This window comes from Peromyscus leucopus, chromosome 8b (genome assembly GCF_004664715.2).
Source record: "Peromyscus leucopus breed LL Stock chromosome 8b, UCI_PerLeu_2.1, whole genome shotgun sequence".
In the NCBI taxonomy this organism is placed as follows: domain Eukaryota; kingdom Metazoa; phylum Chordata; class Mammalia; order Rodentia; family Cricetidae; genus Peromyscus; species Peromyscus leucopus.
Genome location: NC_051086.1, coordinates 90,423,886 through 90,494,407, shown reverse-complemented (window position 1 = coordinate 90,494,407; position 70,522 = coordinate 90,423,886). Strand labels below are relative to the sequence as shown.

Sequence of the window (70,522 nt, the reverse complement as noted above, 5' to 3'; positions counted from 1 at the left end):
CAGCAGCCTAGATGAATCAGAGATCCAGGATCAGGGAGAGACCTTGTCTCTAAGGTGGAGAGCGATGGAAGACACGTTTAGTATCAACCTCGGGCTTCCATGTGCAAACATGTGCATATGCATACAGACATACACATGTACAAGCACTTGCATGAACACAGGCACACACATGCATATCCATGCATACACCCATACACATGCACATACACACGCACATACACAAATGGGCACACTATATCAAAAGGAAAGAGGCATTGATACTTAATTGCTGCACTGTGTACATCTGAAATATCATCCTTTTTCTATGGAATACATACACTCTATGCAATGGTCCCCATAAACTCACACATAAAACACTTAATTCCTAGTTGGTAGCATTACTTTGGAATGTTTCTGGAAACTTTTTCAAGTGGAGCCTCTTTGGAAGAAGCAGGTCCGGGGAGGGCTCGCGTTGGAAGGGTACAGCTGACCCACAATCACCTCCCCACTCTGCCTCTGCCTGTGTCCTGTCTGCTGTGAGGTAAAGGGCGGCCTCTTTCACACACTTCTACTGTCCTGACTCTTTGTGCACACAGGACCAGCTCCCCACAGCCCGAAGACCCTTGAAGGCATAAATTAAAAATCTTTCCTCCTCCAAGCTGTTCTCTCGGTTATTCTGGTAGCCACCATATAAATGTAACTAATATAAGCTGTGGTGACCAGATCCGTTGAGCTACTGAATCAACCAGCCTCAGCGTTCCTTCACTTCAGGACTTTCCATCTGACATTAATAAGCTTTTGTTATTCTCACGGGTATCTAAGTTGGGGGTAAGGGGCAGGAAACCACCCTCTGCCCAAGTCAAACTAAAGGCAAGGACCCTGGTGCTGCTGCTGTGTGAAGAGTTGAATTGCTTGTGTGATGTGGAGCCACTGGGGTTGCCAGGCAAAGAGAGTCTTAAAGTCCTCAGTCATCGCCACAGGGGACAGGAAACGACAGAACGTCCAGAGGGAGAGCTGATGAGGTCTGCTTTCTAGGCCAGCCCAAGCCCAAGCCACCTCCCACACGGGTCCTGGCTGTAGCTCCCTTACCGTTATTGTACGCCAAGGCCTGGTCAATGAAGTCTGCCGCCCTTTCAAAGTAGGCGCTGAGGTTGAACTCCTGCGTATCATTGGCCTTGATGCCCAAGTAGATGATGCCGGAATCCTTGTAAAAGTTGGCATTGGTGTTGACGTGCATGAAGGACCTGCCCTCGGCAGCATTCAGGACGTGGGTGATACCCAATTTCTGCAGCTGGGAGATGTCCTGAGCCACAGACCTGGAGGGGAGGCAGTGGCAGAAAATGGAGAGGCAGCCCCGTGTGAGGAAGGACCTGAGCCTCTTGGCAAAGCAAGGAGACTGTACCTGCTGGCTCCTGTGCCTCCGCCTGTCTCATCTCATGACCTCTCCCCTCACCCCAGCCATATCCAGTTACCGGCAGCTTCCCCAAATAGACTTGTGGTTCCAGGCCCACGCTGTTCCCTCCGCTACCTCTGGGTAGGTATCGCCCCTGTGGGGGTTCCCCAGCTCCTTCCAGTGTGTGTGGCATCACAATTCTATATTGTGATGATGGGATAGACAAGCTATGGCCACGCCCGGTAGCACAGACCTGTAATTCTAGCACTCAGGAGGCCATGGGAAAAGGATCAGGAGTTTGAGGCTAGCCCAGCCAGATTCAAATAACAAAACAAAAGAAATATAGACCCTGGAGTCTGAACCCAGCCCTGCCATTTACCAGCCAGGCAACCTTAAGCAAGCCACTTAACCTTTCTGTGCCTCAGTTTGCCTCTCTGTTAAATGGGGATAACAGTGCCAACTTGGGGGAGTCCTGGGTGTTAAAGGGGGCTGTTCTCTTGACAGAGCTTGACTCTGTGGTGTTTATATCCCATGATATCTGTTCAGGGCTTCAGTCTGTGAGTCCCTTGAGTGGTCTGTCCCCTCAGTACCTACTACCGTGCCTGACTCATGGTACTGAACAAATGTATGGTGAATGAGTGAAGAATGAAACTCTCATATGAAATATGACAGGTTCCCTGAGAGAGCAGTCCTGCCATACTTGATTGGCTATATTTCTGGGGCTTTCTGGAATGGCTCAGTACTTAAGGAGCAAGCAGTGCCTCCCCACCCCCACCCCCAAATGATGGGAGTTAGAAGGTCTCTTGACTGAATGGTCACCAAGGTCCTCCTTCACTTCCTCTCACAACATCCCAATTTAAGCAGGAGTTTGTACTTGACAAAGTAATGTCTCCTGCATGGTCCTGTCTGCCTGTTAGGGCAGCCTGAAGGAAAGGACAGGACTGTCCCCGGTGAACAGAGCTGAAACCCTGCAGGATAGGACAGGCAGGGGACACACACGTGCTCACATAGGCTGCTGAGTCAGAGCTGGGAGGCAAGCTTTCTCCAGACACTCAGCCATGCTCTGCCTCCTACCTGCCCCTGCTCCTCACACCCCCCACACCACCTTTAAAACCCAGAGATTGGAAAGGCAGCTTACACGGACTCCCTCACTGCCCTGAGAGGAAGTGGCTGAAGCCCTTTTGTCCAGGAGCTCCGGGTGGGTGAGGAAGCCCACTTCTTGGCACTAGGTACACAGAGGATGCTCCTGGCTCTGCACCCCCCACATCAAGGTCAGATTTGCATAGAGGGCAAAGAATGTGTTTTCCATGGCAGCGGTCACACCTGCCGCCATGGCCACCACCAGCCCAGAGAAGCTGCTACAGACAATTGCAACATACTGTCCCCCAGGAAGCAGGCTCCCGAGACTGTCAAGACTCCTGGCTACTTGGGTAGTTGGGGTAGGGAGGGGTTCCCTAGGACTTTGCAGTGACTGAGCCTCAAGACTGACCCTGTGAGTCTGTTCAGCCATTCCTAGTGCTGACAGAATACAGAACAGTGTGCCCATACATCTCCATTCCCTAACACCAATCCAACAGTCAATAAATACACCATTATCATTACCACTGCCATTACTAGTGAATGAATGTCATGTGGTGTGTGTAACACATAGTAGGTACTCCAGATGGAATGAGTGATGCAGTGCATGCAAGCTGTCCCCAAGTGTCTGGGACCTGCCATGTGAACCCCTCCGGTTCCACTGCAGGTCCTAGGTGGAGGACAGGAAACACACACATGTGAGACACTGAAAAGTCCTCACATTCCTCAACCACCCCAGGTCACCACTTCCTACTGTGTGACTATGAGAGGAACACTTGGTTATCAGTTTTGAAAAGTAGTCCTTGAACTGGACCCACAGAGCTTATGGCCTTGATAAATGGGTCTTAACACTCGTGAAAATCCAGTGTGGACCTTCCCCCAATGTGGGTCACGCCAGCCTTTCCTTCGGTGTTAACACTGATTCTCTCCCACTGCTGAGAAATTCTTATTAATAGTATGACTAAAAAAATTTTTTTTGAAGGACGCATAAGAGATCAATAATATGCACATTTCCTGGCGGTGCGATTAACAGGAATTTTCCGATGGCTCAGGTCTTCTATGGAGTTTAACATTTAAATGATCTATGCCATCTAAGTCAAACCCTATCTGGAGAAGCCAGGAAAGCCATGGTTCAGCTACTTCCTATTTTAGGGTATTTTAGAGTATTTGGATTTCCTGACACCGACAGGAAAAGCTCCACACCCAGATTGTAACGTCATCCCGTTGCCATGGCAACGAAGGCAGACATTCCACGGTGACCTCACTGCAGAGCTAGGCAGCTGTCACATGACGCGCGGCCAAGAGACAGCCCTGCCACCTGTTAAGAGAACGTGGTAGCCTCGACCCCGCCTAAGCCGAAGCCAGAGTGGGTGATGGCCCAGGACAGGGCCGGGCACCTTGGAGTCTCAGGGCATGCAGGGACCAGCTCTTCACGCGCGGGGAGTGGGTGTCGACTCCAGCTCGGTCCCCAGCCCTCCCCCTCCCGTTCTTGCTCTTAGGACCGCGCCCAGGTTCCCCCGCCCCCATCCACGCCCTTGGACCCCACTCCAGCCCCCGAGTGGGCGGGGCGCCCGGGGAGCTGCAGCCGAGTCGGCCCTCCGGGAGACTCACGCGTTGCCCACGTAGACCCTCGGGACGACCTCGTTGCAGGGCTGGCTCGGGAGGCTGTAGCAGCCGCTGCCGTCCGAGAGCAGGTCGTTGAGATCTTGCACCGAGAGATCGAACGAGCCGGACATGGCGGCGGCGGGGCCCTGCACGCCGGGGCAGGAGCGAGCCAGGGGGAGAAGCCGGGTCAGCGGGGCGGGGCTGCCCAACAAAACCTCCCCGTCCCGCCCCGGAGGCGGGCCCGCCGGGTGCCAGAAGCTGCGGGCGCGCGGCGTTGCGCTGCGCTGCGCAGAGGACACGCGCGGCCGGCCCACGCGCCGCAGGACCCTGGGGCACGTCCCCGACCGAGATATCGTCACTCCCGTGTCTCCAGTCCTCTCTCACCCTAGCAAAGGCAGGGGAGCGCAGGCACTTCCTTTACTGGACCCGATGCGGGACGCCTGGGGTATACCTGGTGTAGCTCTTTGGGGATAACGAGGACCCCTGGGGTTTGCCGTGAACCCTGCTGGCTGCAAACCAGCCGCGTCGGCACCCATTCCCTCACCCCAAATAGACACGGGTCGGAACATATCTTCCCATTACACACACCTGCTGAACGAATTCCCCACCCCAGGAGATGGATCCTTACCCAAGGTCACAGGGAAGAGCCCTACGCTGGGACACTTCTTTCAATGTTCGTTATGAATCAGCATTGAGCTTTTAAAGCTGGGCCTATAGGTCGCCAGCTCTGGCCTCTGACCCCGGGGGATTACTTAATCTTAGCCTGTTTGCTGGCGAGGCAAAGGGAGGAGAGGGTTATGGTGTCACAATAATAGTTTGAGCAGCTATAATTTTAGAGATCCGAAGTGTGTACAAATCTGTAACTTTAGAGTGTAAACACAATGCAAGTAGAAAATTCTCACACCTGACCTGTGACGGATGACAGACAAAACACAGGTGCAGTGAAAATTACTATAGAGAATTATATTCAGGATACATTTTTATATGCGAAGCATCAATGAATTTCATGTTTAGACTTGGATTCTAAATACCTCGTTATATACATTAAAATATTCTAAAATCCTAAACACTTCTGTCCCGAGCACTGCAGTAAAGAATATGCAATACCTAACTTCTAAGGATTGCTGGAAAAACCCCAGAGACATTCGAGGGGCTGAGAAGGTTCCTGAGCTGTTAAGGTACCTAGCATGCACAAAACCCTACTTCAGTTCCCAGCACTGAATAAAGAGGCATAGTGGTTCCAGAAGCACTTATCAGTGAATGCTTTGAGCGCTCCCTGGGGCTGCGCCCTGCGTTAACGGGCCTGGGCTAGCGGGGAGGTAATTCGTCCTCCACGCCCTCCTTTACAGAGCTTCCTGGAGCCGCTGCCATCCCACTATGAGCCACATGTGTCTGTCAGTAGCAGATCCTCTCCTGCCATTCTATCCAAGGGCAAAGAGTACAGCAGCTTACTTTTTTTTTTTTTTTGGGGGGGGGGGGGGGGGGATCGAGACAGGGTTTCCCTGTGTAGTTTTGGTGCCTGTCCTGGAATTCGCTCTGTAGACCAGGCTGGCCTCGAACTCACAGAGATCTGCCTGCCTCGGCCTCCCGAGTGCCACCACTGCTTGGCTCACAGTAGCTTACTTTAATAAAAGTGTCTCTCAGTTGCCATGGAAAATGACAAGAGTCCCTAACTCCAAAGCGGTAAATACAGTGTCTGGAATCCAGGAATCCACACCCTGAGTCCTACTCCACCACTCACTAAGGTTGGTCTTATATTTTTTGATTTTTATTTCACACTTCAGTTTTTTTGAGACGAGGGTCTCATGTAGCCCAGGCTGGCTTTGAATTTTCTATATAACCCAGGATAACTTTGAACTTGATCCTCCTGCCTCCACTTCTCGGAGTGCTAGGATTACAAGTGTTTGCTGACCACATCCTTTTTCACCCCCCATGAAAGCTGATAGTCTCACATCTTCAAGGGAAACATTACAAGAGACTCTGGCTTCTTAGCTCATAGCTCAAAGGCTGTGAGGAGGCTGGAATTCCTCCCTCCCTGGGTGCCTGCCTGTGCTAGCTAGCCAGGGCCCTCCACACCACACATTTCCAGCCTTGCAACATCAACTTTCCAGACGGATGGGGAGCTTCCCTTCATCTTGACGTGGGCCTGATTAGCCCAGAACCGAAAGTCTAGCACAGAACTGGAACTGCTGGAGGGGAGAGAGGATGCTACTTACCCTAATCCATTTGTAACACAGGGCATATAAGTACCGGATTATTCCACACCCCATCAACATACAGAAATTTTATCTCAACTTAAAAATTTGTAGGTGCCCAGAGACAGCTAGGCATGCTCTTCTCCTATTCCTCCACTGAGACTTGTCCCTGATGTCACAACTGGGTATCTATGACACCCCATCATAGGGACAGCTAAGTGCCTCACAGAGGAGTCAAGGTGTCTCATTTCTGAAGTGAGACTAGGAGGAGAAAATGAACAATTCCCTGGATTACCTGGCCTACCCTGTTATCGTCTCTAATCACAGGCAAAGCACAACCTTCAGGAAGAAACTGGACTTTGGCCACTACATATTACACAAGAATAGAGTACAAATAGGTATGTGGGCAGTTGGGGATGGCATCACTGTTTGACGTTCTAGAAGGATCCACCACAGAAGTGGTGCCAGGAGACTCCACTAGCCCTGGCTTTGGGGTGATATGGCCTTATCTGCCTGAGTTTGGCCGAGGGCATGATGATCCGTGACAACATTTACCTTCTACCTGAGTGTCTGTGTGCGAGAAAGAAGCAATGTTTAAACTTTTCAGAGCCACAGTTAGAGAATGTGAGTGCGGTGCCCAATAGACTATCTAGTAATGCTGGGAAGGGATGGGGGAAAGTTATTTCATTAGATTGAAAGGAAATTTATCTCTATGAATTCTGAGATGGGCTCACGTAGCCAAGGTGGGCCAGGAGCTGACTGAGGGTCAAGGATGACCTGGAACACCTGGTTGTCCTGCTTCCACCTCTGGAATGCTGGGATTACAGGTCTGCATGTCACCACTTTGGTTTAGACAATGGGGTGGGGGTGGGGTGGAATCCAACCCGGGGTCTCCGGTGTGCTGAGCGACTGGCACTCTTGACGGAACTTCCTCCCTACCCATCTTTGTGGGTTCGCCAGCCCTCACTACGAAGCCGTCTTGAATTCTCCAGAGATGTCAGAGGGGGAAATTAAACCTAACTGAAGTTGCTAGACTGGATCTCCGTCAAAACTCAGAAGCAGAATGTTCAGCGGTTGGGGTCGGGTGGCCTGGTGGTTTCCTAAAGCTGTTAGGCTCCTGAACTGTAATGATGCTTTGTCCTCCAGTGAAGCCTGCTGTTGATACCAGACCTCCAGTGGCGCACACACATCACATTTTAAAATTGAGCAAACTCCAGGTATTTTACTGAATTTTTTTTTAATCTTTGTTCTAAAGAGACCCAGTTCCTGGAGCCTTCTAAATACCCACCGAACTAAAGATTCATTAGCACTCCTCTCCTGATATTCACCCGCAGTGTCCCCAAGCTCTGCCCAAGGCTCCACCAGGGCTCTCAATGTGGCCCCTTTTTCCTCCAAGTCCCAGAGGAAGGTGACATCACCACTGTGTGGAGGTAGCACAGTGGTGACGTCCCCACGACGGGGTTTCTTGCCAGGGTGAACAAAAGAGAATTGACAAGATCGAATATGAAAACAAACAACTATGCCAGAAAATCGCCAATGCCCATCGCGGCCCCGCCAAGGTGGACTGCTGGAATGAGTATCTTTCGAAAAGGTAGTGTTGTCTCTCTCTCTGCATTTCACTCTCAGGAACTGCAACCTTCCCTTAGGGTTTGAGCCAGAGAGGGTTACTCAAAGGATGTTCTTGTGGAGAGAAGCAAGGGACCACGCTACAAGATTGACAGCTTCCCTGAAAGCAGGAACCTTTCCCCGGAGTTCAAGTCTACCTTTGCTGTCCTTTAAGAGAGTCCCCCTAGCTCTCTTCAGAGCTTGTCCCAAGCACACACTTGTGTTCCTCTGCAGAATGCTCACATGTAGTGTTGGTTCAGGTGCAAGGCAGTGAGCAACAGTTTCTTTCTTAGTTCTGGAGACTGGGGAATCCAGAGATACAGGGAGGCACCAGTGGTGTGGAGGCTGTTTGCTTTCTTCAGAGACAGCCATCTTTGCATTGGAGCCTCAAGGCAGAGGGGCAGGAGTTTGCTCCCACAATTTCTTTTCTTCCTTCCTTCCTTCCTTCCTTCCTTCCTTCCTTCCTTCCTTCCTTCCTTCCTTCCTTCTTCTTTCTTTCTTTCTTTCTTTCTTTCTTTCTTTCTTTCTTTCTTCTTTCTCTTTTCCTTGACTTTTTCTCTGTAGTTTGGTGCCTGTCCTGGGCCTTGCTTTGTAGATCAGGCTGGCCTTGAACTCACAGAGATCCGCCTGGCTCTGCCTCCCGAGTACTGGAATTAAAGGCATGCGCCACTGCCACCCATCCCCCAAAGACAGGGTTTCTCTGTGTAGCTTTGTGCCTTTCCTGGGACTCACTTGTAGCCCAGGCTGGCCTCGAACTCACAGAGATCCGCCTGGCTCTGCCTCCCGAGTGCTGGGATTAAAGGCGTGCGCCACCACCGCCCGGCTTCCCCCAACTTCTTTTATGAGGGTGTTAATCCCATCCTCAAAACCTCACCTCTTACTATCACCTTGAGAGTTAGCAGTCAAGCATATGGATTTGGGGGGGATCCGCAAACATTCGGATTTAGCATCATAACCAAGACTATGCTAGGACACTCCAACAATCAGTGCCACGAAAACCCTTGACCAAGTGCTACATGCTAGGTGCCTCCAGAAATAGAGAGATGAGACGAGGACCATTATTTCCCAACCCCAAACACCTGCAATCTAAGATGTAACGTTTGTAAAAACCCCTACTAAAGCAGTGTGGGGAGGGGAAGGAAAGCATACACCAGGGGATGGTGGCGTGTATGCGTGGAGGAAGGAGAGAGGGGGAAGGGGGGGGCAGAATTCCTGTATCTACCAAGAGATCGCAAACAAAACGGAAAGTCAAGGGAAGGGAGATGAACCAAACTTGACTCCAGGCATGTATGCATTATCCATAGGGAACCTTCCATGCTTACACAAACCAAGTTTCCAATCCTGGTTCCACATTCTATAATCCTCGGTAAATGTTAACAACATGCTGAGCTCATGAGCATTTTGTCAGGAACCCAGATGAGCATATTTGTGTCTTTCCACACGTCTGGATTTGTCAATAATAAATTCACAAGTCCTGAGCTATGGTTGGGAGCAGTTTGACAAACACTGCCACTTTGTTTTTGAATCACCCTGGCTGAGATAAACAGGACTTCTTTTTTTTTTTAAAGATTTATTTATTTATTATGTATACAGCATGTATGACTGCAGGCCAGAAGAGGGCATCAGATCTTGTTACAGATGGTTGTGAGCCACCATGTGGTTGCTGGGAATTGAACTCAGGACCTCTGGAAGAACAGTCAGTGCTCTTAACCTCTGAGCCATCTCTCCAGCCCGATAAACAGGACTTCTTATTCCTATCTTAGTTACTATATTAACTCTCAGACTACACACTACATGGCCATACAGTGAATGTCTCCTTACACACATATACGTGTGGGTTACAGAATGATGACAGAGACTTAAAGAAGAAAGTCACACACATATTTTAAAGGCCTGAGAGGCTGGGAGGTTGATAAGGTCTCGTGTCTCCGTCTTGATGAGATAACCCAGATGGGGGTCTTGGAGAGGCTGCTGGGGCTAAGGGCAGAAGAATCAGGTAGCAGGGTCAGCTTGAGCTGTAGAGTTGAGGCCAGTTTCTGAGGCAAAAGGGTCAGACCTGGTCTAGATGGGTGGACTGGTGGATTTCAGGTCCAGATGGGCAAACAGGAAAACCAGAAACAATTCAAGTATTAACAGAGGGAACTGAACTGTCCTGAAGCCCCCGGGACAGTCAGTTCTCAGCTCATCCCTTGACCCATATATCTGGTCAGATGACAGGTAATTGGGACCATCAACATCTAAAACAAGTTGTCACCTCCTTATGGGGTCTGGGTGAAAGAGCTACATCCTTTCCCTGGTCTGGTTCTTTTTTCTTTTTTTCTTTCTTTCTTTTTCTTTTCTTTTCTTTTCTTTTTTTTTTTTTTTTTAAGATTTATTTATTATGTATACAGCATGTATGACTGCAGGCCAGAAGAGGGCACCAGATCTCATTACAGATGGTTTTGAGCCACCATGTGGTTGCTGGGAATTGAACTCAGGACCTCTGGAAGAGCAGTCAGAGCCATCTCTCTAGCCCCTGAGTCTGGTTCTTGAGCCTAGTGTTTCTCTTGAGGATCTAATGCACCCATGTGCTTCTACCACTCCAGTTCACCTCTGTGAATGTACAGAATGGGAACCTCTCTACTCCAGAATAAGCAGATTAGCAGTCTGTGACATTGTGAGTGGCACTGGACAGACAGTGCTATTCAAAGATGAGGTGCAGCCTCATCTTCTAGCCTCAAAATAAAGTCAAAAGCTGCTAGTGGAGTGGAGTCTCTCAGGGCAAGGCCCAGGGTGAAAACAGCTGTCTTATGCACCATGAGGTCATTTAGAGTTGGAGTGTAGTCTAGCTCAGCACTAAGACCTAAGCTCTCTCTCTCTCTCCCATATCAACACATTAGACTCTCCAGCAGGGCAATGGGGCGGAGGGCTACTGACGGAGACCTGTAACTGCTTCCTGTATTTTCCGGAGGGCACTGTCCTAGGCTTTCCTCTCCTCTTTCGTCCCATCCAGGAGAAATGCTTTCTTCTTCACCCACGCTGGTGGTTTTTGTGTTTTTCAGCTTAAACAGAGAAGCAAGGAACCGAGAGCTAGTGAGAATCACCATGGAAAACCAGGGCATCCTAAAGAGGCTGGGTGACCGCAAACCTCACTATGACCGCAGGGTGTCGGAGGTGGACTGGCAGGTGCGTGGCCACTCTTGTCATAGTTCCAGGGATACCTGAAGTTAGTCTGTGCTCAGGGTAGAGGCTAATCCCTTTGCAGCTAGATCACGTAAATCATCAGTCACTCAGAGAAAAACCCACACAACGAACACAGCCCCCGGATGCAAACTGTGGGACGGTCAAAGGCATCTTAGTGATAACTACCCAGTCAATGTCAGAAAACACTGGGCAGCACCCCCCGCCCCAACTCATAAGAAAGGCTGAATGCATAAACATGGGGGAGGGCAGTGTGATCCTATGTGTGGTTGATTGGCCCCATTTAGAGACGATTCTTCAAACTAGAGAGTATTGGTACAGAGGCTGAGGCAGGAGGATGACTCATTTGAGCACAGCCTAGACTACTTAGTATTGAGACCCTGCCTCAACAAACAAGCCAGGCAGTAAAGCTCAGGGGAGCTGTGAGCAGTGTTTTAAAGGTCTCCCCCCCCCCTTTTCTAAGCCATCCTTAGGATTTAGAATTTCAGCTCTCATCCCCGTGTGCCCACATTGGCAATCCTTTCTGATTTTTTTTTTCCTTCAAGAATTCAAGGCGCTATATCAGAAACACAACAAGATACCTTATCTCCCAGCAAGAATAGGTATGTCATTTTTATGATAGCACATCGATAGCAGCGTTATACCAAAGCCCTGACAACTCCACGGACCACCAATGAAGGCTCAGCTCGGGGAGGAGATGGAGACCCACACAGGGGCCCAGAGCTCTTTAACGTCTCTGGAAATGATGTTTTTCTGCCGCCAGCTTTGAGGCTTTGTGGGAGTCTAAGGGGAAGTGATCTGTGCCACCAAGACATTAGCAGGGGAGGTGCGGTGCGTTCAGCAGGTGGAGCTGTGAGCCTGATAGACATGGACTGAGTTTGATCTCCGGGGCCCCGTGTAAAGGTGGAAGGGGAGAACCCACTCCACAAACGTCCTCTGACCTTCACATGAGCTCCCCCCCCCATAATAATAATTTTAAAAATGTTTTAAATTTAAAAAATTAACAAGAAACCTAGGCTTGAAAGCTAGGTCTAAGGCCCATGCCTAGTAAAAAGCATGGCCATTTGAGCGTTTTGTTAGATATGATTAGTAACATGGCTCTGTGCCTTCAAGGAAGGAAGAAGTGGATACCCAGACTCTCCAAAGAATAGTGCTACTGTGGGTATCCCCTCCTTTCTCCTCCTCCTCTGCCTCCTCCTCCTCTTATCTCTCCTCCCCCTCCCTTCCTCTGGACATAAGGTTACTCACCATGGAAAAGACACAGAGAAGACCCAGAATTTCTTGACTGCTTGGAATCTCAAGGCACTCCAGAGCGACTGCATGCCCCATCTTAGGATGTTACAATAAAGCTTGGCATGTAAAACAGGGCAAGCCAATAGAAAGACGTGGTGAGCCGTTTATCTGTATTCTCTGTATATGCCTGTGTATTCGTGTGTGCGCGTGCGTGTGCGTGCATGCATGCATGCAAGTGCTCTGTGGAATAATCCTCTTGTACACTGTAAAGATTTGTCACACGAATTGGTTTAATAAAATGCTGATTGGCCAGTAGCCAGGCAGGAATTATAGGGGAGACAACCAGACTAGCAGAATGATGGGAAGAAGAAGGGTGGAGTCAGAGGAGTCACTGGGAGATGCAGAGAGAGCAAGATGGGCATGCTGTACTAAGAAAAGGTACTAAGCCATGTGGCAAAGCATAGATAAAAAATAAAGGTTAATTTAAGTGTAAGAGTTAGTTAGTAACAAGCTAGTAACAAACCTGAGTTATCAGCCAGGCATTTGTAATTGAGTCTCCGTGTTGGTTATTTGGGAAGTGGCCATGGAACAGGAGAAGTCCGCCTGTGTGTGTGTGTGTGTGTGTGTGTGTGTGTGTGTGTGTGTGTGTGTGTGTGTTTGTATGTATACACACGTGCCCGGGTGTGGAGACCATCTGACAATGTCTTCTTTGACCACTTGTTTTTGAGACAGAGTCTCTCACTGAATCCAGAGCTCACTGATTGAGCTAGGAGGATGAGCCACTGAGCTCCAGGGATCTGCCAGTCTCTGTGCCACCCCTGCACCTGGCTTTTATGTGGGTGCTAAAGATCCAAACTTGGGTTTTCAGTTTGTGCTGTAATCACTTGACTGTGTCATCTTCTTAGGTCCAAATTTGTATTTATATATGGCCTTGAACTTGCTAACTAGCTAAGGGTAATCTTACATTCATGATCCTCCTGCCTCCACCTCCCCAGTGCTGGGATTATAGGCATGGGCCCCCATGCTGGATTTATACTCTACTGGGCATCAACCCCAGGGCTTCATGCATGCTAGGCAAGCATTCCACCCACTTAACGATATCCCCAGTTCTCTCTTCCCATTAAGTTTTATGCTTGTCCTCTCTGGCTGAAAAATCTGCCTCTCTTTGCTTAAATGCCTATTCCCAACACTTGAGAGAGCCCATCCCCCTGGAGAGACTTCTCTGACCTACCCCAACATTTGGTTGGATCAGGCACCACTTCAAATGTTTGAAGTTTTCCTTCTGTTGTGGTGTTAACTGATCCTTAGAGAACATATCCTGTGACTTCTATTCTTCTAAGCTTTTTAAGGTTACCTCATGATCCAGGACACAGCCTAGTGAGGCGAGTGTATTGAGTTTAGTATTAATCACTGAAAGCAGGGTATCAAAATTCCCCATGTTTGTGGATTTATCAACTTTTTCCATTCAGCTCTATCAATGTAAAGAGTTTATTCTTACTGGTGTGTGTATATGTACACATGTGCAGGTGCCCACAGAGACTAGAAGAGGCTGTCATGTCTCCCAGATCTGGATTTAGAAGTTGTTTTGAGCCACCCTGTGTGGGTACTGGAAAATGAACCCTGTCCCTCAGAAAGAGCAGCAAGCACTCTTAACGGCCCAGTTCCCAGTCCTGTCCATTTTTACTTCATTGTCTCAGGTTTTTAAAGCTCTCCCCTTGGGCGCATACTCCTTTAAGATCACTGTGTCTTCTTGGTATGTTGATTTATCTTCTTTTAATCTCCTCTGTTTGTCGCTAGTAATTGTCTTCCTCTGGTCTGCTTTATTGGACATCATCATAACCACTGCTGTTTAAAAATCCATGTTTTAATACTCTACTCTCATTCATTCATTTATATTTATTTGTTTGTTTATTATTTATTTTGAGACAGGGTCTCTCTACAGAGGCCTGGCTGTCCTGGAACTCACTCTGTAGACCAGGCTGGCCTCGAACTCACAGAGATCTGCCTGCCTCTGCCTCCCAAAGTGCTGGGGATTAAAGGCGTGGGCCACCACTCCCCGGCCCTCTTTATTTCTTAAATGATGTGTGTGTTGGGGTCAGAGGACAATCTAAGTGTCAGATCTCTTTTCCCACCTTATTGGAGACAGGGTCTTTTTGTCATTAGCTGTGTGTGCACCAGACTAACCTACCCTTGAGCATTTGGGAAGTCTCTTGTCTCTGCCTACCAGTAGGCTGGAATTACAGACACAAGCTACCATGCCAACTTTATTTGGGCTCTGGGGAGGATTTGAACCCAGGTTTTCAGCTTTGCATGGCAAGTGCATTAGCCGCTGAGTCATCTTCTCAGGCCCTCCTCATTCCTTTTAAAATACAAAAATGAGCCAGGCATGGCGGCACATGCCTTCAATTCCAGCACTGGGGAGGCAGAGGCAGGCAGATCTCTGTGAGTTCAAGGCCAGCCTGGTCTACAGAGTGAGCTCCAAGACAGTCAGGGCTACACAGAGAAGCCCATCTCAAAAATCCATTGTTGTAGTCGTGCCCCCCCTCCCCCGCAAAGTCATAAAATGCAAAAGTGGTTTCTGCACGAATATCTAGCACCACAGAAGATGGTTACTTTGTTTTGCCCAGCCAGTGTAGGGTAAAGAAGCTGAAAAGCTGTGGGTCTGTTCTAGCTCCTTGGCTCATCCCTTTTGGACGCTCTACTCCCTCCTCTGTTCACGTCTTTGTTTAGAGCTGCTTTTGGAGCACAGGTCTCCACAATTTTGTGTCCCTCCTCTGGGAACACTGTCCATCCCCCTCCTTCCTAAGATAGTCTCACGATCGCAGGCTCCAGCATTAATAGTTCTTTGTCCTCGGATCGTGACGTGCTTACCACTTCTTCCCTATGCAAAAATAGAACCTGAATGACTTTCCTTCCTGGCTATTTTTTGCTGTTTTTAAGGTTGGTATTCTTCCCCCTTAATCTTCGGTTTCTAGGAGATTAAATAGGACGTATAAGGGTTCCCAACTCATACTTGAAATTTGATTTGATCTACTTCTTGAACTGTAGGCCGTCTTTCTCCTGAATGGGAGGCAGGCGGGGCGTTGGTTCAGCCACTGTCTCTCTGAATATAACTGTCTTGACCTTTGTCGTCATCTGCTGGGACTCTGATACTATAAATATCACACTTTTGAGTTCACCCAAGTTTTAAGTTTCGCTTTGCATTTTTTGCTTCTATAACTTAAAAAAGTTATAATTAGTGCGTGAGTGTGTGTATCCATGCATCTGTGCACCATGCATTTAGGGCATGCACCATGGCATAAGTGTAAAGAGAAGACATCTCTGTGGCGACAGCTTCTCTCCTAACATCTTGGCACTGGGCTTCAAAGGGCCCCGGGCTCCAGAAGACACCGGGCTCCAGAGGCAAGCGCATTTACCCAGTGAGCCGGCCACACTTCCCTACTTCCATGACTTTTGATGGGTTCTCTTTCAGGTCTGTCTCATCACTCAGGTTTTCTATGCTTTCTTTTGTTTCGGGGGAACTAATTACTGATATCACTGTGTGCACGGTGTCCGCATAACTGCAAGCTGACGACTCTCTTTCCTTGCTTAGGATGTTGTAGTGACATTGGCTCCACCCAGGGCCCGAAGGAGGCGGGGCTTCTTGCCTTGTACTCTAATGGACTTCTCTTTCTTCTCCTGGGGAAGCAAGCATTCATTTTCTCATTTATTTTTTTGTCTTTGCCTGAGGTTGGTTCTGTGTAAGGCCTCTCCATAGCCCAGTCTCTAGGCTATGAGGGACACAGAAGTGCAGGGGACCCACCACACTGCCAGAGACTCCAAGTCTGTTCCTAGGCAGGTTTTACGGTTCTCAGACTTCCTTTATGCAAGGAGTTTAATTGTATTTAGAGGAGGAAGAAAAAATGAAAATGATTCCATACCACCTTGTCCTAAAACCACTGGCCTAACTAAAGGAATCGATGGTTAGAGAATATATTCAAAGGGCAGAGAAAAGGGAGGGATGATCAATCCACCAAACAAATGCAGCTGATTGGTTCTTTTGTTTGTTTGTTCGTTTATTTTTCGAGACAGGGTTTCTCTGTGTAGCTTTGCGCCTTTCCTGGAACTCACTCTGTACCCCAGGCTGGCCTCGAACTCACAGAGATCCACCTGGCTCTGCCTCTCTGGGATTAAAGGCGTGCGCCACCACTGCCCGCTAGCTGATTGGATCTTAACTTTCTGATCCCAAAACGGACTTTATATGCATGCTGAAGTTTGTAATTGTTAAATATATCAAGAGCTGTCATTGTTACACCTGTAATCCTAGTACTTGGGAGGCAGAGGAAGGAGGATCGTGAATTCAAGGCCCAGTGGGGTGAGGCCGGCCTACTAAAACTATCCTCAAAATAGCAAACCAGGAGCTGGAGAGATGACTCAGTAGTTATGAGCACTGGCTGCTCTTCCAGAAACCCAGATCGGATTCCCAGCACCCACATGGTACAGAGACATATGCGAAGGCAAAAGACCCACACCCACACCACACATACCACACAAAGCAAGCAAAAATAATTAAATCACTGCCTGGACGCCTGATCCTGTGGTTGGTGGCACAGAAGGCAGGCACAGCACTAGATAAATATGTGCACAGTTTAAATGCCCACATGCTGTAAAGCACTGGAGATATACATATAATAGCATAGCAAAGGCACTATTGGCTGAGGTTAAACACATCTGAGCTGTGATTGGCAGGGGGTTATAACCTCAAATCTCTCTTTTGCAAGGAATGGGCTGGGAGGCAGGGAAGGCTACTCATCACTGGATCAAGGATGGCATGCACTGATACTCAAAACTATGTTGAAAGAGCCAAAGGCAGACGAGTTCTGTAATCGATGAGTGATGTCTGCCACGGGAGCAGGATGGGCAGTAGCAACACGTATAGGATCCATTTAACATTCTTGACCTTGAAAAGTCCTCTAGAGCTCACATTTCTCTAGTTATAGACATAGACCAAGGACTTAACTGTGTTTAAAGGCCCAAGGAATGAAGCATTTATCCTTGAGAGGCATAGATAGAGCTGTACTGGTGTGCAGGTTAGGAGTGAGGAACTTTTGCCAGCCTTTTTGCTGGGGGCTCAGAACACACATATTGTGCGTTGGGTTGGACTTGGATTTGCATTTACACACACTCCACCAATACATATTTGCAAACTAGTACATTTATTTATTTATTTTGTAACAACATTCTCTGCTTTGTATAAACAGCAAAAACATGCCTTCCAGATGACACCTGTCCCTGGGACCCTATCCTCTCAGCTCCCACGGATCTCATAGCAGACAAACAGCTGTGAACATAATTTGTCCCGGGAGAAGGGAAGGTACTTTAATTGCAAATAAACCAAGCCCATTTTCATGCTTACCTCAAAATCCACACTGAGTTCTACCACCTCATCTGAGAACTGGCTAAAAATACGGAGTAAGCAGAAGATGACTTTTTAGTATGACATGCATTTTTTAAAGTCACCCAGGGCTCAATGCTGGAGGGCAAGTCACCTACATCGAACTGTAAGCAGGTAAGGTCTCCACCATGCTGCAGACGTGAGATGGCCAGGAATGAGCTCTTCCTAAAGAGTCATCTACCTGGGAGTGGACTCAAGACCCCAGTTCTCCACCCTTCAGGAGGCAGTTCCACCTCACCCCTGCCCACTGGCCTGGGTTTCTGTGAAATAGTTAAGTCTCTATTTCACTTGCTAAAAATCCAATAAGAAGGACCCGCTCTTTTGCTGGAAAGTCCTACAAAAGAGATCAGTGGGTTACCTGGTGGTAAGCCAAAGAGTTGCAAGAGTTCTTGTGCAAGAAAGTTAGCTGGAGGCTGGGCGTTGGTGGCACACGCCTTTAATCCCAGCACTCGAGAGGCAGAGGCAGGTGGATCTCTGTGAGTTCGAGGCCAGCCTGGGCTACCAAGTGAGCTCCAGGAAAGGTGCAAAGCTACACAGAGAAACCCTGTCTCGAACCCCCCCCCCCAAAAAAAAAAAAAAGTTAGCTGGAATTTTGTAGATGCCGGGTGGCAAACGGCCTGCCTGGTACTTGACTGTTTAGCCTGGCCTTGCACATGTAAAAACTGCATCCTTTTAGTCCTAGAAGTTATAAGCACACTGCACACTATTTCAGCTATGAATATACCCCTCACAAATCAGTCATTTCATTAGGGAGGCTCCATTATAGACCCATTAAAGCAGGAGGCAGTGTGGTATAGTGGTTAAGGATCGTATCTCGCGTGAGGAATTTTGAGGCTCAAATATATACAGCTGTACCATTATGCACGTGCAGGTATGTGTGTAAGTGCACAAAGTGTGTGTGTGTGTGTGTGTGTGCGTAGGTGAGTAAGTGCTGACTAGCCAGATGAAAAGTTTCCAGAGAGTCTCCTGTTTCCACTCCCTATCTCCTGACTGAAGTACTGCAGTTATGAATACACACTACAAATGAGGCTTTTATGTGGGTTCTGGGGATTTGAACTCAAATCCTTAGGCATGCATGGTAAGCACTTTTATGTATGGACACACTTCCTCAGCCTGGTACTGTTTTTCAGCTGTATAAACCTGGACACTTGATTTCAAATCTCTTAAGTCTCATTTTTTCCCCTCAATTGTAAAATGGGAATGAACGGTAACATTGCGATGTCATCGGCTTCGTGTATTTACGAAGACAATGCGCAAGACTCCCAGCCGGCATCACAGCCAGCACAGAACTGATGTAACTGATAGCTCATCAGAAGTCAAATTCTCTGAGCTGCTATGACCTGTCACAGTCCCTTGAGAAATCACTGCTGTTTAGAGACACCATGACAGACTCACACTCTGAGTCTATATACTTTTGACAGGACTCATTTATTGTGGCTTAGACACAGCTTTGACAGATGGGGGGCGTCATCTGATCCTCCACAATCCAGCACAACAGGAGCCCAAATCTGAAAATAGAGTCAGCCTAGTACCAAGGCATAATGACGGACAACTGATGCTATAGGACAAACACAGCAAGGACTCACTTTCAGGGGCACGGGGTATTCAGAAAGGGGACAGGCAGCCTGACATTCCTCAAGAGTCCCCGAAGGCACTGCTGCATTGTAGAATAGTCTAGTGAGCCATGTGGACTGTTAGTGTGCCTCTGTCTTGCAGGAAAAACATCATGTATGTGCACTACGTGAAAAGTCAGGGAATCAATTTCCCTACCACCCGGCAAGCACGATCAAAAAAAACAAAACAAACAAACAAACAAAAAAAAACAAACATTTTTTTAAAGTAATATTTCAGGGCTGCAAGACAGGTCTTCATTTGCACAGAAGATCCCCTCGGGGAGAACAATTTCCAACAAAGCTGGACCAGTGAAGTGTCCTATTTATAAAGCTGAAACATCACCGTAAATCACTATATAAATTCACCACCACCACCCCCAAAGACAGTGGCTTCATAGCTTTGGTACAAAGAATCAAGGCCAACTTGCCTGCGAGACTTTAATGAATGACATGTTGTTCTGTGAACTGCTCCCTTTCAACTCAGCCCACGAAGGGGTGCAGTGCAAAAAGACAGACAAAAATCCAACACCAACAAGGCTTCCCACTAACACTCAGTGACAAGAGTTTGTGGGAAATCCTGCCCCTCTCTGTACTCGAGATTCCTTGACAATAATGAGGGAGGCTGGACAATGTGGTCTTCGAGGTCCCTCCAGACTGGATGCTATAGGATGCAGTTACCTCACCCAGCCGATGGGTACCCAGTAAGTGTCCTTGCTCAGCTTCTCTATGACAGCTCTGAGCTGGCTGCAGATGCCCTGCAGGTCCTCCCTCACAAGCACAGTGTCTATCAGGTGCCCATAGTGCTGATCGATGAAGGTGGCAGAGGCGGCCATCTCTTGCTGCTGTTCATCCTGCAAGGGAAGAGACAGTATGGAGTCTGGGGGAACACTCCCCTGTCAGAACCTGCATTTATTTAATGTGCCAAATGGATGCCTGTGTCCTATAGATAACCTTAACTGTGAGCATGAGAGTAGTGTGTAGTAGAAGCACATCACACAGAAGGAAATCAGTGGGCAGCAGACACAATCATTCACTTATAAAATATCCCGAGGACCTCCGAACTGAGAACCACTGTGTGGTGGTATTGTGTTCCCCGAAATATTGTGCACCCTAATAAACTTATCTGGGGTCAGAGACAGAACAACCACAATATTAAACATAGAGGATAGGCAGTGGTAGCACACGCCTTTAATCCCAGTACTTGGGAGGCAGAGCTAGGCAGAAATCCATGTGTTCAAGGATACAGCCAAGCATAGTGACGCACGCCTTTAATCCCAGAAAGCGAGCCTTTAATCCCAGGGAGTGGTGGTAGAAAGCCGAAAGGTATATAAGGTGTGAGGACCAGAAACTAGAAGCATTTGGCTGGTTAAACTTTCAGGCTTTTGAGCAGCACAGTTCAGCTGAGAGCCATTCGGATATGAGGACACAGAGGCGTGCAGTCTGAGGAAACAGGATCAGCTGAGAAGTTGGCCAGGTGAAGTTAGCTGTGGCTTGTTCTGGTTCTCTGACCTTCCAGTTCACCCCAATACCTGGCTCAGGCTTGATTTTATTAATAAGACTCTTTAAGATTCGTGCTACATCATTGTTTCGGGGTGCCTTGTTATATCTGTGTATAAATGTCAGCATCATATTCCTGACCCAAAAATGTTTCCAGAGAGGTGTGAAGCTGGCTGTGGCGGTGCACACCAGTAATCCCAGCACTTAGGAGGCTAAGGCAAGAGGATCATGAGTTCCAATCCAGCCTGGGCTACAAAGCAAGACCCTGTATCCAAAAAACAGAGGTCTGTTGACTGGTGGCAGACCACTTGCCTAATGTATATCAATCCTAAACATCACACACACAAAAAAAGAGGGGCTGAAAAGATGGCTCATTAGGTAGAGTGTCTGCCACACAAGGATGAGGACCCAAGTTCAGATCCCATGCACCCGTGTAGAAGCTGGGTGGGTGCGCATCTACAACCCCAACACCAGGCAGAGCAGGGTCAGGCAGAGATAGGTAAACCCCAGGGGCTTGCTGGCCAGCCCAGACCAGCCAAAATGGCAAGCCCCAGTTTCAGAGAGACTCTGCCTCAAAAATAGGATGGAGAAGGGAGAGAGGAAGATAGCTGATCTCAGCCTCTGGCCTCAACACCCCGCCCCCCACATACACTTGTAAGCACCCTCTGTGTTGACTTTTTCATTCCTAAGGAGCCATTGATTCTTTGTTTGACACCAGGGCTGAATTATCAGGCTAGAGAAGGAAGAATGACTTAAGAGAGCCTTGGGACAGCTCTGCTCAAACTCCCCATTTCCTAGGGCACCTCATTTCATTTCCAACCCTAGCACTAAGATCTACACAAAACTCTGCCTTACCCAGCCTGGTGGTGCTTCATGCAGAGTCCCTAGGATTTGGGATTTCAATCGTGTAGCATGGACAACGAGCCTGCTTTGTGGAGAAAGGGACAGGTCTACTCGAGAAAACACAACATCGAATCTGTCGCTGGCTTCACCTGTGTCCCTTTCTGTCCCTCTGCAGCCCTCTGCTGCCTTCTCTGCTTCTAGGGACCTGTTTTCACACCGCCATATGGGACGGTAGAATCCTAGCCTCCTCCACGGAGACCTACTTCCAAAATTCTTTCTGCCACTTTTCTGTGGGCATCAGTAATTTCCGGGATGAGTGACGAAGGCCCAGAAAGAATGTACTGAGCTCATTTCTTCTTCTATCTGTCAAGAGGGAAAAACCCAGGTTCCTCAGGGAGGTGCTTTACAATCTCTCTTCCAGGGCTACTTGCACACTCAGAAGCCCTCTGAAGTGTCTCCACACAGCCCCTGGACCTTCAGTCCCATTTTTGTCCACTGTTAGAAGCAAGAGTGTGAGTGCATGCATGTGTGCATGCAGGTGCAAGTGCACGCGCAAGCACACGCGCGCGCAAGCACACACACTAGTAGAACAAAACAAATAAAAACCAAGGTGGCAACTCCTGAAGAAAGACACCTAAAGCTGGCCTCTGACCTCCATACTTACACTTGTGTACATGCACACACACACACACCCTGCACATATGACCTGCACATACACACTCCATACACACATGCAACACTTGGGTTTGACTCAGAAATTCAACAGCCGAATGTGGTCCGGTGCACTCACACAGGGCCCCTGACAGCTATCAGTTCCCTTTAGGGGAGGATGTTGACATGAGGTTATAGAGGGTGGCGAGTCCAGGCAAAGACACCCTGCCTGAGTTAGAAGGCATGGTCCCCACCCACCTTGAAACTTCTGGCCATGTGATCATCTTTTCTTAGTCTTACAAAAGGGCTAAAGATAGCCTTATGCAGAAGGCATGCCCTCTGTCGCTCTTCCTCGGAGTACCCGTAGTCAGCTAGGTGTACCCCCTCATAGGAGAAACGGTCAAGATCAACCTGAAACTTACAAGCGGAGCTGCTGTGTCCTCAGAGTCTGGGGACACAGGCGGTGTCTTCCTTTTCTCCTGAATTGCAGGCTTCACAAATATAACATAGGGTTTAAACTCGGGGGTCCTCAGATGTCTTAATGCCTAAAAAAAATCCCAGAAAATTATACGCTTTTTTTTGCAACACATACATTCCGAAAGCTCAGTCCTCCTGGGCTTCTGTCCTCAAGGGCAATGGTCCTGGTGGTCAGTCCTGAGACGATGGGCCTCTACCAGACAGACTGCCACATTCTCTCATCCTTCACTTTGACACTGAACTCCTCTGGGCCAGATAGGTTGCTTGAGGACAGTGGAGAAGTCCAGACCTCAGCTCAGTCTCTCTCAGCTGAGACACTCCAAGTCAATTAACCTCCTTGGGCTCTTTTGTATCTGCCCATAGCTGAGCCAAGGGCACCAGGCACAGTGTGCTACATTTCAGTCATCCACCATCAATCTGCCTACACTGTGTGTGACTGGGCCATTCCACAGACCCCCTTCTGGTGTTCAAAGAAGCAAAGCTTTGCAAGGTAAATGAAGGGATGACCTATGGAGTCACTTGAAACAGGCACAGATTTTTGCTTTCCCACATCACACTGCGAACAGAGTGTGCCTCCTGCGCGGGGTAAAGGCCTCCTCTATCTGTAAACACTGGTGTTGAATTTCTATGCCCTATCTGCATACACACTAAAATCTTGTTTTAAAAAGTATTTGAGAGCCTGGGTGTGGTGGTGTACACCTTTAATCCCAGCACTCAGGAGGCAAAGACAGGAGGATCTCTGAGTTCTGGACCAGCTTGGTCTATAAAGCCATGATAGCCAGGGCTGTACACAGTTTCTCTGTGTACAGAGAAACCCTGTCTCGGAAAAAAAAAATGAAAATCTTGGAGGAGCTGGAGAGATAACTCAGCACTCAAAAGCACTGGCTGGCCTGCTCTTCCAGAGGACCCAATTTTGATTTCCCAGCACCCACATGGTGGTGGCTCACATTTTTAACTCCAGTTCCAAGGGATCCAATGCCATCTTCTGGACTCCTCAGGCACTGTATACAAGTAGTGCCCAGACATACAGGCAGGCAAAACACTCATCCACATAAAAATAAAATAAGGATTTCAAACAAATCTTTGACATTTGTATTTTGATAGTTTTAAAAAGATTTATTTTATTTTTATGTGGATGAATGTTTTGCCTGTGTGTGCCTGGTGCCCTTGGAGGCCCAACGATGGGGTTGGACCCCCTAGAATTGGTTACAGTTTGTGAGCTACCATGTAGTGCTAAGAAGTGAACCCAGGTCCTTTGTAAAAGCACACCCACTCACACCTGCGTATGAGAGCAGGTGCCTGAGGAGGCCCAAGGAGGGTGATGGACCCCCTGGAGCTGCAATTACAGGCAGCTATGAGCCACCCCGCATAAAAACTGGGAACCGAGCTCTAGCCTTCTGCAAAAGCAGTATGTGCTCTTAGCTGCTGGGTCATCTCTCCAGTCTCCAGACGTTGATGTTCAACTACCAACACACAGTGAGCACAAATGAGCGAGGTGTTCCCTTCCAGGCAAAATGTGCTTTTAGAAATGTGTTTCAAGCCAACTCAGGTAAAATAAGCTCACAGTTTATATCATAACATAAACACTGTTCCTGTAGTAGGAAAAAAAATCCTTATGCTGAGTTCAAAGGGAGGGAGTTTTTCTGAAAGACAAGGTCAAGATGGCCAGATGCCTGTGGAGCCTGCAGATCTCCAGCTGTGGGGAACTGGGACAGGCTTCGAAGCTCTGCGCAAGCCAGGCTATCCCCCAACTCTTCCTGGGGCCTCTCCTTCACTACATATAATTGTTCCAGTAGAGGCAGGAGACTGGCGAGGAAGGAGAACAACAGTGTGGCCTGTGAACACACACTAATCATTTTCTGTCCTGTGCGCGCGCGCGTGTGTGTGTGTGTGTGTGTGTGTGTGTGTGTGTGTGTGTGTGTCTGTGTGTGTGCCTGTGTGTGGGTGTGTGCACATGCGAGTGCAACGCCAGCAGAGTCCAGAGAGGGCGTCAGATCCCCCTGGAACTGGAGTTGCAGGTGGTGAGCCACTTGACATGGGTACTAGGAACTGAACTCGGTTCCTCTGGAAGATCATCGGGCACTCTGAGCTGCTAAGCCATCTCCATAACCTATCCCTATGCTTTTTTGACAGGTACTTACTGTGTAGCCCAGGCTGACCTCAAACTCACCATCATCTTGCCTCAGCCTCCCCAGTTCTGGTACTACAGGCATGTGCCACCATGTAACATGTTGTATGATTTGCTCCATGTAGGATATCTGGATATCTGGGCTACTCAGGGGGTCCCTGGGCTCCCTCAATTAATCCTGTACTTGAGAACAGCAGGGCCTGTTTGGGCTATCAAGCTTTCATCCAGTTCTCACGGAGAGGATCAAGCATGCCTAACATCAGTGTTCTGAGCTAAAACTTCCTTAGACTGATCTCAAGTGTTCCATAGAACGGATAACCACCCTGGGTTACAAGTTCCATATACTCGCATGCCCAGATGGCCCAGGAACTCACTTCCGGTTCTACATCCACCAGGCAAACTTTGTTTTTGGCCATAACAGCCCGAATGGCCTCCAGGCTGGTCCCATAGAGATTCTCCTTATATTCACCATGTTCCAGGAACCTAAAACACCAACAAAGGGGAGAGACTTCAGTTTCTGTGCAGCTCCAACTTCACACACACACACACACACACACACACACACACACACACACACACACAAACGGGTGATCACGGAGACACACAGTTACCAGAGGACACACTGGCTCATGAAGCAACGCACTTGTTGTGATGTAAGTCAGCCTCGAACGCTTGCTTGGAGACGAAGTGATACTCCACCCCTTCTTTCTCATGGCTCTTCCGGGGCCTGGTGGTGTCTTTTAAAGAAAGAAGAATTGCTCAAGAGCAGCAAGCCTGTGCGCCTGCCCAGAGCTCATCCCCGACCTCTGCACGAATCAGCCACTTGTATTCATCAAGGGTCCTCAAATGGTCCAAGTCTTCAATACAGGCAAAAGAGGCCCCCCTCCGTTTAAAGACAGGGTCTCCTGTTTCCCAGGCTGGCCTCCAACTCATGATGTAGCTGAGGATGACCTGAACTTCTGATCCTCCTGCCTCCACCTCTCCAGTGCTGAGGTCACAAATGTGTACCATCACACATAGATGATGTGGTGTTGGGGACCGGACCCAGGGCTTCAGGGACGCTAGGCACGCTCTCTACAACTGAGCCTCATCCTCAGACTCCAGGGAATATTATTTGGTAGCTGGGGAACTCAAGGTCCAGAGACAGTTAGCACCATGCCCCCAAACCTAGCCAGTCAGAGCCAGGGACAATCTTTTGGTTCTGTGCCAAGCACAGGCTTCTGCTGCCCTGCTGGGCTCTGTTCTTGATGCCGGGGCTTTTAAATACCCTCTGAAAAGCATCTAGTTGGAGCTTCTGGTTTAGATTTTTTCATCTGAGAGCCAAAGGGCACAAATACATTTGACCCTGCTTTAAGCTCTGTGTGTGTGTGTGTGTGTGTGTGTGTGTGTGTGTGTGTGTGTGTGTGCATGTGCACGTGAGAATGCAGGGACATGTGCATGCTTATGTACTTGCATGTGTGGAGGACAGAGGTCAGCCTTAGAAGTCATTCTCCAGATGCCTTCCTAGGGGATGATTTTTGGAGACAATTTCTGGAACTCATCAATTCAGCTGGCCAGTGGGGGGGGGGTGAGGAGGTGGGGGTGGGAGAGTGGGGTGGGTGCACCTGTCTCCACCTTCCCAGCAGGGGAATTATCAGTAAAGGTCACCGCACTCGCTTTTTTATGTGAACTTGGACCCAAACTCAGGGGCTTGTGTTTTCCAGGCAGGCATTCTCCCGCTGAGCCACTGCCCAGGCCTGGGCTGTCCGTTCCTTATGCAGTTAATTCTCATTTTGAGAAAAAGGAGCCATGCAGACAGGCAGCCCCTGTACTGCCTGGATGGGTTTCAGCAGCATCAGCTCTTGGACATACTTCTAAAATGCAGCGTCCCTACTGATGTCCATGATGAAACGCTCACACACACACATACACACACACACACACACACACACACACACACATACACACACACACACACACACACACACACACACGTCTGGGTCAATCAGGTCTTCACAGAATGAGAGGATATATGAAGGGCAACACATAGCTTTTTCCAGAAGATATAAAAACTTGGAATTAGCCAGCCTTGGGGCCACCCCTAGGATGTCCTGTTTCCACGTGGCATCAGGCCAATCCCCCCAAGGAGTTGCTAAGGGGCCTTTCCCATGCCATTGTCTTCAGACTTTTATCTGATGATTTGATGTTAAACATTTCAGGAGCCCACGAGACGGTCATGACATGCCCAACCTCCAATGCAGCTTCATCTCCCGCCTCACTGTCCACACTAACATTCCCAGTCCTTAGCACAGCTACCCTGGGTCACACCATCAACCTTTTGCACATATTACTCCCTCTGTATAGCCAATGCTTCCTTTCTTTTCTGTCTGGGAGACTTCTATTTACACCTCAACATTCAACCTAAAGGTCACCACCTCTTGGAAGCCTTCCCTGACTTCTCCTTGCTGTGGGTGCCTGGAATCAGACAGGCCTGAATTCTGAGTACAGGCCTCTCAGGAACAGTAGTGAGTGAGTGAGTGAGTGAGTGAGTGTGTGTGTGTGTGTGTGTGTGTGTGTAAAACTCCTGACATCCTGCTTCACTCACCTGAGACCTAAAAGCTGGGACCTCCAAAAGCCCTCAGAACTGTGCTTCCAGTGTGGCCTCCACGACCCCACCACCTCCCCTAAGTCTCTTCCACATCCGACAATGCTCTAGAAGATGATCCTGACCGCCACGGGCTGGGCTGTTGGCCTGGCGACCAGGAAGAGCAATGCTGTCTAAGAAAGTTTCTGTAGCTGCCCTTCCCCAGAACATTCTGGAAAAGATCATTCCTGCTCCACAACATTCCCTCTCCGTGGCCACCAGACATCCCCACTGCATCCCTTCAGGGCCAGAGGGTTAGAGAATAAGGAAAGGCGTATAGGGAGAGACAGAACATGGGGAGCATGGTAAGTGGCCATGTTGCCATCCACTTAGGAATGACCTAGGATCATCAGCCTGGGCTCCAAGCCTAGCTCCACCCCCTTTCCCACGTGTGATGCTGGGCTAGTCACTTAACCTCTCTGAGCCTTGAGGACTTCCTCCTCAGTGTGGTATTATAGTACCTCTCCTCTGGAGTACGGGTAGGGGTCAGCCAAGTTTCCACATGTAAGGGCTTAGTACCTGGCTCTCATTCTCCTCTCCTCCTCTAGAACCAGGACCCATACATACTTACTGAGTCTTGGCAGCCACTGCCTTGGGGATTAGAACCACTGACAATCCCCAGGAGTGTGCCCAGCCACCTAGCCAAGCTAGCCTCCAGCCACGGCAATACCTCCCCACTCAGCGGAGTACTTGGCAGTATCTCCCACCTCACCAGCTCTGTGGTTTCATAACCAGTGTGCTCTGGGCTCACTTCCCTCCCTCTTAGCCAGACACAAGGCAGGAGGTACTCCAGCGGTCTCAGAGGGTCTCAGTGGACTCTCACACCCAAAGCACCAAAAAGGTCAAGATGAGCATGAAGAATCCAGTCCCTGGAAAACACTTGGTGGTCGAGCATGCACGCGCGTGTACACACACACACACACACATACACACACACACTCCAGCCCTCTTACGTGGAACAGCGACACCAAAGTGCTGGGGATCCTCGGCCACCACCCTTTGCTTCAGCTCATGGAGTTGGGCTCCCAGAGATCCTGGAACAAAGGGGAGGTTGGTTGACTCAGTCCCCAAGGAACTCCTTCCCCACCACTCCCGAGGAAGCCAGCCTAACTAGACACTCAGGATGTCACCTACCAATCAGGACCACCAGGCGGGGCCGCTCCCCAGGCTGCTGTTGGTACCTGGCCACCTCCTCGTAGGTCAGCAGCTCCTGAGACTCTGCTCCTGTGGGCACCTTTGCCTCCTGTGAGCCACCCAGCCTCTCCCTGCAGCCTAACCGGAAGCTTCTCCGAAGACCAGCTGGGGGAGGGGCAAGAGGACAAGGTGACGTTGGTTCTAGGATTCCCCCAGTAAAGGCCTTCTCCAGGAGCCAGGCATGGAGGTAGGGCTGGGTGCCTGGCTGCTCAGCCTCCTGTCCTGGAGGGTCAGCACAGGAAGCATGCTGATATGAAGAAAGGGTGGGCCCCACACCCAGAGACTGGGGCTGGAGGTCACTGTTTTCCTTGACATGTGACTGGCCTTAGTTAATAAGTCTCTTCATCTCTCTGAGCCTCAATTTCCTTATCTGTAAAATGGGAACTCGGATGTACAAAGGCAGTGGATGGTTCTAGATTGGATCCCAGACTGGGGGAAGTGAAGGACATTATTGGGACAGTGGGTGACATTTTAATAACTGCACATAAGACAATAGAATTGTGTGCAGAGGAAGTGTCCAAGGTTTGATCGCTATCCTTAAGTCTTGTTACAGGATGTCCTTGTCCTTGGGAAACACAGACTGAGGTGCTTAGGGGTAAAGGGACAGGATGTGTACATTAACTCTCACGTGACAGGCAGCAGAAAAGGAAATGAGAAAGACACTGGAGAGTTAAAAAAAAATCCCCAGGTCTGGTGTGGAGCGCCCAGGAGGTCTCTGTCTAATTCTGTGAGTTTGAAATCACATCTCAATAAACCCTGGGAGACATTTGCCTGTCTTCTGTGACCTTTGAAGGGGAACCACTGGGAAAACAAAAATCCCATGGCTGTGTGTGGAGGCGCGGTTCACACTGATACACTCCAATTACCACGAGGAAGACAGTATCAGGGTCAACCCGGGGCTCGGTGTCTCTCTCCAGCCCCGCAGGGGGCAGGACCTGGGCCTGAGTGGGCACTGCCTTCTGAGGGGTGACTTTTGGCAATGAGATGCAGGCCCCCAGCCTCAGCAGCCCTTAGGTTCCCGGGGCTTGGGTCTCAGGCTCTGGAGCCTAGGCCTGTGCATGGGCTTGGAGGGATGCCAGGGGAGAACCTGTTACTCACCCACATAGTGCCCTTTGAGGTACCCTTCACAGTCACAGGTCTCTGGAAACCAAAGAGACAGAGGGGCGAGTCACGCTGGACGCATCCTCAAGCCCACAGGGACCCAGCCCCTAGGTAGCCAGGCAGAGCCCTCTGGGATGGTGACCGGGAAGCTCTAGAGAAGTCTATCTCTCGGTGGCCCTGGGACCAGCTCTTCTGTGTTGCTCTGTTTTCCATGCATAATAGGCTCCAAGAACCTTTCCAGCCGGAAGCCCCCTCCCAGTCTTTGTGAGTTCCAGATGGGACACAGGAATAATAAGATGGGAGGCCTCACCCGCCATGGCCCTGCCTTCCTGTCTCCTGACTCTTACCTAGCACTGGGGCCACGGCATCATCCTTTAAGGCCCGACACATGGGGAGGGGAAGGGTCCTAAGGCTGTGAAAGCCCATTCCCACCCCACACATCCGGGCACAGGCACCCAGGTGCAGGGAGGAAAACCAGCCCCTTCGGCCCCAGAGGCTCCACAGCCAAGGGCCTCACGCGTGTGCGCGGGGACAGACCCCAGGCCTACCTTTGTCACAAGGCTGATCATCTGCAGTTTGCATAAAAGACAGATGGGACAGCGTTAGTGCAGGGAAGCCAGGAAGCCCCTGCGGCTGAGAGGCAGCTACAGCCTCGGCAGCCTGAGGAGATCTCCATCTGTCCCGCGTCCCTGCTCCAACAGGCCGTGATCCGAGCGGTGGTGCGTTATTAAGCCCCCGCCCCAGCCCTGCCCATGAGTCCTCTTGTGTGTGGCTCATTAGCAGCCAGAGAGAGCTGGGGGGTGGCCAGTAGCAGTGGCCTTCTGGCTGATCTCCTCAGCAACCTCCTCACCTGCCCGGACACGTGACCGTTGGCAATGGCTGATGGAGTGACGCCTTCTGAGGTCCCACAATGGGGAAAGGACCTGTCCCCTCCCCCCTTTCTGGAGTTTAAGACCTGCTAGGAAAATGCAGGTACCCGAACAGGCCTCTCACTCAGTTAGACGCTACCAGCAACAGAGGGTAGATTTGGGGAGGGCCCTTCTCTGTGAGGGACTCTAATCTGAGACCTGCCCGAAAGACCTCTAAAACCCAACAGGAAACCTTATGAGCCTCCGTGTTTCCATGTGGGGAGTGAGGTTGCTCTTCCACCCAGTTCACAGGGCTTCTGTGACCAAAGGAGAGGGAAAGGGTCAGCAGCAGAGCACCTGCCTGGTGTGTGTGAGGTCCTGGGACTACCGGAACAGTAATTCTTTAAAAAAAAAATTCAAAAATGCAAGGCGGTAGGCAAGTCTGTGTTCAGGGCAAGGTGCACAGAGAAGACTGTCCAATAAATGCCGACCAACAAGCTAGAGCTGTCTCAGCCACAGAGAAGTTCTTAACATGCTTCGACGGGGCGCACTAGAGAGCACAATTTATGTCGATCTCAAATTCAAGTCTAACGAGCATGTTCTGTTCGAACTTCCCAATGCTGTCACAGAGGTGCAAGGACACTTCGCAAGGGTGTCCAACCTCTCGGCTTCTCTGGGCCACACTGTCCTGGACCACACAGGGTTGTCCAATCCATGGCCCAGGGTTTGGGAGAGAGCACATGCATTGGAGTGATGTTGAGACAAAATATTATCTAAAAGTTCACACTTGAGACCACACGATTGAATTACATATAAAAAAAAAGTCACAAACTATCATAATGGTTTAAGCAATCTTACAACTGGGGTACATTCATAGCTTCCCTAGGGTGCCTAAGGCCATGCATTGACACTCTGATTCCCATTCCATCGGCAAATTTTAATGTTCAAGATCAAAGTGTTCCTTGGGAAGCTAAAGCGAGCAAGCTTGGCACTCTCTTCCAAACAGAGACACCCACAGAGGCTTGCATACCAGCTTGGAACAGTGTTAGCATGCTCCCCGTGGTACCCGGGGACTCCAATGTAGAAGTTCCTCTCTAGGACAGCTGCCTCCCCTCCCCAGACTTCTTCCCACCTTCTCCTTCCTCTGGAGGCCTGCAGGCTCAGACACAGCCTCTGATGCCCCTCCCTCTAACCCAGTGCCAGCTTCTTCAGCCCCTCCCACGCCCCATCTCCGTCGTCTACTCACAGGGGGGCTTTTTGACGCTCTGGGGGCTTGGCAGGGTGCCAGTTGTTCTCCGATAGCTCAGCCGCCTGCAGAGACACAAGTGGACATCATCAGCTGGACCAGAGAACTATCTGAAGAGAGCCTTCTAGAAGCTTGGGGAAACCAAAGTCTGAATCCCACACCTGGGCACACCTGGGCATGCCAAGGACCTCCTGCTTCACAGTGAGTCCTGGGTAGAGGAGCGGGCACTTTCACAGAGCTGACTAGTTTATAACGAAGAAAAAAACTGAGTCTCCTGGCCTGCAAAAGCCTTGTCCTTCCCAAGGACATGCTGGCTGGTGCCCCCAGTCACCATTGCTGGTTAGACTACCATGGCTGACTCCTGAGGCAGGGAGCTTCCTGCCTCTACCCCTATCCTGCCTCCCCATCTCTGAGGAAAAATGGAAATGGGCAGAAGCCTCAGGAAGGTTATGGGTCCGAAGTGACACTGATCTGACATCCCCCACATACACTATTACAGGGTGTGACCTTCCCCAGCAGTATCCAATACGGTTGTCAGACAGGCAGTCACCCAGGCCTCCCTGGTGCCCCCATCACCCCGGGGCTCTTGCGTCATCTAGATTCCACATTTCAAATGGAGGCAAGAATCTGGGGAGAAAGTTGGTAAAGTGCCAACCACGCAAGCATGAGGAACCGAGTTTGATCCTCAGCACCTACCATTTAAAGAAACAAAACAACTCCTGGATGCTGTGATGCACACCTGTAATGCCAGCTCTGGGGAGGCAGAGACGGGGGATCGCTAAGGCTCACCGGCCATCAAGACTAGCCAAATCAGTGCGGCAGGTTCAAGACCCTGTCTCAAAAAACGTAAAAGTGGAGGACTGGAGAGATGGCTCAGAGGTTAAGAGCACTGGTTGTTCTTCCAGAGGTCCTGAGTTCAATTCCCACCAACCATATGGTGGCTCACAACCATCTGTAATGAGATCTGGCGCCCTCTTCTGGCCTGAAGGGATATATGCAAGCAGAAGCAGAACACTGGATATATAATAAATAAATAAATCTTTGGGGGGAAAAAAGCAATTGAGGAAGACACTGGATACTACCCCCGGACAAGTGCACGGGTGCACGCATACACACATGCAAAAAATAAATAAAAATAATAAAACAGAGGTAGGCGCTCTCTCCCACCTCTAAGACAGTGAGACCTGCAAACCCTTCTGTGTGCATGATCACTATAGCAACCTGTAACAGAGAAAAACTGCAGCCCACGTTACGGGGCAGCCACAGGGAAGTCACACAGTACTCAGGCATGACTCTTCCTCTGTGAAGCCTTCCCTGATCGCCCGGACAAGAGTGCATGCTCCTGGCACGAGATCACAAAGAAAACGTCCCTCACACCAGTCACCTTTACATAAAGCGTTTGCTGGAAGAAGGCCTGTTTTGTCCTCTGCACTGTGAGCTCCTTCAGGGCAGAGCAAGGGTTCATAGCTGAGGTAAGATGCCTAACACAAGTGCCAGGTATGCAAGCTTGCACCATAATCCCAGAGGCTGAGACAGTCCTGCCCTGAGTTCAAGGTCAGCCTGTACCACACAACAAGACCCAGCCTCAAAACAACAATACTAACAACAACAGCAACAATGATAAATTAATAAAAATGGCAAAGGGGCTGGAGAGATGGCTCAGTGGTTAAGAGCACTGGCTGCTCTTGCAGAGGACCTAGGTTTGATTCCCATCACCCACATGGCAGCTCACAACACCTGTAACTCCAGTTCTATAGCAGATCCAACGCCCTCTTCTGATGTCCACACCCCCAGGCACTGTATGCATACGGTGCGTATAACATACATCCAGGCACACACATACACATGAAAGCATTTTTAAAAGACATACAGCACAAACCAAACCAATCCTAATAAATACAGCTCCAGATCAAGTACACATTTCTAATGAAATATCACATAACCATTAAGATTATATATATGAGGAATATGTAAACATGGGAAATGCTAACGTCAAAATCTCAAGTTTAAAAAGAGGAAATTCTGTGTGCAACACACACACACACACACACACACACACACACACACACGAGCACAGGTGGGAAACAGATTGTGCTCTTCAGACACAGCAGGACTCTGGGTAAATTTTTTCTTCCAAGCCCCCTTCTGAACGTTTATCAATCCACTTTCTGTTAGTTCACATTATAAGAAATCTTTGGTCCTGTGTCCTTGAGCTTCACATCTGCAGAATCGACCAAATGCAGCTTGAAAATACTGGGTGGGGGAGAACACGCTTGTGCCTCTCCTGGCTGTGAACTTATCTCTTCTCATTGTCCCCACACAACACAGCATGCCAAACTGTCGTACGGAACTCACCCTGAACAGCTGTCTTCCTTTATCACTGTGATCAGATGCTATGGCCAAGGCGACTTATAGAAGAAAGAGTTTAATTTGGGGCTCACAGCTCCAGAGAGTTCGAGTCCATGACCATCCCGGCGGGGAGCATGGCAGCAGGCAGGCAGGCACGGTGCTGCAACAGTGCTGAGGGCGCCCATCTCAACCCACAAGCACAAGGCAGAGAAAACCAACCGGGCATGGCATGGCCTTTGGAAACCTCACAGCCCACCCCAGTGACACACCTCCTCCAACAAGGCCTCATCTTCTAATCCTTCCCAGAGGGTTCCACCAACTGGGGACCAAGCATTCTAACACAAGAGCCTACGGGGACTGTTCTTATTCAAGCCACTACAATATGACATCCAAAATCATCCAGAGAAGAATGAGGAACCAAGAGGATATGAGGGGTGGAGGGTCATATGCAAACGCAACACCATTCTATGCAAGGCCCTTAAGCACATATTGATTTTGGTATCCAGAAGGTTCTAGACGCAATCCCAAAGTATACTAAGAGGCAATTGTATACATTAACTCAGCTCAAATGTCTAGCTGGTCCTGATATGAGGCCTGTAGGGAGGCTGAAGCAGAAGGATTGCAAGCCAAGGCTATCCTGGGCTAAAGAATGAGTTCAAGGCCAGCCTGAGCAACTTAATGAGGCCCTGTCTCAAAACAGAAAAGTGAAACAAAAGGCCGGGACTAGAGCTCAGGGGTAAAGCCAGGTCCTGGATTTGACTCCCAATAGTGAAAAAGAAAAGAAAATGTCCATATATTTACTTAAGTCTCAAATGGCCATCTCCACGGGCTATGGGGCCAGAACAGACACAAAAGCAACTGCTATTTCCCACAGTGCTCCCCCACAACTGAAGTGACAGAGACCGGGGGATGGGGGTGGGGGGTCTGTGTACATAGACCACCAGCCACACCACGGCAGAATCCCAAACCTACCTCTCCTGGAACTGCTTGGAGGGGATGAGGCCAGCTCGAAGGTTCGTGTCTCCCACTCTCTTGGCCTGCCACCAGGTGGGGTCGTCCTGGCTCACCACCTCCAGGACCTGCCTCCGCTGGAAGGGCAGGCCTGCCTCCTGGCAGGGGATGGCACGGTCCTCCCGAGGGTCATAGTGGAAGAGGGCACGCATGAACACCTGTATGTCAAGGGCTGCTGTGAGGGACCCTTCTAGATAAGGGCACAGGCCACATAATGACGGTGGTTATTCAGTCAGAAAATACAACTGGCCCCGAGAGCAGAAAGCTGGTTAGAAACACCCTGCATTTGTTTCCTTGTGTTCTTCATCCATTTGAGATACATGAGTCGAGAAACCAGTAGGTAATTGGGAAGTGAGGGGCTGGGAAACGGCTCAGAGGTCCAGCGTGCTGGTCTAGCATCTCTGAGACTCTGCCTCCATCCCAGCAACACCAAAACAAAACAAAACAGAGGCAGAAAATGGGGGCCAGTGGGTAAAGGTGCTTCATATGCAAGCTTGACAACCTGGGATCCATCCCCCAGTTTCCTCCATTGGAGAAAAGTAACCCCACAAAAAAAGTTGTCCTCTGGCCTCCACGTGTGCATTGTGGTGTGTGCACACGCGCATACACACACACACACACACACAGCCTTACTTAATTAAAATGAAAATGCAAAAAGAAAATGTATAGACAAATAATCCCACGTCTGGCTTTCTCTTTCCAACCACGATGTTTCCCTGACCCGCCACCCTTACAGCCTCAGCCACACGAAGTAACAACTCACCCTGGAGACGAAAAGCAAACACATGCACATTTGAAACCATTGTAACTTTTACTACAACTGCTCCTGATGAAGTCAGGTGCCATCTGTGCAAGTGAGGACCCTGGAGGTCCTGGGAGGAAGGAGTCCAAACATCAGCAAAACCTACATGGTGGATCGACTTCATCCTCACTTCCCAAGTCTGTAACTGGCACCCACAGTTTCAACAGCCCACCGTGCCTCGTCTGCCATGGACTTGACCAAGTCCCCCCTCTGAGGAAGGTGGGATAGGACACAGAATTGCCTCCCACCTCTTGGTCCGCTTGTCTCACAATGCTGTCAATTCAAGTACTCTAGCTCTAGACTATGTAGGCCCCATTATTACAGTGGCACATGGAAAAGAAAGAGGTCAAGGGTCATCTTCAGACGCACCTGAGTGAGATTCCTCATGTGCCAAAAACAAAAGGTTCCAGTGGACAGCAGTAAGAACCTTCTGAGGTAGGGACAGACACCCTCACCCAAATACAGACACTCCAGTGCCGTGAGTGGCTGTCTGGGGGATCAGTGGGTCACAGAGATTTAAGGGGATGGGGCTAAGGGACAGGGTATCACGTTCTTTCCCTGTATCATCCACACAGGATGCTATGGTCCCACACAGGGGTCAAGATCATTTATGCTCTGGGATTGAACCCAAGGATGCTAGGAAGAAACAGCCATGGGAAAGTTGGTTGTTCCTTCACTGGCTGCAAAACTAGAGGTCGTGAAGACACTGTTCCCAATCATCTGTCCTCCATCAAACAAGCATCAGCATCTCTGCTGAGCCGGAGGTTGTCCTGCGTCTTCTTTCATGCATTCAGCACAAGGTGGCAGGGCTGGGGCTGGCCTGCTTCCTTCCACCCCCGAGGAAAACTCATTTTGTTCCCCTTTCTGCCTTACATCCAAGAACTTGCCCAAATTCATAACATCAAATCGATACCCTCTTCGATATCCTTTGCCATTCTCAATAATCTCCCACCTGGGCTTCTAAACAGCCTCATTCTGTGCCTCCCTGCCTCTGGCCTCCACCCACTCCCCTGTCCTCCAGGGCAGCACTTCTCAGCCTGTGTGTCTCGACCCTGTCCGGGTTCCATATTAGAGAACTTGGGCTGCCCAGACAGCTTCTTAAAACGCCCTTGTGGTTGCAATGCCCTTGACCTTTCACCAAGACAGGTGGGATGGCTGGGCGGGTAAAGGCACTTGCTGCCAACTCTGACAACCTGAGTTCTGTCCCCAAAAACCCACATTGCAAAACGAGCCACCTGACCCCTGCAAGTTCCGATTTCCATGAGCGTGCCGTGACGCATTCGCCCCACACACCCCATAAACAGGCCTTCTTACCACAATGGGGCTGTCTCTCAGGCTCTGGGCTGCTCTCCCATCCCCAGGCTTTTACCAGTTAGTGCCTGCTGGCTGACTTCAGGGTGCGCCTGCACCCCTTTGCCTGAGGACTTACTTCCTGTGGCTGCGGAGTTTGCTGTCTCTAATCGAGCGGTCAGGGACTACAAAGAACAAAGCCCCAGTGCCTGGTAGGAGTTATGTACACATCTCTCCAGCTCTTGGCTGGGAAGAGCGATGACAGGCATGTTCTGATCCCCAAAGCCCTTCAGGATTAAGCTTCAGGCACCCTCAGCGGGTGGTGACTTCTGGGTAGCATGCTCTCCAGCAGGACTGCCTGCTCTTCCCCTTACCTCCCTATCCATGAAGCCTGAGGTCACTTCCCACCCAATAAGCTGTTTGCTTTCGAACCCTTAAGCCAGGGTCAGCTTACAGGATCACCTAAACCAGGCAAGAGTTGTGGGGAGCCCTTTGCTGAACCCACATCCCCGGCAACGCCCCTCTGACCTGACCCTCAAGCCCTAGCACACGGCACTTTCTCCCAGATCCCCCCTAAACGTGCTCCCTGCCACGGGCCTCTAGGCCCTTGTCTAATAGATGCCTTTGATCTGACCCTTCTCGCTGCAATTCTAACCATCTTTACCTCCCTCCAAGCCCTACACCCAACCCGAAATGCCTTCTGAGATGTCTCTCGCGCTACAGAGCCTTCCAGAAGCACTTGGCGCACAGCAGTGAACCACTTGTTCAACAGCCTCCTCTTCCACAGCCAAACCCCTCTGTCAGAGAGTCCAGCAGAGAAGCCCGGCAGAGAGGTCAGGATCACAGCTAGGCCCAGCGGACGACCAAGCTAACGGCAGCTACTTCACTGGCCCAGAATCCAGTTCCTAAGCACCTTCTCTCCATGGCCCAGATTTTCTCCTTCCATTACAGTAAGCTTGTCATTTGTTAGCGCACCACGCAAAATCCTGTTTCCAAACGGCAGGGTACAGCGAGTCACTCAGGACTATTCAAGTCCTCGGCTGGAGAGAGGTTACTGGGGCCAGACGCACAAGCTGTTCAGATGACTGCGTCCAACGCCTGGCAAGGTTCAGAACGCCCACCCTGCCCCAGTAGGGCAAGCCCCGAGAACCCGCCTCCCCATACCTTGCTCTCTTTGAAGCGGTCTTCCTCCTGGGTGGCAGGGATGATCTTGAGGGTGATGGATCCCTGGGACTGGGCCTGAAGGGAGGGAGAAGACAGGCCCACAGCTTTCGTGACCAGATGCTTAGTGAGTCCGTCTCACTTCCTAGGTGGGTGTTCAGAATGAAAGGCAAACTGACAGCTTCCACCCCCCTGCCCTGGTGGAATCTGCTACTAAGAATCAAGCACTTGCCTAGCACAGTTGACATTGACTGCCAGGGCTAGAACAAGTAAGGGAATAAATACAGTGCCTGTTTGTGGACAGAGAGACTGGAGGTTTTCATTAGAACTCAAGACAAGGCATGCATTGAATTCCAGCTCCCCAAAGCTCCAGACCTCAGGGGTCCCAAGACCTCCCCTTCTTGATGTTCCTTGGGCTAGTTTAAATTTTATTCTTTATGTATATGAGTGTTTTGTCTGCATGTATGTCTATGTACAAATTGTGTGTCTGGTTGCCTAGAAGGTCTGGCATGGTCTGGAGGCCAGAAGAGAGCATCAGATCCCCTGGTACTGGAGTTAGAGATGATTGTCAGCCACCATGTGGGTGCTAGAATTGAACCTGGGTCCTCCGGAAGAGTAGCAAGTGCTCTTAACTGCTAAGCCATCTCTCCAGCCTCTCTTGGGTTATTTTAATAACTCACTTCAGTCAAATTATCCTGGGTCCTGTCTAATTAGTACTTCTGGAAGTCCTTGGTCCCTGAGCTCTGATCTTAGGCCACTCCCACCTTCCTATGAGGTTCCCTTCCCTCCAGAGACATGCACCTCAGTGTCAAGACCCAGGAAGAACAGGATGACCCCCCAAGGACACAGAACTTCACTCTAAGCGTGAGGAGTTTGGTATCCACACCAGGAGCCGATGATGCTCACACATAAACACCAAAGGGCCAGGTACATCTGTGTCATCCCCCACCCCAAACACGGGGTGGGGGGTGGGGGGGGCTGAAGGACAGCCTTGTCTCTTTAGCGCTGATCTTATTTGTATCAGAAGTTAGCAAAGTCTGTGAAGGATACCCAAGTAATCAACCTGTCTCAGCTGCGGAGGCGCTCTCCACAATCTCCATTTTGCCTCATCTGCCCCAGAACAGACTACGACATTGGTTCCATCCCCCAAATCTGCTCACTGTTATAAAGTACTTCACACCCTTCTTCCATGCTAATAATAACCAGGCACAAGTTGAAAAACCCTCTTGTTGTAGAATATTATTTAAGATGCGTTACATTTGTTTATGCTGTGGGACATTTGTTTAATGATGCAAAATGTGTTGCATTCTTTTATGTTACATTTGTTTAACTGTGAAGCTGGTTACTTTGCTTGTCTAAAACACTGAATTGGTCTAATGAAAAGCTGAACGGCCAATAGCAAGGCAGGAGAAAGGATAGGTGGGGCAGGAAGGCAGAGAGAATAAATAGGAGGAGAAATTTGGGAAGAGAGGATCAAGGAGCAAGAAAAGAAGGGGCCAGCCATCCAGCCACACAGGCAGACACGGAATAAGAAGGAAAGAAAAGATATACAGAAATAGAGAAAGATAAGAGCCCAGAGGCAAAAAGTAGGATAAGTTAAGAAAAGCTAACTAGTAACAAGCCAAGCTAAGGCCGGGCATTTTTAAGAAAGAATTAGACTCTGTGTGATTTATCTGGGAGCTGGGTGGCAGGCCCCCCAAAAGAGTAAAACAGTCAACTACATCCTCTCTGTCCCTATGTTAGCACAAAGGAGGCTGAAAGTCAACTGGACTAGGATAAACAAGTGACTTGGAAGGTTCTCAGACAAAGGAGCTGGGGTGAAGAGGAAGGCCACGCTGAAGAGAAGAGCCGAGAGAGGCAGGTGAGCTGCAAACCATTTTGTCTGCCCCATCCTCACACAAACAGGGAAGCAGAGGCAGGGCCTGCCCTGGCTCTGGGAAGCCCCCATGCTGGGTCTCTGAAGACCTCCCTCCCTACAGGTATGCCAGCCACACAGACCAGAATCTGGCTGATCTCGTCTGGACGCTTGTGCAGGACGGCGATCCCGTTCACCTCTCGGAGCTCATCACCAACGTGGACCAGACCTAGGAGACACAGGGATGGAAGTTAGCACAGCACTAAAATGGTGATGCTGGGCTTCGTGCCTTTGGACACCAGGGAAGCCACTGCAGGACAGATTCAGGTCTAAAGATGGGGATGAGTGGCACATACTGAGCATCAAAGTCAAACCGTCTATTTACCTATGTATCATCTACCCATGTATCTATCTACCATCGATGTTTCTATCTACCTACTATGTATGTATGTATGTATGTATGTATCTATCTATTAATCTAATCTATCTATTTATCTATCTATCTATCTTTGTATCTATTTATCTGTGTATCTATCTATGTATCTATGTGTCCATCCATCCATCCATCCATCCATCCATCTGGAGACTCAGGTGATCTAAGCTGACCTCAAACTCACTCTGTAGCAGAGAATGACCTTGAACTTCTGATTCTCCTTCCTCCACCTACTGAGTGCTGGGATTACAGGTGTGCACCACCATGCCCGGTTTTAGGCAGTGCTGCAGATGGGACCCAAGCAGCTGAGACTACAGGCACAAGTGCCACCACACACAGCACGTATCCACTACTTCAATGACAATCGTCCTGACATGATTTGGCCTCTCTTTGTCACTCTGAGTGGGCACTGGGCCAGCAGCAGCCACCGTTAGGAGTGCAGATTTCTGAATCAGAGCCTATATGTTACCAATATGCTCAGGGGCCTGTGTTCGGAAGTAAGGCCTAGGATTCTCCAGTCAGTTTTGTAGACCTGGAAGGTAACAACCCCCTACACAGAGAGGCCTGCCTACCAGATTTCCCACGCACTGATGGCTGTCAACCTGTTTTCCACCCAAACTAATCTGGGTCATGAACACATTCCTGTCCACAGAGGTTTCACAAGGTGATGGGGCTACTGGAGGTGGCCAGGATCATCCCGCCCCAGCTAGGAATCCCCACCTAAGCCCATCCCCAAGCTTAAGTGTTATAATCTCTGCCTACACCAAATGCCTGAGCCATTTCCTGATCACCCAGGAGAACTCCAAGCCTATTAGGCTTCAGTTAAATTCCCACTGACCTTGGGACCTTGAGAATTCCATCCAAAATCCCCAGAGAGAAGCAAACCCCACAGAGGTTACCCCAGAGGTGGAGACAGAGAGCCACCATCTCAGTCAGGCTAGCATCTCGTCACTCCACCGGCTCCACTCACCGCTCCGATCTGCCGCACCCCCTCGCATGATCCTGGCCACCACGACGGCCCCTGAGTGCTCATCTCTTCGGATAGTGGCACCCTGAGTGAGGGACAAGAACAGACAGGCTCCAGCGAGGCAGCCTCACCGACACCGCTTCCTTCATCATCCCCCTCCCCGCACCCCTCCGCCGCCTTGGGAAGGTGGGTCAGCGGGGACCTTCCCAGCGCCGAGAACACCATGAGACCAGGCAGAAAGAATGGAGAAAACTCCACACTCTGCAGCTTACAAAGCACCATGCTCCACTCTGCACAAGGGACGGGGCCTCTGGAGTTGGGTGTGGTGGCACATGCCTGCGATCCAAGCACTCGGGAGGTGCAGAATGGAGAATTAAGAGTTCAAGGTCATCCTCAGCTACACAATGAGCTTGAAACCAGCCTGAGCTATTTGAGACTCTGTCTCAAAAAGAAGAGTAACTAAACAGAGGCAGTGGGATGGCTCAGCTGGTCAAGGTATCTCCCACCATGCCCGACTTCAATCGCCAGGGCCCACGGAGCAGAAAAAGAAGCAATTCCTACAAGTTGTCCTCTGAAGTCTATACTGGTGCTGTGGCCCCACACACATACACACACACATGCACAAAACAAATAAATGCAATTTAAAACGTTACATAAATAAATAAGACATGAAAGACTAGGTATCAGAGAAGCTAAGGATCTTCAAAGCCACCCTCACAGAAAAGGGGAGCTTTTGATGGTGCCAACCCCAGTGTTTCCTCTGTCTCAACACAGCCCTCGTCACTCGCAAAGACATTTAATAGCGAGGACAGTATGTGCTAGCAAATTCTCAACCTGCCTCGAGCCAACCCCAGTGTTCCTGGGCCTTCTGTTGTTGCCAACAGGAACCAATTATGCCCCCGCCAGAGCATCAGGACCAGGATTTGGCCTGTGAAACACATGGAGATGGTTTCTGGATTTAAAAAAAGGCACTAATGAGCTCCCAATTTCCTGTACCAGGTAAGTAGACCCATGTCAGCACAGTGATGGGGGAGCAGGGCAGGGGAGCCGAGCCCAGACAACCAGCTCGGCCACTGACTAGGAATCATGTGGCCTCAGCAAGGAAGCCCCTGTGTTCTCCGAGTCTGCCGCCTCTAGGATGAGGGAGAGCATTTAACTCAAGGGTTGTCACAAGGGTCCCCTAAGGAAACGAATGCATGTGATATGTAAACAGTAAGGGTCCAATAAATGCCCATCATTTCTTACTGACTATCCATGCAAACATTGCACGTTTGTTATTCCTGCATCTGTGTCGTCACGAGAAGCACAGAAAATGAATTCTGCTGACGACAGCGGCCGTCCACTACACCTCCCGAGGCCCACTGTCCCCCATCACTGCCCATCCCATGTTCCTCTCTGAACCACCTCCACCCCCAGCTCTGTGAGTGCACAGGAGGGATCCCGGGATGTGTGCCAGCTCCAGGGCACGGGTCCGAGGAAGCAGAGGCAATGGAGACCTCTTCATCTGTTGGGAGACATGGCCCACCACCCATCACAGGTCAGCTTGGGGAAACTGGAACCAGAGAATGCCACCTAAGCTCTCCGGGCACCTACCACTTCCTTCCATCTGATAAACAAACTCCTCAACTCAGTCCTTCGCTGCTGAAGGGGGGGGGGCTAAAACAACATCATCTGTCAGCTTCCAGGAGAGTATGGCTGCGCTCATACTACCTCGGTATTCAGAGCCGAGTCAGCAAACGCTGTTTGGAGGATGGAATATACGTAACTGAGGCTTTGAGGGGAGGCTCAGGTCTCCGCTGTCATTACTCAACTTCTCGTGACACATGAACAAGCATGACCTTGCTTTTAAAAAACAAAAACAAAATTAAGCTGTAGGCTACATTCGGACCTTGGACTGAGTCTGTTGACCTCTGTTTCTCAGCATGGTGACCACTGTCACCCTACACAGCCATGCAGGTTGTGGACTGCACAAAATGGCTTAGCCACAATCGAGAGGAGCTGCATCCACTCAGGCAAAGGAGCGCCCTGCACTACAGAGAAGATTCATCCTGGCAAAGTGGCTGTCATTCACCGTGACTTCGGGAGGGTGCCCTCCTGGCTTTCCAGGTTGGGGGTGAGAGGCAGAGGAACATGGGGCGAGGGAGAGGCCTGTACATACCAGGGGCTCTTTATTCTTTACCAAGCGAACAATCTTCACCGATTCCTCCTCAAAATCCTCGTCGATATTATCGGGCAGAGGGGGCAGAACAGGATCAAAGTTCTTCTGGGCAACGGTGTCGTGTACCATGAGCACAGCCTGCCAGAGAGCCAGGGAAAAGGGGCTGGCACTATGCCCTCACGGGGTTAGGGGGTCCTTGGCTGGGCAGGGGTAGAAAGGGGCTCAGAGCATCTGCCCCCCTCCTCAGGGCATCACTTAGGATCCTTCACACAGAAGCCTCCTCCTCTCCATCTCAGGACCCAGCGCTCCCTCCACCCCCGTCCCAGGAGACCCGGCTGCGTGGGTGGGCAGGGACTGCAGCGTGACTACCCTGAGGTGGGGGGTGGACAGCAGCTGCAGCAGCTCTCTCTCGTCACCATGCACGGAGGCGGCCTGCAGCTCCTCCATCACCTGTAAGAGAAGGAGACAGGAGGCTGGGGTGCCCCTGCGGGAGCCTGCTGGAATCCCCAGGGGAAAGCCCTCTTCCCTGGGCCTCAGACACAAGGATCCTCTCAGGAATGGCTGCATCACCCAGAAACATGTCAGACCTGCCGCCCCAGGACTGGTGGAGGATCTGGGGGACATCAAACCAGGGACCAGAAGCACTCACACATGAGCAATAGGGTAAACCTACTGGACACTGTCGCTTTATATGGGTCTTCTCAACAAACCAGATGCTGTGAGCACTTTAATTTTGCTATTTCAGGATGAGAGTCTTGAGGCCCAGAGAGATTACAAATCTTGCCAAGGATCACAAAGGTCACAGTGGCACAGCCAGGATTTAAACCCAGCCTCATCCAGCCGGACAGTCTGTACTCTTGACACTAGGCTATGCCATGGCCAAGGACACTGGGGCTGAGAGGGTGGGTGACTTGTGTAAGGCCACACAGCTAGAGGCAAAGCTGGCAATGTGGAGCCTGGGGATGTGACCCACTCCAAATGGTCACACTGGAGAGGAGCAGGTGCGTCTGTCACAGACCACACCATCCGCCACAGGGCCATCTTCCAGTCTGAGAATCTCTGGGAAACAGCCCGGCTAACTAGATGGGTATTAGGTGACCTATACAGGAGTCAGTCTGCGTCAACAACCCAGATAGCTAAACCGAAAACCACAAGAACTCAGGTCCCTGAGGAGTCAAGATGCCAGAGCTGGTCAGCAGGGACACACCGTAAGTCCCTTGAATTCAAGACTTCATGGCAGCCTCCCAAAGCCCGGACACAAGGCACTATCTGACCTACTAATATCACCAGGAACAGGTGGGGAGCTACGGACAGGATCCAAGGCTCTCATTTCACAGCTGAGGGAACAGGTTTGCTCCAGATCACAGAGTCAGCAGGAATCGTCTCCTGGCCCAGGCTAGGGCCCTCCTTGATGCCAGAAGGCTCAGGGAGTATTCGAGCTATAGCTCAGCCATACAACACTTGCCCAGCTTGTACAAAGCTCTGGGCTTGATCCCCAGCACCGCGGGCACGCACGTCACAGGATAAAGGAGGAGAAGGGGGGGAGAAGCAACCCCTCCCTCTTCATCCTCAGGTTCCCAGCCTCTGATGTCCCCAGCTAAGCAGTGGTTACAAGGCAAGCAAGAGCATTCTCTGGGACTGGAGTGGTGCTCCACCTTGAATCAAAACATTAAAATCTGGGACTTACATCCTCAGCGAGGGCCATGGCACTGTGCAGGACTGGGGTCGGGCTCTGCCTCTCATAATAGCGGAGTTTCTCGTGGATCTGCAAAGATACATGATTTCTGCTGCTTTGCCTTGAACACCACACACCACACCCAGGATTGTGGTGACACCTAGGGCCACAAGGTGGGTCCCCTCCACAGCAGGGTATATGGAAAGCCCTGCCTAGTGAGTTAAAAAGCCTTCACGGGGCAGGGAAGTGGCTGGCTGGGATGACACAGGGAAGAGCCTCCCTTGGGGATGGGGAGGGAGGCCGAGCGGGCTTTCACCTTCATCAAATAGCTGAGGCTCTTCTCACTGAAGACGTCCCTCAAGAAGCCCATCTCTTCCCTGTGGTTAGAGTCAGGCCTGAGCTGAGAGGTCAGAAGTGCCAGGGTCTCATGCAAACCTGAGAAAGAGGCCAGACAAACAAGGTCCAGAAACAGGGGGACTTCCTGTCCTTGAGAACTCTCTCAGGCATCCTAGACCGACAGCATTCTCTCTGCAGGCTTAGGTCTGCAGGGTGGGCCGGCAGCAGCTTGGTCCTGTTTTTTTGTGTTTTGTTTTGTCTTGTTTCCCCCCAATCCCGGGAGGCCTGGCAGGTGCAGCCCAGGTGGAGGACACTCACCCGAGTCTTCAGACAGCACAGGCATGCCTGTGCCTGACAGGTCCCCAGCTGTCCCTGCAGTTTGTGGGATGGGAAAGGAGTCGCTCAGCAATGAACGCACATCACCTGGATCTGCTTATGACCTATGTAAGGAGAGAAGAAATTGGTCACTTTTTTCAGGGAGTGGTTGGGCAGAGAGCAAGATTTGTTGGGTACCCCCAATATGCCAAACATTATTATATTTTCTGACTATTCATAAAACCTTGAAGATAAACACCAATGCTCCCCACTTTACGGATAAAGAAACAGAGGCTGGGGGCCCTAAGTAACTTTTGAGCCAGAACAGGTACTCAGAGCCCTTCTTCCAGACTGACCTTGGCCGTGCCAAGAGTCCCTGCCTTGGGCAGGGTGCTCTCGCCCACAGCTCTGCCCTCTCTATTGCTACCTTCAAGAGTGTGTGCTCAAGTTCCCTGCCGCAACAACGCTTCAGTAAGGACCTGGTTAAGGCCTACAAGAAGCCCCATTCCCCAACCGACCTCCAGCCCCCAATCGAATGGGAGCCTCCATGCTCAAGGCAGAGAGGAGATGAAGTGAGCGTCAAGTTTCTGCTATACCGGAAGCAAGTACCCTATCTCAAGAGGCCCCCTCCCCAGGTGCTCTGCAGCACGTGGACCTCAAAAAAGTCCTCCTTCAGAGAGGGACAAGGACTCATGATTCATTCATTCGGCAGACGTGGAGCCAGCACGCTGCGCGGAGCACTAGTCACATCCAAAGCCAGAAGAATGGTACCCGGCCCCTGGCCCCCGCCCCCACGCCGGGCTCACCCCTCGGCAGCCTCCAGCTGCGCCCCCCGGACCCCCTCCCCCGACTCCAGAAGCTTTCGGAAAGAATCTGGGGGACAAACCTCATGCGCGTCTAGCCTTGGGAGAAGAAACCCCCCCCCGGAGCGGAGGGGGGGGAGAGACTGGGTGGCGGTGTCAGGGGATGCGGAGCGGCGCGGGAAGGAGCCGGACGCACGGGATGCGCGAACGCCGAGCGGCGAAGGGGACCGCGGGCCGGGAACTGAGCCCCCGCTGGGGAGGGTGGACCGCGAGGCTGTCGCACACGCGAGGGGCGGGTCCCCGGGCCCCTCTCGCCGTGCACGGGTGCCTTGTGTGCCGCGCGCCGCTTCTTACCTCGCCGCGCCGGGATCTAGGATCGGTGACCCGGAGCCGCGCGGGAGCCGCCAGCCTGGGCCGCCGCTGGCTCCGCCTCCGCCGGCCCCTCCCTGCCGCGGCGCGCGGGTCGGGGCAGCGCGCGCGGGCGGAGGCGCGGCGCGGGCCCGGAGGGGCGGAGCGCGGCCCCGCGGCCCCCTAGCAGCCCCCGCCCCGCGCACAGCCTGCTCCCGGTGGACACCTGCTCCGCCGAGAATCCGATTTTGCAAACATTGATTGAGCGCCCTGCAAGTGCCAGGCACTGTGCCAGGGGCTGAGACTTCAAAGCCGATCGAGGCGGAGAGGCTGCACTGGGACATTAGCAAGCCGAACGGGGGGTGGGGGTGGTGGGGGGGGTGAGGAGTGGGGGGTGGGCACCCCGCGGCAGCCAGGCCAACCCGCTGCAACAATGCTGCGTGCTGCGAAAGATTTATCGGTGCACGCTGCCCGGGGGACGGGGAGGAGCGAGGGAGGAGAAGTACGGCTGGGAAGAAGGCGGCTGGATTCTGCCTGGGTGGGAGGGGGTGGGGCTGAAAGAAAAAAAGACTGTGTCCAGGGGCTCCACCAAGGGAATGAGCGCTGAAACAGCCGTCTTCCATTGTGCTCTCTGCCCCCACATACTCCTGGGATACATGGTATTAGCCCCAAATATAGACACCAACATTATGTCCTCGCTTCAGTTGAGGAAACTGAGGCTCAGGAATTGAAAGGTGTGTGTTCAGGAACCAGTAGGAAGGTACCGTTGAGTGAGCAGGTGGCTGGGGATCTTGGAGGTTGAGGAGTGGCCTGGTGGGTGTGTCTCCTCCCCACAAACAGCAGCGAAGAACATCACAGCGCCCACTGCAAGGGTTAAGACACACATGTCCCGGAGAGGTAGACAGCCCCTTGCAGCTTGCAATGCACAGGCAGGCTATGAGGGGCAGCAAATGTCTCTAAGACGTTTTCCCTCATCCCTCAAGCATCAGTGTTTCTCAGATGGTCGTGTCTCTGAGCCACCTGAGGCTTGTAGGGCGGAGGGGGATTTACCCTGCATTCTGAAGGCCCCCAGTGATGTGATATGGATAGGCTGCAGGACATATTTAGAGAAAAACTAGGAAACGTTTTTTTTTTGTTTGTTTGTGTTTATTTTTGGTTTTGAGACGGGATCTCACTATGTTGTCCTGGCAGGCCTGGAATTCACAGAGATCCACCTGCCTTCCGAAGACTGGGATTAAAGGCATGCACCACCACACCTGACCACAGAAATGTTTTTACTGGTGGTGCTTAGTTTTTTAAAACTTATCAGAAGCCAACTGATGTTTTCTTTATTAGAGCACCAATAAAAGGTGTTCAAACAATGGTTTTGTGCAGTGTGTGTGTGTGTGTGTGTGTGTGTGTGTGTGTGTAGAACCACACACTACCTCACACCATACACAAAAATAAATTTATTTTTATTGTTTTTTCGAGACAGGGTTTCTCTGTGTAGCTTTGGAGCCTGTCTTGGAACTCACTTTCTAGACCAGGCTGGCCTTGAACTCACAGAGAGCCACCTGGCTCTGCCTCCTGAGTGCTGGGGTTAAAGGTGTGCACCACCACTGCCTGGCACAAAAGTAAATTTTTAAGTGATACCATAAATGTAAGTAAATTGATACAACCCTTGGAAGGAAACAATATATTTAAATATGGGTGTAGGCACAGATTTCTCAGAAAAGATTTCAAAAAAAAAACAGCTGCATAAATGGATGGCATAAAAATCTCAACTGTGGGGCCAGAGATGGCTCAGTGGTTAAGATCGCTTGCTACTCTCGCAGAGGACCTGAGTTCAGTTCCCTGCACCATGTCAGACCACTCACCATAGCCTGTAACTATAGCTCCAAGGGGTTCTGAGGCCTCTGGCCTCAGCAGGTACCCCCACTCCTGTGTTTGTACCCCCACACAGACACAGACACAGACACATCCACATAATTAAAATTAAATCTCTCCCAAAACCCAAGACCAATGATTAAGATATTAAGAGAGTGAAGGCGGCCATAGCGACTCACGCCTGTAATATCAACACCTGGAGGCTGAGGCAGGAGGATTGCTCCAAGTTAGAGGCCAGCTTGGGCTACACAGCGAAATTTCAAAATTTTGTGTCCAAATAGTCAGAGAGAGGGAGGAAGAAAAAAAGAGAGAGGACTGAGGGAAGGGAGGGAGGGAACAAGGGAAGGAGGGTGGAGGTGTGGCTCAGTAGGAAAGCATTTGCCTAGTGTGAGCCAGCCTTAAATTTATCTGAGTGCCACCAGAAGGAAGAGGAGGAGGAGGAAGAGGAAAGACAGAGAGAGAGAATGTACAGACATGGTTGTCGCAGTTCTCGTTCATTATTTGTGGTCAGACCTTGTAGTTCAGGCCAGTAAACCAGCACTCAGGAGGCTGAAACAGGAGGTTTAAGACTACAACCCCAAGTGCATGACTTGGATCTCTGAGTCTGAGGCCAGCCTGGTCTACAGAGAGAGTTCCGGGACATCTAGGGCTGCATAGAGAAACCCTGTCTCGAAACACAGACACAGTGAGGTGGGGTTGGGGGGTGAGGTGGGGGGTGCGTTGTGCACTGGGGGACAGCCCAGTCAGTGAAGCGCATGCTTTGAAAGCCTGAGAATTTGTGTATGAGCCCTAGCAACCACATGGGAAAGCTGGGCGTGGTGGCATGTGCTTGTAGCCCCAAAGCTGGGGAGGCAGACGTGTGGGTTCCTGATCTCACTGGCCAGACAGCCTATCCTAATTGGTGAGTCCCAGGTCGCCGCCGCAGCAAGGGAACAAGGTGGACAGTTTCTGAAGAACAGCACTGAGGTTGACTTCTGCCACCCACACTCGTACACATATTCACACTCACAGGCATGCATGCGCACACACACACACACACACACACACACACACACACACACACACCACAGTAAAGCCACAAGCTGGGAAGAAAAATTATCTGATGAAGGACTTGTAACCAAAATAAAGAACTCTTGCGATTCAATAATAAAAAGACAAGAAGTCAAAAAAAAAAATTGGACAAAAGACACAAGCATACATTTCACTAAAGAGGATACACAAATAACATATTGCCAGAAGAGAAAATGTTCACCCAATATAACTTGTCATCATGAAAATGCAAACTAAAACCTGTCATTTCCTGCTGCCATAACAAACTGCCACAGGCTGGCTATAGTAAAGAGTAGAAACTGATTGCTTAGAGGCTGGAAAGTCCAAGGTGAAAGCACAAACAGGATCATGACTATGGCACCATGTGTAAGCATCCCTCACCCATCAAATAAGCAAGGACCAAAAGGAACGGACACTGTGTTCTCACATGGAAGGAGCCAGGAGGACTGGGGTGCTACTCCCCGAATATCGTCTTAAGGGCACTAATTGTACTCATGCCTGCCAATGGGTCAATGGGTAAATTGTGGTGTATGTATGTACAATGGTGTCCAATATGACAAAATATTCTGACGAGAGCAGCGTAAGTGTCTTTTCAGGCTCACATTCGGGGGTACAGGACATCGTGGTGGGGAATTCAAGGCAACAGGGTCACGTGTATCTGAAGTTATGAGGCAAATGGTGGTGAGTGCATGCCGCTGGTACATTCCTTTTCTTGGTTTATACAGTCCAGGATCCCAGGCAGTGATCCACAGTGGGCATAGTTTCCACAGTTAACTCAATAAAGATAATGTCCCACAAATACGCCCAAAGAATTTCCCCAGAACAGGCTGGGTGGCATGTGCCTGTAATTCCAGCACTTGGGAGGCTGAGTCAAGAAGATCAGAAGTCAAGAGTAGCCTAGGCTACACGAAACCCTGTCTCGGGGGGTGGGGCGGGGGAAGAGGGTTGGAGAGGTGGCTCAGCAGTTCAGAGTGTTCGTATTTTATCATGATGACCAAAGTTCAGATCCCAGAATCCACACTGAGTGACTCAAGATACACGTGACTCTATCCAAGGGATCCAACACCCTCTTCTGGCTCCCAAGAGTGTCCACACACACAAGTGCACATACACTCACACAGACTTGTGCACACACACACACACACACACACACACACACACACACACATAATAAAGAAAACAAGATCTTGTAGAAGAGATAAAATAGAATTTGACATGCATGTATATGTCCTCTAGTGCAGGGGCTGTTTGAGCATGCAGGTTAGAGGGAAATCAATCAAAGAAAGAGAGAGATTTGAGTGGATGAGAGCTCAGAGTGAGGGTGTTGGGGAGAGAGCTGAGTCTCCCCACAGACAGGTGAGGGAAGATGACTGGGAGGCCACGGTGTGAGTCAGCCAGCCAGAGCTAAGGTGCTCGATGCAGGAGCTAAGATGCTCCATCGCAGGAGAAGGAACTCCACCCCAGAGGAGTGAAGGAGTAAGAGATTTGTTTGTGCATGAAGAGAACATAGGAAGCCTGATCCAGAAAAGATGGATGCCAGCAATTCTGGAAGAGGCGGCAGGGACTGCCTCCGGCTACAGGTGCTCCTGGTTTGGCATGGCATTCAGCCCAGGCTCCAAAGGGAACAAGGAATAATTCCAAGAGAGGAAATGGGCTCGAGCCCAGACGGGCATCTCCAGGTGAGATGAGTCAGAGGAGAATTCTTGGTCTCGTTTACATCTCAGGAAGAAGCAGGTAGCTCAGTGGTAGAGCTCCGGGTTAGCCTATGCCAGGCCCCTGCACCACACTTTAATTTTTTAAAAATTAAAAAAAAAAATGGTTAGGATTAAGATCTCAAATATGCACACAGGAGAGTCCATAAGCCAAACTCCCAGAGCAATAAAACCAGAACAGCTGTGCAACCCACATCCTGCTGAAGAAGTAAATACTGGCAGCTCCCAGAATCCCCTGCAGACCTCTGGTTCACAGCTTCCATGTTCTGCTTTATGACTTAATCATAAAGTATGTAGGTTACCATACACTGCTAGTTAGCCTGGTCAGTTTTGTTGTTGTTTGGGGGCGTTGTTTGTTTGTTTGTTTGTTTTCTTTGAGACAGGGTTTCTCTGTGTAGCTTTGGTGCCCTTCTTGGAACTCACTCTGTAGACCAGGCTGGCCTCGAACTCACAGAGATCCGCCTGCCTCTGCCTCCCGAGTGTTGGGATTAAAGGCATGCGCCACCACACCCGGCTCTAGCCTGGTCAGCTCTAGACCTCACATATTTGTGACTCTGAATATGCCTCATTCACCAGTATCTTCAGGATTTTGTTTACGGTGTATCTATGTTGTCCCGGGGTGTATGTTTTTAACATTTTCTCCCACTCTGTGGTGTCTTCTGTGTCACCCATTGTTTGATGGACAGTTTTTAATTGTAATATCATCAACTCCATCGGTATTTTTTCTTCATGCTCTTTACCTTTTGAGTCTTAAATATTCTCTCCCAGGGTTGGGAATTGGTAGAGTGCTTGCCTAATACACACAAAACCCTGGGTTCAGTTCACAGCACCACCTAAACCACGTGTTGGGGCACACACCTGTGGTCCCAGCACCTGAGGGGTAAAGGCAGATGGATAAGCTCAATATCATTCTCAGCCTCCTACTGAGTTCAAGGCCAGCCCAGGCTACATGAGACTCTCAAAACCAAAAGGAAACAGGGTCTGGGGGAGATCCCAGTGGATAAAGCACTTGTCACACAAATGTGATAACTTTGCTCCAGAACCCAAGGGAAGCCAGGCACAGTGGGGCATGTCTGAAATCCCCGGGGCTCCAGTGTGTGTGTGTGTGTGTGTGTGTGTGTGTGTGTGTGTGTGTGTGTCGGGGGGTGGGGCAGAGACAGGAGACTCCCTGAAAGCTTGAGTTAGCTTTGCATACACAGTTGGGAACAATAAAGCTATCCTGTTCAAATAAAATGGAAGGCAAGGATTGACACTGGGGTTTGCCCTTTGACCTCTGGACGTGTGTCGTGTTCAAAAAGGCAAAGGAAAGAACTCTTTCTATGCAAAGCCGTGGGGCTGTTCTCTGTTACGTTCTAAGAATTGTACATCTCACCCATTGTCTGCCTAGGACTAATTTTCATGTGTGATGAGAGACAGGGATCCTCTCTCCCTCTCTTTCTGTATCTTTCCCCACGACTTGTCACTGGTGAGTGTCTATGCTGTACCCTGCTTAGAGCCAGACAAACGTCATCCATACTCTGAGCCCCAGGCTACTATAACATCTTCCATACAGTGAACACCCACATGGGCCCAAAGAGATGACCGAATGGTGACAGGCACTTACTGCTTGTGCCTGTAGCTGTGTGTGTGTGTGGTTGTTTTTATGTGTTTGTTTGTTTGCTTGACACAAGCTAGAGTCATTTGGGAAGAGGAGACCTCAATTAAGAAAAATCCCCTTCCACCAGACAGTCCTGTGGAAGCCTGTGGGATGTTTTCCTGATTGATGATGGGACATGGGAGGGCCCAGGCCATTGTGGGCGGTGCAACCCCTGAGCAGGCGGTCCTGACAGCGACAAGAAAACAGGCTGAGCCAGGGGTGGTGGCAGCGCTCGTCTTTAACCTCAGCACTTGGGAGGCAGAGGCAGGTGGATCTCTGTGGAGCATACATGGGCTGCAAATAGGGTGCCGAGAAAAATTTAGATAAATAGAGCTTGAGCTTTAAGCTGTTGGTGCAGAGTGGATACAAATGGTACCAGAGGAAGTTAGTTTAGGCTGTTTGTACAGAGAATAGATACAAAGGATGGCTTGGGTTGTTTGTATGGAGATTAAAGACAAATAGTGAGAAAGGAAGTTAGTTCAAGTTATTTATGCTAAAAACAGGAGATGATGTCAGGGCATAAACAACTTGTAAATAGGATGATCTTTGAAATGATTGGTTGGTTCCATCACCCCCTCCTAGGGTTCTGAGGTTTTTCTGGTATAAAAGAGGCTTACTGCCCACTGTAGCTTGAGTTTTTCTGCCTTGCCCAGTCAGGAAAATTTTGTCACCCGCATCCACAGCGCTCAGCCAAAAGTAAACACAGAGACTTATATTGCTTACAAACTGTATGGCGTGCAGCTTTTGCTAACTGTTATTACAGCTTAAATTAATCATTTCCATAAATCTATTTTGCACATGCTGGTGCTTACGGCATCTTCATGCTGCTGGTCATGGCGCGGCTGCAGTGTCTCTCCGCATCAGCCTTCCACTTCCAGAATTCTCCTCTCTCCTTGTCCCACCTACTTCCTCCTGGCCACTGGCCAACCAGTGTTTTATTTATTGACCAATCAGAGCAATTTGACATACAGACTGTCCCACAGCAGCCCATCAATAAATGAGTTCTTGCTTGACTTGACTCCCCACTGGGGCTGATTGTCTCCGGGTAAGAGGGAGGCTGGGGAACGGGCTACTTACCATTCCTCAGTTCTAGGCCACCTCTTCACAGGTAACCTAAGTTCCTGGTGGGCAGGTCCCCACAGATCTCTGTAAGTTCAAGTCCAGCCTGTTCTACAGAGCAAGTTCCAGGACAGCCAGGGCTACACAGAGAAACCCTGTCTCTAAAAACTAAAATAAAATTAAAATTAAAAAAAGAAAAGAAAACAGGCCATGTAGAGCAAGCCAGTAAGCAGCATTCCTCTGTGGCTTCTGTCTTAGTTCCTGCCTCCAGGCTCCTGCCTTGAGTTCCTGTCCTGACTTCCCTTCATGATGAATATCTAACCTGGGATAAACTGTTTCCCCGAGTTGCTTTTGGTCATGGTGTTTTATTCGAACAATAGAAACCCTAACTAACTAAGATACAACTCTTCCATAGGACCTAGGTTTGGTACCCAGAACCCAAATCAGGTATCTCAGAACCCCCTCTAATTCCAGTTCCAGGGAACTCAACATCCTCTGGCTTCCATGGGCATCTGCACACATATAGGGCAGATAAACTCATGCAGGCACACACACAACTTTCTTAATGAATAAATAAATCTAGAAAATAAACACACATAAATGTATAAAGAATGCATGTTCAGACTCAGAACCTCGGGGTCATGATTTATCTATCTCCTGTCATTCTGGGGTTCCAGTGAAATGTACATGAGCCATGCTCATTCATCCCTTCTCCCACTTTTTATAGACTGTCTTCAATTTCACTGCACTTTATTCTACTTCCAGATGCCAGTCTGGTTTCTTCCGAAAGGTCTCTCCATTAATCAGGAGTTCTGCCCTTGTCCTAATCACTTTCAAAATCATCCATTGGATCTGGCGATATTCTCTTCCCTTGTTTTTCAAATCTGCTGTTGCTTTTCTGCTTCCCAGTTCCTGCCTGCCAAAACTTTCAAGCTGGAATTCTGCCTCTGCGTGCTCAGCGAGGAGCCCCATGCTGAGACTGTCACTGTTTTCGATACCCGCCGTCCTGGCGAGTCTGTTGCTGTTGCCCACCGTCTCCACATGTCCTTGCCATACCATCTGGTGTCCGCTGGATTTGGTAATCATATATGGGGTCATACTGAAGAAAAAAAAAAAAAAAAAACATTTGTAAAACATAACTTGAGGCTTAGATCGATGCTAATTTCCTTCAGGAAGGATTTTTTACTGGTGTCTTGCAGTGCTCATGGGTAAAGATGGGAAGGGTCCAGGCTTGGAACATTTATCCTTGCAGATCAAAGCTTAAAGTTTTAGGGCCTGTGAGATGGTTCAGAAATGTTTGCCATACAAACCTGACTATCCAAGTCCAACCCCTAGAACCCATGATGAAAGGAAAGAACCAACTCCTGAATGTTGTCTTCAGATCGTAAGATGCATGCCATGCGCATACCTACATACATATATACACACACCTCAAACACATACACAATAATTGTAATAAGTAAAATCAGAAGGCATTAAGTGTCCCAGGAAACCTACATGACAGGGAGTTGAATGGAAGTCCACAGTAGCCTGGAATATTTATAATTCTCTCAGAGTGCCCACCCTTGGGAGCTTTAGATTTAGGAAGCTAGGGCTCTTGTCCTTTGCTGCATCTTCTATTTTTTTTTTTTTTTTTTTTTTTGGTTTTTCGAGACAGGGTTTCTCTGTGTAGCTTTGCGCCTTTTCCTGGAACTCACTTGGTAGACCAGGCTTGCCTCGAACTCACAGAGATCTGCCTGCCTCTGCCTCCCAAGTGCTGGGACTAAAGGCGTGAGCCACCACCGCCCAGCTTGTTGCATCTTCTAAAGTCTCTCTCTTCTCCAGCACTGCAGGCTGAAACTGGGACCTCACAGTGCTCGGCAAGCACGTTACCACCATAGCTGCGTCTTCCGCATCAGTGAACATTCAGGGGTGCATGCTCCTGGCAGGCTGAGCTCAAGTTCTGTGTGCAGACCGTGGTCCTGTGGTAAACCCTCACACTCTTCCTCATTCTTCACTGCTTAAAAATTTTAAATAATCACACAGTCTGTCAGTCTTTCCCTTTGTTTTAACGAACTTCTATTTTAGAATAATTTGGGGTTTTTACAGAGAAGTTTCAAAGATAATACAGAAAGTCCCTGAATAGCCTTCACTATTTCTTCTACTCTCGCATCTTACATAACTGGGATGTATTTGTCAGAGCCAAGGAATTAACCTTGGTGCATTATTGCTAACTAGACTCCAGATTTTATATTATTATTTTGCTAGTTTCTTCACTAATAACTTTTCTGCATCCTGGGACTCAATCCAAGGTAACCACATGGCATCTAGCTGTTAACGTTCTTAGGAGATTTTTTAAAAATATACAGTCATCTCTCAGCATTTACAGGGCATTGACTCTAGGACACCTGCCCCAGATTTAAAAAACAAAAAGAATGCCCAAGTTTCTTCTATAAAATGGCATTGTGTTTACATGTAACTTCCATGAGTATCATCCCTCAATGGCTTCAAATATATCACTCTGTCCACACGCAGTCAGTGTACGACTTAGCAAGTAGCAAATCCAAATTTTTCTTTTATAAAGATTCCTGGACTTAAAAAAAATTATTGGGGCTGGAGGTACGGCTCAGCAATTAAGAACACTGGCTGCTCTTGCAGAGGACCCAGGTTCAGTTCCCAGCACCCACATAGAGGCTAAGAACCACCTATACCTCCAGTTCCAGGGGATCTGACACCCTCTTCTAGACTCCTTGAACACCAGGCATGCATGTGGTACACATGTACACTCTTACATATTAGATAAAAAAAATATATAAAATTATTCAAAATGTTTTATTGGTGTATTGTGTATTATGGTGTTTGTATGTGTGTGTGTGTGTGTGTGTGTGTGTGTGTGTGTGTGTGTGTGTGTGTGTGTGTGTGGTTTTGCTGGTGACCAAACTTAGGTCCTGAACATGTTAGGTAGGTGCCCCATCACTGAATTATACCTCTAACTGTCATGCCACAGAATGTGTGTCAGAGGACCACTCCGAGGAGTCGAGTCTCTCCTCCACCTTGTGTGACTTCTGAGGCTCAGACTCAGATTGTCAGGTTGGCATGACCAGTGCCTTCACCCGCCAAGCCATCTTGCCAGAACCTAGCTTCCTGGAATTTCCCCCCCTAATATTCTCCATCTGATTTTGTTTGAATTGCAGACACAGAATCCACAAGTATGAGGCCGACTGCTTCTCTTGCAGCCAGCCCCTGAGAGAGGCGAGCTTTCTGTTCTACCATGGCCACCCTTCCCACTGCTTCCAGGCAATTCTGTTCCCCAGCCTAAAAGCTGTTAGAATGCCTGGCAATGGTGGCGCACACCTCTAATCCCAGCACTCAGGAGACAGAGGCAGACAGATCTCTGAGTTTGAGGCCAGCCTGATGCACAAAGTGAGTTCCAGGACAGCCAGGGCTACACAGAGAAACCCTGTCTCAAAAGCCAAAACAAACAAACAAACAAAAAACAAAGCAGTTAGAAGAGTCAACACACAAACTTCAAAAGATCCTCAGGTTTGTTGTTATTGGTAGTTGAAGCCCTAGGTTCGACCTGCCAGGGATGGGGAGGCTGACACCGGCAGGGAGGATGGAGTAGGTGAGAGAGAATCACACCTGTGTGGTCTAGACTGTGCTATGACAGCCCAGCAGCTGACACACAGGAGTGTCTCTCACCTGCAGGATGTCTGCTGCAGGCCTGGGAGAGATTCCTCCAGAGTTAATGGCATAGACCACAATCTTTGTTGAGAAAGCACCTTCTCGCTCCTGATGTTCCCTTCAGTAGGACAGAGCCCGGGCGGGGGTAGCCCTTTTGGCCTCTTTGCAAGCCTTCACTGCTTTGACTGATGAGTGTGGAAGGGAACACTAGGCATGTGTCCCAGAGCCTCCTTGCTCACTTTCCTGGGAGCCTGTCCACTGCAGTGCATGCTCAGCTTTGCTGTACCATGACACTCTGTGTGCGTTCTGGGCGATTCACCCAGCGCTTAGAGAGAGAACTGGATCCATGGTTAGAAGCAGAGCTTGCTCCTCCAGAGGATCTGGGTTTGATTTGCAGCATTCACTATCACCTGCAACTTCAGTTCCAGGGGAATCCATCACCCCCTCGGGCATGACACCCACGTGGTGCACAGACTCTCAGGAAAAAAAAAAAAAAAAAAAAAAAACATACTTAGGCAAGGAAAGACTAAAAATTAAGGGCTGGAGAGATGGCTCCGAGGTTAAGAGAACCAGCTGCTCATCCAGAGGATTCTGAGTTCAATTCCCAGCAACCATGGCTCATAACCATCTATAGTGGGATCTGATGCTCTCTCCTGGCATTGTTCTCTCTATCCATCTCTCTGGCTCCTCTGTATTCTCGCTATATAGCTAATTCCTGTCAACTAGTTGCTGGCCCCACTGCCTGATCCAAGGTTGATTTTTATTAACAGAGTCTCAAGCTTCACACTTCTATCAAATATCCCACAACAACCTCCAACCATACAAGAAGTGAGAAAACAAAGGCAGTCAATCATTTTAATTTTTATTCTTTTTAAAAAGATTCATTTATGTGCCGGGTGGCACACACCTTTAATCCCAACACTCAGGAGGCAGAAGCAGATAGATCTCTGAGTTTGAGGCCACCCTGATCTGCAGAGTCAGTTCCAGGGCAGCCTGGGCTATGTAATAGAGAAACCCTGTCTTGAAAAACAAAACAAAACAAAAACAAAAAGTTGTATTTTTGTATGTATATGAGTACTCTGCATGTATGCCTGAATGCCAGGAGAGGGCATCAGATCCCACTATAGATGGTTATGAGATGCCATGTGTTGCTGGGAGTTGAACTCAGAACCCTCTGTCATTTAGCAGTCTTAAGTTCTTGGGACAAGGTTAAAGAATCAGGAAAGAGTCTGAGTCATTTATTAAAATTATACAAGGCCCAAAAGAAGTCTTCATGGCTGGGTGCTGAGATTAAAGACATGAGCCACCACCACCCGGCCAGCCAATGGGCTCTTTACAGCCTGGAATTCCCCTGCTTTCTCCATTACCTAAAGCATGGTCTATTATAGTGATTGATTTAAAAGACTGCTTTTTTTTTTTTTTTACTATGCCTTTACAAGAACAAGATAGAGAAAATTTTTCCTTCACAGTACGTACTTATAATAATTCCCAGCCTGTTAAAAAAGTATCACTGGAAAGTTCTTCCCCAGGGAGTGTTAAACAGCCCCACTTTTGTCAATATTTTGTACAACAGCTGTTAGAAATAATTCATAAACAGTTTCCCCAATCTAAAATCTATATGGATGATATCTTACTGGCTGATTCAGATGCAGATACCTTTGAAAAAATGTTTGATGAAGTAAAAAGAATTTTGCCTTGATGGGGATTACAAATTGCTTCTGAAAAAATACAAGGAGGAGATTCTGTTCATTACTTAGGATATAATATGGGTTTACAGACAGTTCAACCACAGAAGTACAAATCAGGAGAGATCAATTACAAACTCTTTTTTTGTTTTGTTTTGTTTTTGTTTTTTGTTTTTTTTGGATTTTTTTGTTTGGTTGGTTTTTGTTTTTGGAGACAGGGTTTCTCTGTGTAGCTTTGCACCTTTCCTGGAACTTGCTTTGTAGACCAGGCTGGCCTCGAACTCACAGAGATCCTCCAATTACAGACTCTTAATAATTTTAAAAAATTGCTGGGAGATATATACTGTCTATGGCCCACAATTGGATTAACTACTCAAGAGCTAAGTAATTTATTTCAAACTTTACAAGATGATATGGACTTAAATAGTCCAAGACAATTATGAGCTGAGGCTGACAGAGAATTGGCTCTGATAAAAGAGAAATTACAGAACTGGAGAGATGGCTCAGAGGTTAAGAGCATCGACTGCTCTTCCAGAGGTCCCGAGTTCAATTCCCAGCAACCACATAGTGGCTCACAACCCTCTGTAATGAGGTCTGGCGCCCTCTTCTGTATACATAATAAATAAATAAATCTTTTTAAAAAATAAAAAAAAAAAGAATTCTTTAAAAAAAAAAAAAAAGAAAGAAATTGCAGAATGCACATGTGGATCACTTGGATCCAGAGCTTGACTGTATCCTAGTCATTCTATCTTCTACTTATTCTCCTACAGGAATTCTTATGCAGAGAGAAGATAATATCTTAAAATGGATATTTTTAGCACACAAACAGAGTAAAAACATTAAAGATATAGGTTAAAAGGCTTCTAAATTGATTCTGAAAGGAAAAATAAGACTTCATCAATTATCAGTAATAGACCCCACAGAAACTGTGGTATCTTTTACTAATGCTGAAATTGCTTCATTATGGGCAGAAAATGAACATTGGCAGAGAGCTTGCAGTAAATTTTTGGGAGAGATTAGCAACAAATATCCCAAAATCAAGAGATTTCAGTTTATAGAAAGAACTAATTGGACTCTTCCTCATATAATAAAAGGGACACCAAGTTTCTGGAACCCCTACATTCTATATTGATACAAATAAATCAGGAAAGGCAGGTTATAAGTCAGGAAAAATAAGCAAAGAGGCTAAAAGCCCTTATGATTCATTTAAAAAATCAGAATTATATGCTATTCTCACGTTATTATTAGATTTTCTAGAACATCTTAATATAGTTATGACTTTCAATATGCAGAAAGAGTTCCAGTTGATTCAAAATAAACTTTGTTATTTATTCAACTATGACAAGTAACCAAAAAAAAAAAGAAATTGTTTATTGTATATAACACATAGCAGATCCCATATGGGTCTATGAGGTCCTCTGGCACAAAGTAATGATGAAATTGTTCAGCTATTAATAGGAAATGTGCTAAAAGCCTCAGAGTTTCACAAGAAACACCATATTTAAGAGTAAAGGTTTGAAGAAAGATTTTTCCATCACTTGACAACAAGCCAGTTATAAGGAAATACTTGTTCTTTGTATAACTGAACTCCACTACCTACAAGAAGTAACACAGAGCTGGGTGGCAGTGTGGCGCACACCTTTAATCCCAGCACTCAGGAGGCAGAGCCAGGCAGATCCCTGTGAGTTCAAGGCCAGCCTGGTCTACAGAGCAAGATCCAGGACAGGCACCAAAACTATACAGAGAAACCCTGTCTCGAAAAACCAAAAAAAAATTTAAAAAAAAAAAAAAAAAAAACCCACAAAAGATTAATCAAAGAAATGAAATTTGGCAAATGGATGTATTTCATTTTGCAGAGTTTGGAAAGTTAAAGTATGTTCACCATACCATAGATAGATATTCAGGATTTCAATGGGCAACTGCTGCTCTAAGTTCTGAAAAGGCCGATTCTGTAATTGCACGTATATTAGAAGTCATGGCCAATATGGGGATAGCTGTACAAATTAAGACTGACAATGCTCCAGCATATGTCTCTAGTAAAATGGAACATTTTTTAGCATGTTACAACATAAAGCATATTATAGGTATACCACACAATCCTACAGGACAAGCAGTTATAAAAAGATTTTATCACACTTTAAAAGATATGCTTGATAAATAGAAAGGGGCAATAAAGATCCCCAGAGATAGATTACACAATGCTTTATTAACTTTAAATTTTTAAATGCTAATGAGAAAGGAAAGACAGTTGCGGAGAGGCATTGGATAGTAGAAAAAACTGCTGCATTAAATCAGCCTGTATCTTTTAAAGATGTGTTGACCTCAGAATGGAAACCAGGATATGTGTTATGTTGGGGAAGAGGTTTTGCTTTTGTTTCCACAGGAGAAGAAAAACTGTGGATACCATCAAGATTGATAAAGATTAGATTCAAACAAGAGAGACCTCTTGATTAGGAGAGGTGATAATTCATCAAACAGCTTGGTCATTCAATCCAAACTAACTTACAAGACTGACAAATGCTTTTCATTTGATCAGATATGAAAAAAATTATGATTAGGAGATAATACTTTTTCTGTTGCTGAAAAACATTTCTTTAACAAAGATATGACCTGTCAAAAAAGGAACTCCCCAAAATTAGGGTTGGGGCAGAGTTTTGTTTTCATCTTTCCAGAAGGATAAAGACTCCTAACTAAGGAATCTGAAGACCACTGGACAATTGAGACAACTGAGGAAGAAGATGAATCATCCAGAGATGATGTCCCAAGAAAGAGTAAGTTGGCCTAATGATATAGCACACCTCCAACAAGGTAGAATTTCATAAATCTTCCCAAATGCTTGTTTTTGCTGCTCTGTACAAACATAAAAGACAAATGGTCTTGATCGCTGCCTCTGCTCCGAGTGTGGATAAAGCGTGCACACACAGGCAACAAATGGTCTTTTTGTAGTCCCAATTCAACAAAAAATTATAGCTGGTTTTGGAGTTGGAGCATGGCTCTCTCCTTCTCTGAAATTCAAAATTTCTGTCTCATGTCAGAAGAGCCACCTGATATGGGACAGAAGAAAACCAAAATTAAAGAAATATTCTATTGCCATTAATCTCATAATCCTTTGGTTTTATTTTGACTTTTTAAAACTTTTCTTAAGATATAAATATTATCTCAAAAATTTACAAGATTATTATATACATATAAACTTTCTGTCATGATATTAGTGGTCGTATAGAGTGTTAATTCTAGAAATAAGCTTCATCTAGCTTCCTATATGTGTTTTTGGGTTTGAATCTGAAGCAGCAACTAGGAACTAAGTTTGTGTACTTCAAATGTGCTTAATAGATTGTGGTCCTCTAACCTTTTGGCAATCTGCAGTATATGGCATTTTAAATTATTAAGTTTTCTGCAGTAAACCATGACCATTCCTAACAGTGACCTTTGAAGTCTCCAAAAAGATGATGGGGCCCTTCAACAACAAATTCACCTGTGCTGTGATAATGCCATTAAGCTGACAAACACAACCCACAGATTAGCTTCAGACCACAAACTGCTCAGGACAACTTCAAAGCAGTTAGCTGAGATGGTCCAGCCCCTTAGACTACTCCAACCAGGACTTGAGACAAGCCTTGCACTTTCCCATCACACCAAAACTGGACAACAAATGATACAGCTAGCTCTCCCAGAACCTGACCATTGTCCCAATTTCCTCAGGGTCTCCTAAAGATGCCATTGCCCCCAGATAACAGGAAGTAATTTTAAGAACATGACACCTGTGATGATATATTGTGTACCCCAATAAAATTTAACTGGGGATCAGAGGACAGAGCCAGCCACTAGATTAGACATAGAGGCCAGACAGTGGTGGCACACACCCTTAATTCTATCACTCAGGAGGCAGAGATCTGTCTGGATCTCTGTGACTTCAAGGCTACACTGGAAACAGAACCAGGCATGGTGGCACACACCTTTAATCCAAGCACTTGAGATCTCATGTCTTTGCTTGGAAAGCACACATGCCTTTAATCCCAGGAAGTGACATGGCTGGGTGGAGAATGGTATATAAAGCGTGAGGAGACAAGAACTAAGCAGCAGTTCAACTGAGACCCTCAGGGGTGAGGACTTAGAGGCTCTCAGTCTGAGGATTCGTGGAAACGGGATCGGCTGAGGAGTTGGAGAGGTGAGGTTAGCTGTGGCCTGTTCTGCTTCTCTGATCTTTCAGCTTTCGCCCCAATATCTGGCTCTGGGTTTTGTTTTTTGTTTTTTTTTTTTTATTAATAAGACCATTTAGCAATTTGTGTTACAGACACCCACATTATTGAGAGGTAGGGTGGGTAGTTTTTGGTCATTTGGTGGGTTATGGATGCTTGACATTGTTTAGGTGGGTTAGTTGGTCATAGTCAGGGAGGAAACTAAACAAAGGCTGGATTAAGGGATTTCTTTCTTTTTCTTTCCTCTATCCTTCTTTCTTTCCTATCTAGTGAAATAAAATGGAAAGGGGATATAGGGATGATAGAATAAAAGGGTAGATTTTTTGTTTTGTTTTGTTTTTTCGTTTTGTTTTTCGAGACAGGGTTTCTCTGTGTAGCTTTGTGCCTTTCCTGGAACTCACTTGGTAGCCCAGGCTGGCCTCGAACTCACAGAGATCCGTCTGCCTCTGCTCCCGAGTGCTGGGATTAAAGGCATGTGCCACCACTGCCCGGCAAGGGTAGATTATTGAATCTACTTTTAAACCAAAAAGCAACTACTAGTCTCAAATATTTTTCATTAGTATGAATTTTTGTATACTGATACAAAAATTTAAGGTTATTTTTGTTATACCTTACTGTACCTATTTCTACTCTTGTTTAAGATATTGTACCTATTCAGCTCATTTTAAATGTCATGTAAAGTTCTAGTCTCTGAAAGCTATTATTACAAACTGTTTAGGATAATTAAGACATGCAGATTAGTAGTTAGTCATGTATAACAATCAAATTTGTAGTCATATTAGGTATGTTTTCAAGGTTAAACAAATATTTTAGACAGATAGTTGACCTTCAAACACTTCAGAGATCTATAGAATATAGCATTTAAAATGTTTTAATAGTATAAGACTTTTCATGACAGTGAGATAGGTTTGTCCTGACAGCAACAATCTACTTCAGAGAAGATGATGGGCATCAAAGAACTTCCATATGGAGTTTGCTTCAAATGTGGCAAAGTTAACCATTGCACAAGAAACTGCCCTTGTTTCAACTGCTTTCAGTATGCTGTCCAAATTGGACAAGCAGGACACAAAGAAAATCAACTGCCAAACTTTGCTAAGACAAGGTAGGACAGTCCTTCAAAGTTCCTTCTTCACAGAAAAGTCTATCATATATTCTAAGCCTGCAGGCCAAAGATGGATGCCCCCAACATTGCAGAGGAACCTTGGGGGACTGTCTAGGCAGCAGGCTGTCTCTGTCATTTCTATAGTTTTGGAAGTTGCTTGCTCTGTACTTCCTTTCACTCGGGTAATATTTTATCTTTCTCAGGTCTCCAGTAGGGTTGAAGAATAGTTAGTTATAGTTTTACCATTTTCTTTGTTACCAAATTCAGAAAAAGAACACAAAAGAGATGTAAATTTTATAAAGGTTGGGAGACATAAAAGATTAAGTTGTTTTTCTAAGAAAATGTTTTAATGTCTAAAAAGATATTTTTAGGTTGGTAATACAAGTTATGATAGAAAGTGATTTAGGTACAAAACTTTGGACTCACCAAGGTAGGATAGATAACAGAGTACTTTTTCTCAAGTTGCTAAATACAAATGGACTGGACATTGTGAATGTAATTCTTACCTGATAATTGTTCTTATTGTATATAGTTTTATTGTGTGATAGTTAAAACCTTTCCTTTTTATTTAGACAAAAAGGGGGAAGTGTGGGGTATTGGATGACACTGTGAAACCTGAGAGTGTGTTAAAAAAAAAAATCAGCCTTGGATCAGTGAGTGGAGCCAACAACTAATTGACAGGAATTAGCCGTAGAAAGTACGGAGGAGCCAGTAAGATGAATAGAAACATGCACAGGAAGAGGGGGGACTTGGAGTTTCATGGGGTCTTTTTTTGTTTGGGATGGCAGGAGAGATGCTCTCTTGCTGTGTCTCCAGCCAAAAAGGAAGGTCAGCTGGTTGCTTCTCGGCCTCTCTGAGCTAGCAGGTTTTCACCCCAACATCTGACTCCTGAGTCTTTATTGGTAAGCAGAGCAATAGAGACTTAGTTAAAAACTACGTTTGGTGGCAGTAGCAGAGCTGGTGCCAACAGACTGGAAATCCCACCATGCCATGGTCTGAGCAGCAGGGTGCTGACTTCAGGGCCCCTGGGCCACAGATGGTGGCTAAAATATCAGTCGATTCAGGTGTAGTCACTTACCCACTGGAAAAACAACAGGAGGTGAGCTCTCAGGCAGATTTTTTTAAAATGGTTAATCAATCCACTATATTCTCAGATCACTGGCTTTCTGAATAAACACCACCTAATAGTATTTCGATTCCTTTCTATAGTACAGAGGACAAACATGTCCTTACAGTATAGGATATGAAACGGACCAGCAAGATGGCTTAGCAGGTAAGGGCGCTTGCTGCCAAGCCAGACAACCTGTGTTCAGTTCTCAGCCGTCCCCTGAAAGTTGCCTTCTGATCATCACATTTGCTAGCTATGGCACAGGTGTGTCCTTTGTACATGACCACACACGATAAATAAACAAGTGTGGGGGGGGCTCTCTCTGTGCTGGAGAGATGGCTCAGTGATTAGGAGCATTTACTGTTCTTGTAGAGGAACCAAGTGCTCACATCAGGCATGTACTACAACAACTGTAACTGTAGTTCCAGGGAGTTTGGTGCCCTGGCCTCTGAAACTCACACAGACACACACACACATTCACATAAAATTGAAAATTAAATCTTTAAAAATAAAAATAACGAAGTGGCCCTCTCTATTCTCATCTAATCAGTCTGAAGTTAGGACCAAGGGCATGTCCGCACCAGCCCCACCCCCACCATTTCCCACAGTGCTCTCTGGCTTGGAAGATGTTTTGTTCCCAACAGGTTTTTTTTTTTTTTAATATTTTATGTATATAGGTGTTTTGCCATCATGTATGTATGTACACTATATGTATGCCTGGTACTCACAGAGGCCGGAACAGGCATCAGATCCTCTGGCACCAGCATTACAGATGGCGGTGAGCTACCATTTGGGTGCTGGGAGTCAACTGCTCAATGTTCTCTAATCCATGAGTCACATCTCTAGCCCCTAGAAGATGTGTTTTTAACAGTCCTTGAGGTCAGCTCCTGGGCTAGGCATGGAGCTGGGAGAGCAGAGGTAGAGGATGTTCAAATAAATATGCAGGAAGAGAGCATGGAGGCCAGGTCTCAGACCCAATGCTCCATTATATAAATAAGCATTGGTAACATCTCCTGTACTCCCCTGAAAGGATGACCATAAATAATATGCCTGCTCATATGATTAATTTCTTTACATTATAATACAATACCCCAGCTGTACTAGGGAGAAGAAATAAAAAGAAAACAATTTATTACCAAACAGCACATATTTCAAAATGTCAGGGGCTGGGCCCTACAGCCCTAGAAAATATAATGAAGTGTCAAGCACTTGCCCCACTTATAATAAGTTAGGCACAGGAAACATTTAGAAATAAAGACATGTTGAAATATACTATAAAAAGCTAGAGTAGATATTGCTTTGTGTGTGTGTTGGTTTGTTTTTCAAACTGCGATAACTACTTGCTTGGATACTCTCTACACAAGGGAACTCGGGTTCCGGGCTGAGGTCAGTGGCGTTTCAAGACGACAGGGTCCAGCCTGGCAAGTAGCAGCAGTGCCCACCAGTCACTGTGGACTCGAGACATGTGCCCTCACGCTGGGAAGATGGCTCAGTGCCCGAAGCCTCTTGCAGTCAAACGAGATGACCTGTGGTGTATCCTGGGAGCCTCCGTGGTGGAAGGAGAGAACTGAGCCTTGGAAGCTGCCCTCTGCCTTCTACAGCATGCCATGATGTGCATGTGCTCCACACACACACACACACACACACACACACACACACACACACACACACACATACACACACACACACACACACAAATAAATAAGCATAATCTTTATGCCCTCTGCTACCAGAGCCACAAGAACAAACTCCCCTCCCATAACCATTCCGTTAATGTTTTAACTACTACTGCCCTTCTTTCTTACATATCTGCATTATACAAACATTTGCTTAGACTCTATACAAACTTTGCAAGCAAAAAAGAGAGCCATTTTGGAAAACGGCTCAGAGTTCCCTTTAGCATGAGTGTTTGCTCTGGTCCCTTGAAGGATTATGCAAGTCTGAGAAGAGGAGACAAGCCACGGATTCACGTTTGCAAGCTCCAAGCAAGATAAAGCCATGGTTTAGGGGACACACCTTTCCACTCAGCTGGCCCAAGGCTCCAGCTCAGCTCAGCTCAGCTCAGCCCTGCCTGCACCGCCGCCCGGTGGCCAAAGGCGGTACTGCGTCCCGGATGGATTGTGCGGGGGTGGGTGGGGTGGGGGGGGAGGGAGGGATGCGGGTCCAAAGAACTGTGCTATTGGTCCTTAAAAGTTGCACCACTACACCTAGCCACCAAAGCCTGGTGGCAAAGGAGAAAGGCACGCCTTTCCTAGGAGGAGAGGGCCTTAGCGGAACTACAGGTAAGCTTGCCCACATATGTACAGATACTAACAGTGCTTCATGTATAAAAGATTGAATTCCCGCCCCCCCGCAAAAAAAAACTTGCACCACTGTCACTGTTAGTGGTACTGAGACACCAACCCAGTCACAAAACCTTCCACCTACATCTATCCTGCCTACTGGAGGCAGGGGTGGGTGGGTGGGGAATGGAGGAGTCGTTCTTATGGAAATGGACAACCAATTACTGGGCTAATTTGAGGCCCACGCCACGAAAGGGAGCCCTTGCTTGACATTGCCTAGATGACCAGGAACGGGAAGCTGAACAGTCCAGAGACCTAGGATAGGAAAAAAATCAATAAAATGAATCCTAACGATATTCTGCTAAACTCAGTGCCTAGCCCAGTCATCGGACAGGCTTCTTCCAGCAGCTGATGAGAGCAGATGCAGAGACCCACAGCCAGAAACAGTAGGCGCAGAGAAAGCCCAAACTGGAGGTCCATCAGGTCCCTTCCCTCGGAGCTTGGAGGACCCCACAGAAGAGGGGGAGGAAGAACTGTAGGAGCCAGAGCGGTAGGAGAACACAGAACCAACTAAATGGGGCTCATAGGAGCTCACAGACGGAAGCAGTGATCACAGAGAGGAGCCTGCACCGGTCTGTGCTAGGTCATGTATATGTTATGGTTGTTAGCTTGGCGTTTTTTGTTTTTTTTTTGTTTTGGGTTTCTTTGTTTCTTTCTGTGTTTGTTTTTTTGAGACAGGGTTTCTCTGCATAGCCCTGGCTGTCCTGGAACTCACTCTGTAGACCAGGCTGGCTTCCAACTCAGAAATCCACCTCCCTTTGCTTCCTGAGTGCTGGAATTAAAGGCGTGGGCCACCACGGCCCAGTTTAGCTTAATGTTTTTGTGGGACTCCTAACAGTGGAAGTGGGGGTGTCTCTGACTCCCTTGCCTACCCTTAGGACCCTTTTCCTCCTGCTGGGTTGCCTGGCTCAGCCCTAATGTAAGGGTTTGTGCCTAGTCTTGTTATAACTTGTTTTGCCATCTTAGGCTGACATTCCTGGGAGGCCTGCTCTTTTCGGAAGGGAAAGAGATGAGCAGTGGGTCTCAGGGAGAGGGAAGGTCAGAGGGGGGACTAGGAGGATTGGAGGGAGGGGAAACAGCTGTTGGGATGTGTTGTATGAGAGAAGAATAAAAAAAGAAAGAAAAGAAAAGTACATTAAAAAAAAAAGTTTGCCAGTACCACTGAACTCTTCAGCTGTATGGAGAAGCCTGTGGATCTCCCTCTCAAAATAATGGTTCATACTCATACGAAACAGGGATACGTGTTTAAAAATAAGATTCACAAGATGGCTTGGGGGTGGGGGCATAAAAAGTGCTTTCCATACAAGCCTGGTGACCTCAGCTGGATTCTTGGAAGACACAAAAAGATGGAAAGTAGACTCTACAAAGCTGTCCTCTGAAAATAAAATTTAATTTTTTTAGTAAACTAAAAATAGAGGGCTGGAGAGATGGTTTAGCAGTTAAGAGCACATGCCGTTCTCCCAGTACCCTGGTTTAAGTCTCAGCATCCAAATGGCTGCTCACAGCCACCTGTAACTTCAGCTCCTGGAGATCCAGTGCCCTCTCCTGGCCTGTGTGGGCATTGCACACACATGGTGCACAAACATCAATTCAGGAAAACATCCACACACATTAAAAAATAAAATAAAAATAGCGTGTGTAAGGGGGGGGTTAGAAGGGGGGGATGAGAGGATGC

The 70,522-nt window shown here is 48.4% G+C and overlaps 3 protein-coding genes across 6 annotated transcripts in view; 1 reads left to right on the top strand and 2 right to left on the bottom strand.

The window, feature by feature from the left end:
• Dusp3 (dual specificity phosphatase 3) overlaps positions 1-6,375 on the bottom strand; it is a 15,328-nt gene extending 8,953 nt beyond the window's left edge. The window contains exons 1-3 of one of the 2 annotated variants that reach the window (XM_037200593.1): positions 6,271-6,375; positions 4,061-4,200; positions 1,069-1,295 (exon numbers count right to left, since the gene is read on the bottom strand). In XM_037200593.1, the coding sequence (XP_037056488.1) occupies positions 1,069-1,295; positions 4,061-4,200; positions 6,271-6,330 (427 nt within the window). In that variant the 5' untranslated portion in view covers positions 6,331-6,375. The remainder of the gene's footprint in view (positions 1-1,068; positions 1,296-4,060; positions 4,201-6,270) is intronic. The other variant, XM_028882556.2, reaches the window with a different exon arrangement.
• A 78-nt stretch (positions 6,376-6,453) lies between these two features.
• On the top strand, positions 6,454-12,422 carry Cfap97d1 (CFAP97 domain containing 1). The gene is made up of 6 exons (XM_028882529.2): positions 6,454-6,647; positions 7,396-7,466; positions 7,722-7,840; positions 10,896-11,019; positions 11,580-11,636; positions 12,274-12,422. The coding sequence occupies exons 1-5, from the start codon at positions 6,524-6,526 to the stop codon at positions 11,634-11,636; spliced, it is 495 nt and encodes a 164-aa protein (XP_028738362.1). The 5' UTR covers positions 6,454-6,523; the 3' UTR covers positions 12,274-12,422.
• Positions 12,423-19,110: 6,688 nt separating this feature from the next.
• On the bottom strand, positions 19,111-47,523 carry Mpp3 (membrane palmitoylated protein 3). Of its 3 annotated transcripts, none has more exons than XM_028882557.2 (19): positions 47,432-47,523; positions 46,278-46,399; positions 45,940-46,058; positions 45,636-45,713; positions 44,318-44,398; positions 43,949-44,086; positions 41,794-41,875; positions 40,534-40,619; positions 38,539-38,613; positions 35,244-35,440; positions 31,923-31,987; positions 30,377-30,397; positions 29,826-29,867; positions 28,668-28,832; positions 28,487-28,567; positions 25,554-25,647; positions 25,285-25,393; positions 22,728-22,850; positions 19,111-20,165 (listed from the first exon to the last, which is right to left on the bottom strand). In XM_028882557.2, the coding sequence occupies exons 2-19, from the start codon at positions 46,300-46,302 to the stop codon at positions 19,989-19,991; spliced, it is 1,758 nt and encodes a 585-aa protein (XP_028738390.1). In that variant the 5' UTR covers positions 46,303-46,399; positions 47,432-47,523; the 3' UTR covers positions 19,111-19,988. The 3 variants fall into 3 exon arrangements, with proteins under 3 accessions (XP_028738390.1, XP_028738391.1, XP_037056467.1); XM_028882558.2 differs by having other exon boundaries at positions 47,161-47,514; XM_037200572.1 differs by lacking the exon at positions 45,940-46,058.
• Between the last annotated feature and the right edge of the window lie 22,999 nt (positions 47,524-70,522).

Excerpts from the sequence above, each read along its gene's own strand:
- Mpp3 (XM_028882557.2), bottom strand. The coding sequence starts at position 46,302 with ATGCCTGTGCTGTCTGAAGACTCGG. Across the intron at positions 46,059-46,277 it reads TGTGCTGTCTGAAGACTCGG|GTTTGCATGAGACCCTGGCA; the intron begins GTGAGTGTCCTC and ends CCTCTTTCTCAG. Across the intron at positions 25,394-25,553 it reads GCTGACTTACATCACAACAA|GTTCCTGGAACATGGTGAAT; the intron begins GTGCGTTGCTTC and ends TTGGTGTTTTAG.
- Cfap97d1 (XM_028882529.2), top strand. The coding sequence starts at position 6,524 with ATGAACAATTCCCTGGATTACCTGGCCTACCCTGTTATCGTCTCTAAT. Across the intron at positions 7,841-10,895 it reads AATGAGTATCTTTCGAAAAG|CTTAAACAGAGAAGCAAGGA; the intron begins GTAGTGTTGTCT and ends TGTGTTTTTCAG. Across the intron at positions 11,020-11,579 it reads TGTCGGAGGTGGACTGGCAG|AATTCAAGGCGCTATATCAG; the intron begins GTGCGTGGCCAC and ends TTTTCCTTCAAG.